Source organism: Saccopteryx leptura, chromosome 2, assembly GCF_036850995.1.
Source record: "Saccopteryx leptura isolate mSacLep1 chromosome 2, mSacLep1_pri_phased_curated, whole genome shotgun sequence".
Lineage (NCBI taxonomy): Eukaryota > Metazoa > Chordata > Mammalia > Chiroptera > Emballonuridae > Saccopteryx > Saccopteryx leptura.
The window spans coordinates 280,707,319-280,779,407 of NC_089504.1; the positions used below are offsets into that span (position 1 = coordinate 280,707,319).

Consider the following 72,089-nt stretch of genomic DNA (forward strand, 5'->3'; position numbering starts at 1 on the left):
AGTTTGGTACCTATGTCTTCTTCTATGTACTTTATTGTTTCAGGTCTTATGTTTAGATCTTTGATCCATTTTGAGTTAATTTTAGTACAGGGGGACAAACTGTAGTCCAGCTTCATTCTTTTGCATGTGGCTTTCCAGTTTTCCCAGCACCATTTGTTGAAGAGGCTTTCTTTTCTCCATTGTGTGTTGTTGGCCCCTTTGTCAAAAATTATTTGACTATATATATGTGATTTTATTTCTGGGCTTTCTATTCTGTTCCATTGGTCCGAGTGTCTATTTTTATGCCAATACCATGCTGTTTTGATTGTCGTGGCCCTATAATAGAGTTTGAAGTCAGGTATTGTAATGCCCCCAGCTTCGTTCTTTTTCTTTAGGATTGCTTTGGCTATTCGGGGCTTTTTATAGTTCCATATAAATCTGATGATTTTTTGCTCCATTTCTTTAAAAAATGTCATTGAACCCTTGAGCTTTTAACAGTCCAAATTGGCATAGGAAAGTGTACTGGGGGATGTCAACTCCCTCACTCATACACTGTGTTACTGTGTATTTTCCACTGCATGCAACCAAACTAGTTCACCCATGTAGTTTGTAAGAATGGTGCTAATGGCATAAGCTGAAACGTTCACATCTCATTTTTTTAAAAGTTTTTATAAGAATGAGCATCATAAACTTCAAATGTTATATATTAAAAGAACAGGACCCCTGTATTTTTGCCAAGATAGCTCATTGGGCAAGGGAAACAAAGGAAAAAAAATAAACAAATAGGACTTCATAAAACTAAAAAGCTTTTTCACAGGAAAGGAAACCATCAACAAAATGAGAAAAGAACCTAATGAATGGGAGAAAATATATGCCAATGATACATATGATAATGGGTTGATTTATAAAATACATAAAGAATTTATAAAACTCAACACCAAGAGGACAAATAATCCAATTAAAAAATTAGCAAAGATGCCTGACCAGGCAGTGGCTCAGTGGATAGAGCATTGGACTGGGATGTGGAGAACCCAGGTTTGAAAACCCAAGGTTGCCGACTTGAGCACAGCTCATCTGGTTTGAGCAAAGCTAACCAGCTTGAGTCCAAGGTCGCTGGCGTGAGCAAGGGGTCACTTGGTCTGCTGTAGCCCGCCCCCCCCCCCCCCCGGCCAAGGCACATATGAGAAGGCAATCAATGAACAACTAAGGTGCTGCAACAAAGAATTGGTGCTTTTCATCTCTCTTCCTTCCTGTCTGTTCCTTTCTGTCCCTCTCTCTGTCTCTCGCTGTCTCTGTCACACACAAAAAATTAGCAAAGAGCCTAAATAAACACTTTTTCAAGGAGGACATACCAATGGCCAATAAACACGAAAAAATGCTAAATGTCACTAATTATCAGAGAGATGTGAATTTAAAACCACAATGGGATATCACCTTATACATGTAAGATGGGCTATTATCAATAAATGAACAAATAACAAGTACTGCAGAAAGTGTGGAGAAAAGGGAATCCTTGTACACTGTTAAGAGAATGCAGGCTAATAAAGCCACTGTAGAAAACAATATGCTGTTTTCTCAAAAAATAAAAAATTAAATTGTTTTTTGATTTAGCAATCCTGCTTCTGGGAATATATCTGAAAAAAACCCCTCAAAATACTATTCAGAAGATTCTATGCTTGCCTATGTTTATTGCAGCATTATTCATAATAGCCAAGATCTGGAAACAGCCAGAATGCCCATCAGTAGATGAGTGGATAAAAAACCTGTAGTACATCTGCAAAATAGAATACTTTGTAATTATATATAAAAAAAAGGGCATCTCACCTTTTGTGACAACCTACACCTTGAGATTACTATGCCAAGTGAAATAAGCTAGTAAGAGAAAGACAAATATCTTATAATCTCACCTATATGTGGAATCTAATGAACAAAATAAACTGATGAACAAAATAGAAACAGAGGCATGTATACATGAAAGAGACGGAGAACAACTTAAAAAAAAGCAAAAAGTAAAAAACTACACACATACACACACACAAAGAGAAAAACAGACTGAGAGCTGTTAGAAAGGTGGGTGGCAGGGAGGACTGGATAAAAGAACATGAAGAGATTAGCTAAAATATATATATACATGACAGACACAGGCAACAGTGCATTGATAGCCAGAAGGAAATGGTGTCGTGGGGTAGGTGGATGTGGGCTAAAGGGGGACGGGGTAAAATTAGGATGAAGTGGTGATACTTTGCTTGGGGAGATGGATGCATGATGCAGTTTGCAGATGATGTTTTATTGAGTTGTAAACTTGAAACTTGTATAGTTTTGTAAACCAATGTCACAAAAAAATTTTAACTAATTTTTTTAAAAAATTGATCATTTTCTCATGTTAACTTGTTTTATGTCTATTTACCCAGCTGAAAGAATTTTGAGAGTAGAGGAAAGTTTCCTCTCCTACAAATATATATACATCTATAGATGCATGTATATCTATATATACAGATATATGTATACTTTAAGTATTTAGTATGATCTTTCACATACAGCCAATACTAAATTAACATTAAATATTATAGATTAATATCTCATGATTGGTAAACTTTTCTCTATTGCTGACCAACTTCTTGACAGGTTGCAATAAAGACGTGCTTAAAATGATAATCAAAATGAATCCAACGTATCTTTAAAATTTGTCTACAAATACAGAAACAGAGATGGTTTACAGATGTTCTGTCCCTCTCCTAGGACTAAAATAAGAGGGAAAGGGGCCATGCTCCATTGTGGCCTATAGTATGACAGGCTGTCCTCATCAGAAGGATTTTGTTCAAGGTGTTTTGCCTTTGTGGGTGCCTGATTTTATCTGATTGTGTAATAAATATTATTTATTAAAAATTTTTTGTTGGAAAATTTCAAGGTCTAAAAGTTATTTTCTTCTAGAGATGATCTTTGTATGCTTTGGCTAGGTGCTCCTGAGCATGAGCAATCTGGTGCTTAATCTAATTCCAGTGGATTAATCCAGTTTGGGGGTTTGAGATTTTCTTAGCTACATAGATAATGTAGAGCTGGAGGTGGCTGGTGTATTCCTTATTTCCCTTTCTCTTAGGGTAAGCCTTTGCAGTCTATGTCAATGGAATAACTAATTTACTCATTTCATAATCTTGGTGGCCTTGGGTGCCAAGAAGTTATCAAAAGCAGTGACTAGCCATCCAGCTTTCTCTTTCAAACAAGCAAAAATACCCAGACAGAAATCCTTTTATCTCTTAGATATCTCTTGTAATCATCCTTCACTTTTCATTTTAGTCTTATCATCCAAGTTCAATTTACCATAACTTCTCTCCTGGATCACTGTAATAATAAATTTCTAAGTAGTTTGACTACATTCAGTCTTAACCTTCTGCAATCAGTTTTTCATTCTTCAACTAGGGCAATTTTAGAAGCACAATTATTTTTGGTCTAGCCACACTGATTTTTTTCTTTTAGGTCCTTTCACTGTTACTGGAAAAACAACAAGACCTCAATTTTTGTCTTCTTGAAAGAAAGAATTTAGTCAAGAGAAAGTTCAACGAGCTAAGCAAGAATCTATTGCCCATGTGAGAATACACTCAGAAGAGATTGAGAGGGCAACCCACTCAAGAATGAGTGCCCTGATTAGTTAGAAATTGAGTACTTATAGGCATTTACTTCCTGGACTTTTCCATTTCTGCTTTTCCAGATTCTCTCTTGCTTAGCTGTCTTTACCATACTGCATATGTGCTATTTAGCTAAAACCATATTAGGAAGCTTGTGACCACAAGTCTGGGTTAAGCTCTACTCCAGCTTAAAGATTTATGTAGACCCTGCAGACATGCAAAAATGCATGAGGGCAATTTATTTCTTTCCCTCTCTTGCCTGTCCCAGCTCATACTTAACTAGCTACCTATACTAACATCGCCATGCTTGGGACCTTCGCATAGGCTCTACCCTCTGATTATGAGTGGACTTTCACTCTACCCCTTTCTTGTAAGTAGTTTCTACTTATGTTTAGATCTCAGCTTAATCTTTACCGCTTTGAATAAGCCAACCCAATCTTTGCAAAATCACCCACTATAGATTATTATAGCATCATATACCTTTCTTTCACAGAATTCATCACTATAACAATGTTAAGGAATAATTTGATTGTTGGCTTCCAAAAAGGAAACTTTTTCTCCAACACCAACTAAAGAAAATCTTTGTTATTTTTTTACTCACAACCAATACCTCTGGCATCAAATGCATAAGGTTTTTTTCCCTCCACACCAATCAATTCTCCAACATCAGCTGGATAGCTTACAATTTAATCCAATTCTGACACCAGAGTATCCGATTCCACAAGTTAAGGGCTCAGTCCCAAAATACTGTTTCCACTTCAGAAGCCAATTGCAAGTCTAGGCCTTCTGTACTTCTGACTGACCCACTATACGCTGAGGGTTTCCACAACCCTCTCTTTGGTTTTTGATGATTTGCTAGAATAGCTCACAGAACTCGGGGAAAAACAGTTTGCTTACTAGATTATTGGTTTATTATAAAGGATACAACTCAGGAACAACCAAGTAAAAGAGATGGACAGGACATAGTATGTAGAAAGGGGTAGGGAGCTTCTGTGCCCTTTCCAGGCATACCGCCCTGCCAGGACCTCTGTGCATTTAGCAGTTTGTAACCTCTTAATCTCTTCATTTGGGAGTCTTTAAATAGAAGCTTCATTATGTAGGCATGATTAATTAAACCACTAAACATTGGTGATAGAATTCTATCTATAGTTCCTCTTTAATCCCTGGACGTTGTATTTGAAAGTTAAGGAAGTAGGAAATATAGGGTTGAAATTTCAACTCTCTAATCACATGTTTGTTTTCCTGGCAACAACCAGCTCACCTCCCGAGGTTGCCCCAAATCCTCTAGCCACTAGTCCACTCATTAGTATACAAGAGACATACAACTTCAATGATTCCAAGGTTTGGGGAAGTTATGTGGAAGGCAACTAGGAGAAAGCTCAAATATTTCTTGTTATTTCACAATATCCATAGCCTCTCTTATTAGAATGTAACCACCCTCAGGAGAGAGACCTCTGTTTTGGCTCACTGCCATATTCTCTGTGTTCAGCGCAGCTCCTGGCATTTAGTGGTTGTAATGTTAGTGGTTGAGGTAAGGCAGGTTTACATTGGATTTGGGCAGACCACAGAAGAACCATGGAGCTAAAAGGCATTGAGTAATTACCATTTATTGGATTCTCACAATGGTGGGAGAGCAAATAGTCAGAGAAAACTGCTTTCTGTGGCAGCGGATGATCAAATAGGAAAACCACCCCTCATGGTGGTGGGCCAACATTAGGGAAATTGCCCCTTGTGGTGGTGGGTGAGTGATCAGAAAACCCACCCCTGGGGAAAAGTACCTGTAGCCTTATATAGACTACACACACATGTGGTTTTTAGCCACGTGCTCACGTACTGATCATGCAAAGTGCTTGCAGCCAGAAAAGAAGCAAGCAACCCTAACCACAGCTATTTTCCCTACACTCCCCTCCTTTAGGGTTGTTTGCCTCACCACCGATGTGACAGGTACATTCTATGATGGTTCCTGTATAAGGAGTAAGGTACATTCACAGAAACAGTAGAGACTACAGCAACAGACTACTAAGGCACAAGCCATAGTAAAAATGACAATAATTACAAAGGTGCACTTCACAATAATATCTTCTTGAGTATTCAAGGCATAATAGACTTCTACCTTAGGAGGCTAGGTGCTGGTTTCCTAGGGAGTTAACTGGAGGCCTACCTCTAGGCCCCTAGCCCATGTTGCCAACAAGACCACCCATCATAAGTGGAGGAAATGTACAGTTTAGGGCCATGTCATTGAAGTCATTGGCCTTTAAGGAGGGTTGCTGAGGCAGGCAGAAGCATGCTTCCCTGCTGCCCAAAGCCCAGCTTGAATAAAGTGTCGCTGCATATCTGCCACTAGATGGGAGCAGCTTCCTGGTGCAGGAGAGCCTCCACTGGTGCTGGGACCCCCCATTGGGGTTTCTTATACTGCTGTTCACAAGTGGCATGTCCATCCAGCAAGGGAGCTGGTGTCCCCCTCTTGTCACAGTCCCTGCTTCAAGAGTTTATTATACCATTCAATGATCAGTCCACGATAAACAGCCCAGCTGTTTGTGCAAATCGCCCAAGATGAAGGTCTATTACAGGCAACTGGCAATACAGCTCTTTATTAATGGACCTTAGCACCTTTTCATAAGTGCTCTGTCCATTGCCACAAGCCCCATTCAAACACCTCAGAGGTCACATAAATGTCAGGCTCACAGGGTCCTGGTGGGATCAAACACATTCAAGGCCTATGCCACCGTGACCATTCTCTTAGCTGCTGCAAAAGCACCTATCATCTACTAAAGCCAACACCTGCTGCACATTAAAAGGGGACCAGTGGATTGCCAATTTTACATGGGGCTTCTAGTCTCCACTCATCCCCATTAGATGGGTCCCTTGGCCTTCCCCCTTTTTAAACAGGAACAATGGGTCTTGGGGGGTCCTCTTTTCCCTCAGCTGCCTCCAACATGTAATCTTGTAGCTGTGCAACACAAGCACTGACCTTTCTCTTAGCAGCTGCCTCCAAGGCATAATCTTGCCACCATGGGGCACAAATGCCAACCACTTTCTTGGCAGCTGTTGGGGCTACTCATTTCCCCTGCGCTTTCAGTGGCTGGAACTTCTGCTCTGGCTAAAGCTGCTGCCAAGGCTCTAACAGGACTCTATTAGACCTGCCATCTAATTTCTCTTTATCTGCCCTGGCCATAATAAAATCTACCCGCATCGCTGTTTAGGTAACCTTTACAGCTCCATTTCTCTTTGTTAGAGTGGGAGGCAGCACAGGCAGTAGCTCAAACACCCTTAAAGTGCTGCACTGTTTCTATCTCCCCCAAATCTGCCACAGTTCATGTAACAGCACTGTTAGGCTCTCCCACAGAGGGGCTCAAGACAGCCACCAGTGACCCAAAAACGGCAGATGGGGCGCTCTGGAGAATAAGGTCTCTCATCTCTGCCCTAAATATTTTCTCATCTGCCCATGGGACCATAGGTTGAAAGCAGCATTCCTCATATCCAGTTCCTGGAGAACCTACTGCAACTCAGTATATGATTGCCATCACTCACTGCCCCCAGCCAATCTCCAGCATTATGTCAGACCTTATGCATGGCAGCCATCACTCATTCATTCTAATAGGGTATGATTTTCTGGGTTGTCATGGCAGTTCTGAAGATGCTGCTTCAAGGATGAGTGTGTGGCAATGGCAGCTAATTTCTCCATCTCTGCTCTGGAGAACATGATACCATCCAACCCTATGTCCCAAAACTGCAGCAACCAAGCTGTCAGTCTCTAGGTGGGTTTCTGCCTGAATTTCATTCCTAGCTCTATAAACTCTATGGGAGTAAGGCTAAAACAGAGTACTCAACTACTGTGGAGGGGGTTGTGCCTGCCCCTGAGGCACTGGGTTTTCACCTTCTGAATGAGCACTGGCTGGGCTCTGAGTCCGCCAAAGGTAGTTTTAGCCTGAATCTCCTCCTCCTCAAAGGAGTCAAAAATGACTACTCTGGCTGATTCAGAGCTACTTTGCCAGCACAAATGCAGCTCCTCCTCCAGTGCCTGCTACTGTCAGGGCTCAGCCTGCAGCTCACACTGGAGCTCTCTGATTCAGGCAGCCTCCTTCTCCAGCAACTGTTCCGGCTCCTGCTGCTGCCAGCCCTCTGCCTCCAGTTTTCACTGGAGCTCTCACACTCAGGCGGCCTTTCTCTTGCACAGAGCTTTCAGTTTCCACTCATAACACTGTGAAAAACACCCAGCCCATATGCCCCAACTGGGTAGCCACAGGGAGCCACGTGCTCAAGAATGGCTACTCTTCTACCCCACTCTTCAAGGGTGCTAGCAGCTCCATACCAGTCTAAAGCGAATCCTGCCCACTACACCAGGTATAATGCTGATGGTAGAGGCCAGGCGGGTTTACACTGGATTTAGACAGACCGCAGAACCACCGAGCCAAAAGGCATTGAGCCATTCCCATTTATTGGGTTCTTGCAATGGCAGGTGAGCAAACAAGGCAGGGGAAAACTGCTTCTTGTGGCAGCAGGAGATCAAACAGGGAAACCACTCCTCGCTATGGTGGATGAGCAATCAGGAAAACTGACCCCAGGGAAAAGTACCTGTAGACTTATGTGGGCTATACACACATGGCTTTCTGCCACATGCTCATACAATGATCATACAAAGTTCTTGCAGCTGGAAAACAAGCCAGCAAGCCTAACCACAGCTGTTTTCCCTACAGTGGTGCTCATTAAATACTGCTGAAGGTATGCATGAGTAAGTGAATACTTGCCTGAAGTAATGGAGATACATTCTTTTCTCCATCACCATGGTTTCTGTATTTGAGAATATGGTATTTGCAACTCTTTGGGCTGCATGTGGTGGACTTTGATGTGAAAGTTAACTTCCTGCCCAACCAGGCTTATGGTTTCTTTTGAAGTCTCCTGCTGCATCTGGTGGGGCAAGATCTTGTCAAGTGTACAGTCTCCACTGATAACTGGGTTCAATTTTGTCACTGGTTTAAAAAAGGTAGTGGGGACTAAATGCAAATATTTTCCCATTTGAACTGTTCCAGAAGATAGGATAAAAAATAACATCATTCTAAAGCCCTCAGTTACCACTCTCTTTCTTCTCAAACTTCACCCACTCTGAAACTTTCCTAACCTCAAGATTCCTCTCCGAGGGAGACTAATAATACTTTCCTCCGGTAATGCTGAGGGGCTTCCTCTCTTCTCCCCACAACATTTACACTCAGAGGAGAAACTTTCTGTCCTCAAACTTCAAACATGCACATCTCAGATTTTCTCCTTAGCCCCTCATAGTGGGTGACAGCTTTTTGCCCACTCGCTGATTTTATATTTAAAATTTCTTTAACTCCATCATGTAATATGTGCTTTATCATTAAAAAATTTTTTTATTTAGAAAATTAAAATTTTAATTAATTATTTATTTACTAAATTAAATTTAACAGGTGACATTGATCAACAAGAGTACATAGGTTTCAGGTAAATAATTATATAGCATTTGAACAGTTGATTATGTGTATTTCCATCACCCAAATTCAAACAGTTTTTCCATCACCTTATATTTGTTCTTCTTTACATCCTTCTCCACACCTCCTCCCCTCTCTTCCTCCCCCATACCTCCTCCCCCTGGTAACCTTTGCACTCTTATCTACACCCACAAGTCTCAGTTTTGTATCCCCCCCATGTGTGAAATCATACAGTTTTTAGCTTTTTCTCATTTAAATTTAATGAGGTGACATTGATCAATAAGAGTATATAGGTTTCAGGTAAATATTTCTATCGCGTTTAAATGGATAATTGTGTGCCCATCACTCAAGGTCAAATCACTTTCAGTCACCGCATTCTTGTTCCTCTTTACTCCTTCCCTCATCCTTCTCCCCCCAAATTCCTACCCCTGGTAATCATGTCACTGAAATTTGTTTTTATATACCACCTATGTTGAAAATCATAGTTCTTAGCTTTTTCTGATTTACATATTTCACTTAGTATAATGTTCTCAAGGTTCATCCATGTTTTCATAAATGGCACTATGTCATTATTTCTGATGGTTGAGTAGTATTCCATTGCATATGGAATGGTCATATGGTAGTTCTTTCCTTAATTTTTTGAAGAACCACCATACCTCCTTTCATAATGGCTGTGCCAGTTTACAGTCCCACAAGCAGTGAATGAGGGTTCCATTTTCCTCACAACCTCTCCAACACTTGTTATTACCTGCCTTGTTGATAATAGCCAATCTAACAGGTGTGAGGTGGTATCTCATTATAGTTTTGGTTTGCATTTTTCTAATAGCTAGTGAAGATGATCATCTTTCTATATATCTATCTGTTGTTTGTATGTCTTTATGGGAGAACTATTGTTCAGGTCCTGTCCCAAATCTCTGTAATTGGACTGTTTCCTTGTTTGTTGCTGAGCTTTGTGAGTTCTTTATATATTTTGGATATTAACCCCTTATCAGAGCTGTTGTTTGTAAATATTATCTCCCATTTGGTTGGCTGCCTTTTTGTTTTGTTGTATCTTTTGCTGTGCAGAAGGTTTTCAGTTTTATATAGTCCAATTTATTTATTGTTGCCTTTACTTCCCTTGCTTTTGGGGTCAAATTTATAAAAAGTTCTCTTTGGCCAAGGTTCATAAGTTTAGAACCTATGTATTATTCTATATAATTATTACATAGAATAATAATAAATATGTTATTGTTTCAGATTTTATATTTAGATCTTTGATTTATTTTGAATTCATTTTTGTATACAGGGACAAAGTGTAGTCAAGTTTTATATTTTTTCATGTGGCTTTTCAATTTTCCCAGCACCATTTATTGAAGAGGCTTTTTCTCCATTGTGTGTTTTTGGCTCCTTTATCAAAGATTATATTTGTCCATTTATATGTGGTTTTATTTCTGGGCTCTTGATTCTGTTCCATTGATCTGTATATCTGTTTGTCTTCTAAATCCATGCTGTATTGAATCTGTAGAATAATTTGAAGTCAGGTAGTGTAATACCAATGGCTTCATTCATTTTCCTCGGGTTTGCTTTGGCTATATGGGGTTTATTAGGATTCCATATGAACCTGGTGGAATTTTATTTTATTTCTTTAAAAATGACATTGTTTGCTTAACCCAGTAGTGATGTAGTGTAGAGAGCATTGACCTGGGATGCTAGAGACGCAGGTTCAAAAACCAGAGGTCACTGACTTGAGTGTAGGCTCACCATCTTGAGCCAGGGGTTGCCAGCTTGAGCATGGGATTATAGACATGACCTCATTGTCTCTGGCTTGAAGCCCAAGGTTGCTGACTTGAGCCCAAGCTTGCTGGTCTGAACAAGGAGTCACTGGCTCGGCTGGAGTCCCTTGGTCAAGGCACATATGAGGAGCTATCAATGAACAACTAAATTGCCACAACCAAGAGTTGATGTTTCTTATCTCTCTCCCTTCCTGTCTCTCTCTCTCTCTCTCTCACTAAAAGTAAAAACCATGGCCATTTAAATATATTGATTCTTCCAATTCATGAACATGGAATATTTTCCCATTTTATTGTGTATTTTTAATTTCTTTCAATAATGCTTTGTAGTTATCAGTATATAGGCCCTTCATATTCTTTGTTAAATGTATTCCTAAGTATCTTTTCTTGTTGCAATTGTGAAAGGAATTGTTTTTGTTTCTTTTTAATTCATTATCTGAAGTTTCATTGTTGGCATATAAAAAAGCAGTATTTTGTTTATTTATTTTCTATTTGCGACTTTACTGTACAGTGGGTCCTCAGGTTACAACAATTTCAACATACAATGTTTTGAGTTTACAATGCTCACTTCCATAAACCTTAGTAAAATTGAGACGTGTTTCAACTTATGTTATTAGTGTCATACAGTGATGACAGATTCAGGAAGGTCTACAGAGCTGTTATGGATGCCTTGCAATGATATAGGCAGATTTTGGAAGAGAAGAAGTCATCAACCTTCTAGACTAGCCTGGAACAATTCTTTAAGAACGTAGAGAGGTCTGCAACAGATCCTGTATCCTCTACATCAGCTGCTTCTTGAAATGAAAAACCTGTAGTACGGATAGCATCATCTCCAGCGACTCCTGTATGTTCCTTAGGCAATCCTGATTCACCTGACCCAGTATCTCCAGCACCTTCTGCAGGTTCTCCTGCCTCTCCAGCTTCCTCTTCCAATAGCTCACTCTCTCTTACCTTTCAATGCCCTTTCTAGTGTGCAAGCCAACCACAGAAATAAAGTAAGAAATTCTTTTACACAAATTTTTTGTCATTTTTTTGTTACTACAGTATAGTGTACAGTTCAGTATATTTCTGTCCTTTTCCTTTTTCTGTGGTTTAGTTGTGTTAGATTATGATTTTACAACTGTGTTAGGATAGGTAAGTGACTTAGACTAGGGTGTGTTTCAACTTATACCAAAATTTGGGTTATATTGCTGTCATAGAAATAGAATTGTGTCATAACCTGAGGATCTCCTGTATTTATTCATTGTTTATAATAGTTTTTTAGTGGGTCTGTCTAGGTTTTTTATTTCTTTGTGACAGTCTAGAAAGATTGTATAGTTCTAAAATCTTATCCATTTTGCTTTTTAAAAAAATTTTATTTAGAAAATTAAAATAACGGGGTAACATTGATCAATCAAAGTACATACATTTCAGGTAAACATTTCTATTCTATTTGAACCCTTGATTATGCTGTGTACCCATCACCCAAAGTCAAATAAATTTTCATCACCTTATATTTGTCCTTCTTTACTCCCCTATCCCAGAAACACTTCCCTTAGTATCCATTTTAATTTTATCTATGTCACTGAGACTTAGTTTTATATTCCACTTATGTGTGAAATCATATAGTTCTTAGCTTTTTTGGATTTATTTATTTCATTTAGTATAATGTACTCACAGTTCACCCATGGTTTCATAAATGGCAATATGTCATCATTTCTAATGGCTAAGTAGTATTTCATTGTATATATGTAACACATCTTCTTTATCCAATTCTCTATTGAAGGACACTTTGATGTTGTTTCCATGTCTTGGCCACTGTAAATAATGCTGTAATGAACATGGAGGTATATGTGTCTTTATGTGCCATAGTTTTTGAGTTTCTTGGGTAGATATCCAGTGAAGGAATTACTCGGTCATATGGTAGTTCTATTCTTAATTTTTTGAGGAACCACCATACTGTCTTCCATAATGGCTGTACAGGTTAAATTTCCATCCACAGTGAATGAGGGTTCCTTTTTCTCCACAACCTCTCCAACACTTGTTATTACCTATCTTGTTGATAATAGCTAAACTAACAAGTGTGAGGTAACAATGAGCTTTTTGTAGTTTTTGGTTTGCATTTCTCTAATATCTAGAGAAAATTAGCATTTTTTCATATATCTGTTGATAATTTGTATATCTTCTTGGTAGAAGTGTCTGTACAGATCCTCTCCCCATTTTTTAATTGGATTGTTTGCTTGTTTGTTGCTGGATTCTATGAGTTCTTTATGTATTTTGGATATTAACCTCTTATTAGAGCTATTATTAAATATTATCTTCTATTTGGTTGGCTGCCTTTTTTTGTTCTCAGTTTCGTTTGCTGTGCAGAAGCTTTTTAGTTTGATATAGTCCCATTCATTTATTTTTTGCCTTTACTTCCCTTGTTTTTGAGGTCAGATTTATAAATTGTCCTCTACAGCCAAAGTCCAAAAATTTCAGTACCTGTGTTTTCTTCTACATAATTTATTGTTTCAGATCTTATATTTAGGCCTTGATCCATTTTGAATTAATTTTTTTGTGCAGGAGGACAAATTGTAGTCATGTTTTACTCATTTGCATATGGCTTTCCAATTTTAAAGGCTTAATTGCTTCTACTTAAAAATTAAAAAAAAATTTTTTTAAGTGAGAAATAGGGAAGCAGAGAGAGAGACTCCCACATGCACCCTGATCAGGATCCACCCAGCAAACCCCCTACCAGGCAATGCTCTGCTTATCTGGGGTATTGTTCTGTTGCTCAGCAACTGAGCTATTTTAGTTCCTGGGGAGAGGCCATGGAGCCATCCTCAGTGCCCAAGGCCAACTTGCTCCAACTGAGCCACTGAGCCATGGCTACAGAGGGGGAAGAAAGAGACAGAGAGAGAGAAGGGAGAGGGATGGGTGGAGAAGCAGATGATTGCTTCTCCTGTGTTCTCTGTCCAGGAATTGAACCCGGGACATTCACATGCCAGGTTGACACTCTACCACTGAGCCAACTGGCCAGGGCCTAAAAAATTCATACTTTGGGGAAGTAAGTAATCTTTTTACAGTGCATGTCAAGGAAATAAAAAATTCAAAATTCACACTCTACAACAGCGGTTCTCAACCTAAAAATTTTATTTCTGGATAAGACACCTCAAAAAAGATTTCCTCCAGCCTCACTGCAACTGTCATTACAAGGTGCTATTGACTAACTTTTGTGCTGCTCAACTCCATGGAGTAGACTCTTGGATACGTATATCACACCTAAATAAGGTACCAAACCTTGGCTGGAACTGCATGTAGTCTAATGACCTGAAACTAAAGCTGTTAAAAACCAAAGCAGGTGACCCCTGAAGGAAGCAAATTGCCAAAATGACTGAATCAGGCCTTTACAACTCTTTTCTTACTACTATTAATTTTTATTTCATTATTCCCTTTTCCTTGGAAGAAACATGCCCTTGTTTACATTTCGTAACATATGGTGAATAGGAGGACCTTTTTCAGTTATTGAATGTGACATCAATGACCTGGATCTACCCAAAACAATGGTATTTGTTTCATTATCTGTAGGTTTGATCCCCTAGTTCAAATTCACCATGTAGACTATGTTGTTATGTTGTTCTAATTCTGTTTTTAAATCTTTTGTTATTAAGTTAGGTTATCTGTTGCTTGTTAACCCTGAAAATGAGCTGTTTGCAATCCACATGCTTTCCCTCTAATGTGAAAGATGACACCCAGAAGAGGTCTTTCCTGACATTGAAGGACAAAAAAGCTGCTCAGGTTGGAAGACCTGACTGTTGATCAGAGGAAGATCTTAATCAAAAGGCAGCAAATGATAAAGAACTTTAAGAAAACATAGTACTCAGGAGCGTCTATGGGAGGAGCAAGGGCTTATGGAAACTCTTGTATGCTATGTAATCATGAGAACCCTACAGGAAGAACTCTACATTTATAATAATGCTCTATGGTTCTAAATTCCCCTTTCCTTAACTTTCTTTCCCTGTCTATAAATACTCCTCCATCTTGGCCTGTAGGCCAGAGTATATACATGGTTTTCTATATCTGCATACACTTTATTTTTCCTAATAAATTCTCTTTGGTGATGATATACCTAGTTGATAGTATTCTTTTAGTTGTCAGTTTTAGAGATTAAAAAAAAAAATGCTTACAGAAACCAAGTCTTCAGTAAGGGACACTCTGCTAGTAAGTACATTTGACCCCAGGCTTATCAATCTCTAAAGCTGTGTCCTTTTCTTCATGCTAAACTTGGGAAGAGAGGGATCTATCCTTGTCAAGCTTTGAACCCCATCTTTATCATCCTCTGTAGCAGATGATGGTGATGTAATAAATACTGCTTTTGTTCTAGTCTTTGTTGCATACTGAAATATGGGACTTCAGTCAGGTATCTAAGTTTTTCTTGGCTTTAATTTCAACAACCGCAAATGTACATAAGTACCCTAGACAAGCATGCCTCTTAGGTTTTCTGTGAGGACCTACAGAACAATAATTTGTTCTGCCTAGAAGCAGCTGGCCACCAGCAGGGACTTTGGGACAGGATTGTCAGGGGAATTAAGAGGACTCACCAGTTGGTGGGAAGTTCAGGAAGGTACAAAATGCTCATGGAATCTCAATAATACATTTCCTCCAATAAAGTCAAGCAAATACCTGAGGCCTCAACCAGAGAATCTGTGATCTCAGTTTATGGAATACTGTAAATTACTATTGTTTTTTTTCCCAGTTAGAAATAATGAGGGACTTACCTGACTGTGGGCTGAAGGAAGAACTGTGAAGCTCAGAGTATAAAATATTAAAATTTTTACTAAATATGAAATCAGTATTACTAACTTTACCTTTTCCTCAATCTCCAATCTGCTTTTACATGGCACTTTTTATTTAAAATGTTTTTCTTTATTTTAACTTATCTATTGATTTTAGAGAGAAAGCAAGAGGGGGAGACAGAGACATTGACTCATTTTTCCACTCATAAATAAATGCATTCATTGGTTGATTCTTGTGTGTGCCCTGACGAGGGACCAAGTCCACAACCTTAGTGTACTGGGACAATGCTCTAACCAACTGTGCTACCTGGCAGGGCTAAAATGTTTATATTTTGTCCATCATGGATAGTTTGCATTCATTGTTTTTTTTTAATATTACACAAAAATATTATTTACATTGATGGCTGAGTTTTTTGGTGTTCCCGTAAATTGTGTGTCATGGTGGATACCTCCTCATTTGCCTTATGCTAGGCATTGAAGGTGTGATATAATGTCCCAGCTGAGATGGCATCTTTGGAAAATGCCTGTGCTTTTCCCCATATCCATTTTCCCTCAGACACATGCACTCTCCTATAGGGGACCAAAAAATCAACAGGGATTTTAGAGTTTGGATTTCTGGGGGACAAAGGTGCCAGGAACTGGCTGCTGCCCAACCCCCTACCTCACTTGTTCTGTGAAGGTGCCAGAGGTCTCAAACTCGCGGCCCGCAGGCCACATGGGCCCGCCCACCAATTTTGTGCGGCCCGCAGACTAATCAAACTTCGTGGATTAATCTGCGGGGCAGTCTGCGGGCCGAACAAAATTGGTGGGCGGGCCCATGCGGCCCGCGGGCCGCGAGTTTGAGACCTCTGGAACCGTTCCTCACACCTCCATGTATTTGCTCATCCTACCTCCCATGTTCCCCAGAGAGACTGGAGACAAGTTTCTTCTTTGTGTAAAGTTGGTATGCTTATGTATTTGTGGGGGTTTTTTGCACTTGATGGAATTCTTGGGTTGCCTTGGAAACTGTAATCAGAAAAGTCATTGATTTGCTAGTGGCCCACTCTGTCCTATAATAAAGGAGGATATGGTTTCTGGGGGCAGCCATGTTTTTCTTTCTGCTAGGGCGGTATTTCCTCCTAGCAGTAATTGCAAAGCCTTTAATTCTTTAAGTCTATTTCCTTAATTCCGTACCATTCCCACTCAGGACCTGAATATACTCATTGCGGCTGGCCCACAACACTCTCCCTCTCTCAGGCTCTCTCATTCTCTTACTCTCATTCTCTCTCTCATGCCCCATGCCTTTACCTTCTCCCTTTCTTCTCTCAAGGCATGTACCTTTGCTTTCTTTCTCCTACTCTCCAAGGGTCCTTTTTTATGCTTCTATATCTTGTTCCTTGATTTCATGCAGCCCAGCTGGCTCACTTCTACACCTGAGACTTTCTAGGTAAACTGTCACTTGTATTTGAGTTCTTGACTCTGAATTCTTTCCTTGTCGAACTCAAGGACTGAGGTCTAACAACTGGTGCTGTTTCATGTTAACAGCAACAATGTGGGTCACATAAATACTTAGTACGGGACAAATTTAAAGCCCTGGCTTCCATGACCAGTTCCATTGCAATTCATTCTCCAAGTGCTACTATAGGCACATCCCAACACCTGCCACCTTTGTAAGAATTAGAAAAATAAACATCTCTTGTAAAGACATCTGCTTTATTTTTAAAAAGACATTTTATATTTTTCCTTAATAAATAGTAATAAATATTGGAAATTATAATATTATCATGTGAATGGCACTCCCTCAGATCGAGTGCCTCATGCATGGCACATGTGTAAAGGAAAGCAGAATGTGTCATCACAAAACATGCCTCTTTGACATTAGGATTATTTTGAACTGATTATTTTTAAAAAACAGCAGACAATAGAAAGCTCTGAGAGTGAGTGTATGGCCAGGGGCTGCCACCATCATCGCCATGCACATGCAGGTTCCCACTGGATTCGGGCCTACGTAAAGAAACAGTGGAGCTAAAAAATGGTGGGCCATTCTTTTATTAAAGTCTCGCACCAGCTGACAAGCAAACAGGCAGAAAAATACTTCCTTTTCACTCATCCAGAGTTCCCAAAGCTGTGACACATTTTCTGGTTCAACAACCAGGAGAATATTCTCTGGTTTCTCCTAGAATCAAAGGCCTCACCAGTCTCAGAGGAGCTCACAAAGCCCCTTATCTCTGGTTCCTCATCTGCACACCTTCTCTCTCCCTGCCAACATGGCTTCTCCTTCAGTACTCTGCATTTTCTCTGCTCTCACTCTGCAAACATGGCTTCTTTCTGCTCTCACTCTGCAAACATGGCTTCTTTTATCTGCCTCTTCTCCTTCTCTGCTCTTTTCAAAACTTTCTGGCATGAAAACCTCTTCTCCAGCAAACATTAGCAAAACAATAGCCCTTCCCAAGTAGGAAGGTAATTTGCAATTTTACAGACCACATATACCTGGTGCTGCCCAGCCCCCAATGCAGACTATAAGCGAGCAAACATAAAATCATATTTTTCAAACTAATTTGCCCAACTGTGAGCAAAAGTTATCTTTTTGTAGGAAACATTTACATTTATAAGGAAGATCTCCAATTGTAAATGTGTCTTTCCTTTTCTGGACCAGGAAGAGCAGGATGAGTAAATCTCTAGGAACTTCCTATCAATGGAGAAAGAAATGACTTAAATCTACATGAAAACCTTACCCTCATTGTAATGCCAGTGGTTGAGGTTCACACTGGATTCTGGCAGAGGGTAGAGGAACTGCAGAGAAGGAAAGTGTTGGGCCATTCCTATTTATTAGATTCTCACAGGGGAGGGCTGACAACATGCTGGGGAAACCTCTTCTGGCAGAGGCAGACAAGCAAACAGGAAAACCTTCCCTGGAGGAGGAAGACGAGCCATCCACCCTGAGGGAAAGTACCCATAGCCTTATGTAGGCTGCACACACATGTCTCTGCCACGTGCTGTGCACTAATCATGCAAAGTGCAAGCAAGCAAGCCTAACACAGCTATTTTCCCTACTCTGTTACAGTGCTTTGTTGTTAAACTCCCACAACCGCCCCCCAACCACAACATCTTTTGTCTTTAACTGTAGATGATATTTAAAATGATGGCCATTTGGGAGAGTGACTCATCTTTCCTGGGTATCTTTCATGTGCACATGTTATTAACTTTGTTTGTTTCACTACTGTTAGTCTGTTTTTTTTTATTACAGGAGTGTCTCAGCCAAGAACCTAGATGAGTAGAGGAAAAATTATTTTTTTCCTTTTACACCTGCACAGCTAGCTCCATGTGGAGGCCTGCCCAGCTGTTCTCCAGGTTCCTTAGAGTTAATGGACTGCTTCCTATTTCCTGCATTATTTCCTCTTGAATTAGCCTCATACTGTTCTTTTGTTTGTTTGTTTTTGGTCCCCTCCTTCTTAACTTTTTCTTAAAGGTTTATCTGTTACCTTGACTACCTTATATATGAAGGCATTTTTCAGATATTTTCTCTTTTCACAGATTTTAACACACATTTCTGCAACTTACGTCTGATAAATTTAATTGGTATGTCAAGATCCACAAAATGGAAGCTACCCCAGAGACCCAACCCCATGTCACAAATCTAAACCTAAGTCAGCATGCACATAACAAAATATGCCTATCTAGGAAACTGAACATACACCAATCACAATTCTTTAACTAGGCTCTTGCTAGCCTCACCTTATCCTAAAAAGTTTGACCTGCCAGACTTGTAAGGAATCTTTGACTTCCTAGCCAACATGACCTGTTTTCTCATTACCTATTCTAATTCTCTACAAAACTCATTTTTGCCCCAAATTCCTTGAGAAGAGTGCTCCACTGCTTGTGAGACATTGAAACCCCCCCCCCCCACCTCCAACCCATGGATAGTTTTTTCTTGCATAAGAGACATCAAATCAAATATTTGTTTTATCATTTGACTTCATACCCCCATTCCTGGGACATTTTCCCAATATTTTTATTCAAGATATGTATCCAGAAACACATCAAAATCAATTCTCCTCCACCCCAAGTTTTTTATTTCATTCAAAAGAAGGTAAATTCTATGGTTACAGGGATAATGTCTATCTTATTTGCCAGGCTGACCTAGCAGAGGTTCTCAATAAATACTGTTGAATAAATTTATCAGCTGTAAAGGTTTGCAAGCAATCATACTGCTGGTGGAAATGGGATCCTTTCACAAAGTCATGAGAAAGCATCAAGACCAGCTGCAATGACGACCCCTTACACATAGGAAGTTGAGGTGTTGTCATAAGATTTCTGGGGACACATGTAGGGGATGTTGGGGTACTGTGGTAAGATGTATTGTACAAGCAAATCAAAGGACTACTCTCAGGTTTCCAGTGTCTCATCTCTGTCTGTCCCACTGTGAAAAAAATTCAACCTTTTCTTTATTGAGCCCAGAAGAAAAGTCTATGTCCAGAGATTCTATGCCATGCCAAATCTTATTCTAGTTCAGCCTTTGCTTCTGTTCTGCTAGTGTAGACTCTGTTCCCAGCTGCACTTCAATTGGTGCTGCACTGCCACACTCAGGCCCATGATTGGAGCCTGCACTTGGATTCCATGCAGCTGAAGTGCCACAGGCAGCTGCCAGGGCTGCATGGGTGTTTGGAGAGAGAATGTGTGAGCATGCAGGGCAAGCACATGGTACTGAGCAAAAGAGAGCAAACGCTTTGTTAAACTTGGATTATATTATCAGGCTTGAGAAAGACCAGGTGCTTTCTCAAACTAATCAATCAACTTCTCAATTTTTTTGCATGCTTGTATTAGATCCGTTCCCCAATCCATTTAAAGGTTCTGAGCTGCACTCATTTGAATGGGCAGATATCCATTCCCTATCTACTTCATATAGAAATTTTTTGTATCTTATTTTATTTTGTCTATTGTAATTACAGTAAATTTTGAATGCATTGAGGAGTCCCAAATACTATAAACCTGTATCACCGAGCATTTCAAAATGTGAGATAGGTAATGCAAGCAGAAACATGAGTTAACTTGTGGGCGGCCAACAACGGTTGGGCCTGAAAACACAACTTAACTCCTGAGCAGCTCGGCTGTTTCCCCTTAGAGATTGTTAGTGCTCAGTTTTGTTTCACAGTGACATTCAAACCCACCACTGTGGTTAGGTTCTCTAACCTGCGATGGTGTACGTTCACGTAAGTTTGGTGAAAGTTGTGCAAAGATTCGTTTCTATTTTAAAGTAGACTATGTCCTTGTCCAGGCACTGGTTAAGGCTTTTACACATTAGATTAACTTTTTCATTGTATCGGGGTCCAGTGCTAGATTTAGTTTTTTGTTGTATCGGGGTCCATTGCAAAAATTAGTTTCAAGTTTCCTGAACTAACTTCACTCAGGTGTATGTTTGGGATTGCTTTAAAATTAACTTCAGGCTTTCATTTTTAAATTGTGTCTATTTTCAGCTCAGGAAGGTCTTCCATGATTAGGTTACAGAACGTCTTTCTTGAACCAAAAACTGCTTCATTTTTGAATTGCACTGTAAATAGCATATTGAGTTCAATACACAATCAGATTCCTGATGGTAAAATATGACATCATTGTGTAATCAAAGTTATGAATTCTTAAGAAAGACAAGTTAACCCAGAATTTAAAAGTAACTTCAATCTTATAGTGAAGAGTAATAGCAAATCTAACTTATCCAATTTTATCCTTTCCCAGGCTAGACTCTGCCCCTTATGGTCACCATCTTAGTCCCTACTGTGCCTGTGCCTATCTCCTCCTGCACCATCTTGGCTTCTCCTGAGCATGCATCCACGAGAGGACTTAACCCTTTATTGTTTAATCTTTCCTTCAGTAATCCAGGATAATGACCAGTTATACCCTAGGGAGATTGGAAAGCTCGATCTTCCACTTTACATGGTGGGAGGGAAGAGTGTTAATTCCCTTAATGGGACAATGCTGTGATCCCCTGGGGAGATTATGAATGCTGCAGCTTCCTACTGAAGCAGGCTTATTGTCTGATTTAGCTTCCTAGTTGATTAGGCTTCTTAATGTCTGATTCCCTTTACTCCTTTTCTTTTTAAATATCTGTCTACCTACACTAACACATCTAAGCTCCTTACTTGGGGTTGGCTGGTAAATTTACAATCACATATCCAGAAAACCATATTCTGAGTTTGAGGGGATTTCTTTGCAGTGGATAGAATTAGGAATTCTTGAGAATTTCCAAGATGGCTGTAGAGTAGGTAAAGCTACACTCAACTACTCCTGTCCCCAAACGAGATTTACAGCTTAAATACAGAGCAGCAACCTGAATAACCAACTGAAGACTAGCTAAACTGCAATATTATAACCAAGAATTCACAGAAGAAGCCACATAGAGAGTGGTAAGAAGGGCAGAGACATGGCAAGGGCTAGGCTCTGCACCCATGCACAATGGCTGAGAAGTCAGGGGAATATTGCAACCATAGACCTCCCTCCCCCTCGGAGTGTAGGATCTCAAGCCCACACAGGGATATACAACCTATAACAGAACAACAGAGATAGGAAGAAGAGCCTGTATAGCATCTGGGGGTGAAAGCCAGTGGGAATTCAGTCCATCTGGGAGACCCAGACCACCTGCCCAGGTACCAGCACTCCTATTTTTTGCAGCACCAGCCGGGGAGTGCACTGCCATCCCTGACTGCTGGCAAGGCCACTCTGCTGTTCCAGGTCCTAGCAAAGCTGGGCTTAGAGCATCTTTTTTCTGGGGAGGTTTTTGGTGGAGACCCAGACAGTGACTAAACTGTGTGCCTTTGGAAAGAGGGCTGGTCTTTCCCACCTTAAGTGCATGGCTGGATGGCTGGTGCCTCTATTCTCATCTGTTGGATCATTCGGCTGGTTCCTGACTGCTGAATTCAGCTGCCCACGGTGGTCAAAGTCTGGTGGGATTCAGCTGTTTCCCACCTGTTCGACAGAACCAATCCTAATCTTTTGTTGAGTTTGGTGAACCAGTTGTTAAAATAGCACTTATAATCAGGGTTATCTCTAAGGTGGGTGCCTGGGCAGCCGCCCAATGTGGAAATGACAAATTTATATTCCTTATTCTTTTAACACTCAACTGCACAACAGCATTTTCTAAGTGCCCATAGTAATGTTCATTCTGTCCATAGGTGAAAAAATATTGCAAGTGAGGACACCAATCAAGAAGCAATATGGAGCCTGACCAGGCAGTGGCGCAGTGGATAGAACGTTGGACTGGGATGCGGAGGACCCAGGTTTAAGACCCCAAGGTAGCCAGCTTGAGCGCAGGCTCATCCAGTTTGAGCAAGACTCACCAGCTTGGACCCAAGGTCACTGGCTTGAGCTAGGGGTTACTGAGTCTGCTGTAGCTCCTGCTCAAGGCACATATGAGGAAGCAATCAATGAACAACTAAGGTGCCACAACAAAAAACTTATGATTGATGCTTCTTATCTCTCTCCATTCCTGTCTGTCTGTCCCTATCTATCCCACTCTCTGACTCTCACTCTGTCTCTGTAAAAAAAAAAAAAGCAATATGGAAATATCTTAAATAATAGTTTTATTGTTTTTGTCAGGTATTATTTAATTTTTTATTAATATTTTAAAACTCTTTCTTAAACAATCTACTTTTGTGTACCTCTTTTATTATTCTAATTTAAGTATTAAATGCATGAAATAATAAACTACCTTTTGGTATGTTTTTATATATATATTTAAAACAATCATTAGGGCAGAGAAGCAGTTGTTAAATTATTTGAATCCCACCACTGGTTGAAAGTGCAGTGCCTAGTCAGGACTCATGGAAAATGCCAAAGGAGAAGCTTTTGTCCAGGAATCAGATGGGTGGGAATTCAGCTGTGTGACTGCATTGTGGTGTGGGGGTGTAGGGGTGGCAACTCCCACAGTCCCTGCAAGCTCAGCTACACTGCCCTGGGAAGGAAAAGAGGTGACAGCCTACACTGTATAGGCTTACAGGGACCACTCCCAATTGGGAGTCTGTTTGTAGGTCTTTGTAAAGAAGGCTGGCCTCATCACCTTGAGTGCACAGCCAATACCCCTCCCCCCACCTGTGTGTTCACTTGAACGGCCCTAACTGCTGAATTCAGCTGAGCAGGGTGATCAAAGTGCCATGCAGAACCAGGACCCTTGGAGCATGTGTCCAGAGAGGCTTTTGTCTGGAAACTAGACAGGTGAGAGCTGGTGTGTGTGGCTGCACTGCAGGGCTTGGGGAACAATTTCTGTCTCCCCAGTGAGCTAAATCCATGCTACCCTAAAAAGGGGAAGAAGTGCCTACCCAACTCTTACAGGCTTGCAGGCATCACCCCTCCCCACTGGCTTAGAGCGTGCATATTCAAAGTGTGAGTCCCTCAGAAGCTGCTGTTATCACCCTTAATGGGAGATTTCTTTGATTTGTCTGCTGAGACCTGTGGCTCTCCTCAGCAGCAATTGCTCCTGCAGAGGGGATAGCTGGCCACAACCACACTAAACCTGCAGCTTACCCCTCCTGGGGGAACTAGAGTGAAAGACCCTGGCAGTAACTGAGTAATTTGGCTTTGGAATAAGGTCACCTTTTTCTCATTGAGTGTATGACTGCATGACTCCCAAGTAAGGGGCTCAAAAGCACTGTTCCTCTAATTCTGGTTGTCCCATCCTACTGAGGTTATAAACTGTGGAATGAAGCTAGTCTTGGCCTACTCTACAGTCTTTCTTCAGGACAGTCTGATGGTTGCCAGGCAACTACAAAAGGAGGCAGAGAAGCTACTATGGGGAGGCAGACCTCAGAGAACCTGGATCCTTTTACAGATCTGCCTCCAGGTCTAAGCTGTAGGATGTCAACTGTTATACACAGATCAACCCCTCCAATGCACACCTAGGCACAGTAGACACAGTCACAAACAGTGAACAGAGTGGTAGCTCCAGACAGGTAGCCCAAGCCTGGTTACAAGCAATGACTGACATCAACCTATACCCAAACCCCATCCAAGTGGACCCAGGATCAACACAACCAGTCGTGGGCTTCAGTCCACACCAGACCTAGACCAAACTGTGCCTAGACAAAAGTGGCACACCCCTGGGGAGGAGGGTCTAGCAGGCACCAGACCCTGCTGGAAATGACTCCACCACAGAAGGCAGGCATTGCACAACATCTCATACACAGTGATCAAGGTTTACCCTTAGAGTCAGCTAGCCTTAAGGCTTAACTCCAACCACAAAAAATCCAACAGCATTCAATTCTCAAATACAATAAGAGGGTACATATAACTCACAAGAAACATTCCTGAAGCAAGGAGCTCTGGTGATCTGGAAGTTTGTGCCACTAAAGACCAACAAGGCAATTTCATCATAAAAATGTCATAACAACTTTGGGAGTCATAAAAGATCGGTCTAATACACAGAGACAAAATGGAGAGATATAGTGGAGAGACAAAGAAATAAACAAACAAAAGAAATCCCCAGAAAATTAAGTAAAATGGAAGCAACCAAAATACAAGAAATAGAATTTAAAATGTTTATGAGGATGCTCAAAGATCATAGGGAAAGAATGGATCTTAGTGAGAATTTAAACAAAGAGATAGTTAGCATTAAACAGGACATAGAAACCATAAAAACATATGAGTCAGAAATGACCAATACAATATCTGAAATGATGAATACACTAGAAGAAATAAACAACAGGTTAGATGAAACAGAGGGTCAAATCAGCAATTTAGAGGACATGATGCACAGAAGCAGAGCAGCAAAAAGAAAATTCTCAAGAAGGCTGAAGAAAGTCTAAGAGATCTCTGGGACAACATAGAGCATAACAACATCTGGATCATAGTGGTACCAGAAGGAGAAGAGAGTAAACAAGATATAGAAAACATGTTTGAAGATATAATAGCTGACAATTTCCCTAACCTGGAGCAGGAGAAAGTCACACAAATTCCAGAAGAATAGGTGTCCTAATCAAGATAAACCCAAAGAGGTCTACATAAAGACACATCATAATTAAAATGCCAAAGATGAAAACAAACTGAGAATCTTAGAAGCCACAAGAGAAAAGCAATTAGTTATATACAAAGGAACTCTTATAAGGTTGTCAACTATTTTCTCAACAGAAACACTCCAGGCCAGGAGGGATTGGCAAGAAATATTCAAAGTGATGAAAGGCAAGGACCTACAACCAAGACTATTCTATCAGCAAAACTATTATTTAAAATTGAAAAAGAAATAAAGAGCTTCCCAGACAAAAAAACAAAAACAAAAAACCTTAAGGGCATTCATTACAACCAAACCAGTATTGTACAAAATGTTAAAAAGTCTGCTTTAAGAATGGGGGGAAATTGAGAGAGAGACAATTATAAGTATATAAAGAATAAAATGGCAATAGCTAAGTATATATTAATAATAACCTTAAATGTAAGTGGATTAAATGCTACAATCAAAAGACATAGTGTAGCTGAATAGGTTAAGAAAACATGACATATATGCCCAGAACAAAAGATAAACAGACTGAGAGTGAAGGCATGGAAAAAAAATATTCCATGTAAATGGAAACAAAAATTAAGCTGGAGTAGCAATACTTACATGTGACAAACAGACTTCAAAACAAAAGTCATAACAAGAGACAAAGAAGATCACCACATAATACTAAAGGAATTGATTCAGCAAGAGGATATTACCCTTTAAACATATATGCACTTAACACAGATGCACCTAAAGATATAAAGAAAATCTTAATAGACATTAAGGAATAGGTTGACAATAATATAGTCAGAGTATGAGATTTTAATACACCACTGTCATCAATGGATAGATCTTCCAGACCAAAAAAAAAAATCAATAAGGTTAACAGTGCCCTTACACAACACACAGGATCAAACAGATTTAATTATTATTTACAGAACACTTTATCTCAAAGCAGAAGAATATGCATTCTTCTCAAGTGCCCACGGAATATTCTCAAAGGTAGAATACTTGTTAGGACACAAAATAAGTATTAATAGATTCAAGTAGTTTGAAATCAGATCAAGAATTTTCTCTGACTGCAATAGTATTAAGCTAGAAATCAGCTATAATAAAAAAACATAGAAAAACATTCAAACACATGAAGGCTAAATAGCATGTTATTAAACAATAAATGAGTTAACAAAGAGTTCAAGGAAGAAATCAAAATTATGTGGAAACAATAAAAGTGAATACACAGCAACCCAAAATCTATAGGACAGAGCAAAAGCAGCCCTGAGAGAGAAGTTTATAATATAGGCCTACCACAAAAAACAATAAAAATCTTAAATAAACAGCCTAATCTCATACCTAAAATAACTAGAAAGAGAACAACAAACATATTCCAGAGTAAGTAGAGGAAAGGAAATGATAAAAATCGAGTGAAAATAAATGACATAGAAACTAAAAAAATACCAAAAAATCAATAAAAGCAAAAGCTGATTCTTTGAAAAGATAAACAAGATTGACAAACCTTTAATCAAACTCATAAAAAAGACCAAATAATTAAAATAAGAAATGAAAGAGAAAAAATAGCAACTAACATCAAAAAAATAAAAAGGATTGTAAGAAAATATGAACAAATATATGCCAACAAATTGGACAACCTAGGTGAAACGGATTAAATTCCTACAAATATATGATCTTTTCAAACTAAATATGAAAAAATGACAGAAAACATGAATAAACCAATTACAATGACTGAAATTCAAGCAGTAATAATAATAAAAACTCCCAGAAAACAAAATTCCTGGGCTGGATGGCTTCATAAATAAACTTCACCAACATTCAAAGACGAACTAACACCAACCCTTCTCAACTATTTTTAAAAATTCAGGAAGAAGGAAGACTTCCAAGCTCATTTTACAAGGCAAACATTACACTAATTCAAAACCACATAAAGACACTACAAAGAAATAAAACTACAGGCCAATATCCCTAATGAACATAGATGCTAAAATCCCCAACAAAATATTAGCAAACCAGATCCAGCGATACATTAAAAAGATCATACGCCATGATCAAGTGGGATTTATTCTGGGGATGCAAGGTTGGTACAGTATTTGCAAATCAATAAGCATGATACATCACATAAACAAACTAAAGGATAGAAATCACATATTTATATCAATAGATGCAGAAGAAGCTTTTGATACAATTCAGTACCCATTTATAATAAAAATGCTCAGCAAAGTGGGAATAGAGATATCATACCTCAACATAATAAAGGCCATATTTGACAAACCTCCAACCAACATCATACTAAATGAGCAAAAACAGCATACTAAAACACTTTTCCTTAGGATCAGGAACAAGACAAGAATGTCCACTTTCACCACTTCTATTCAACATAGTACTGGAAGCCCTAGCCATAGCAATCAGCCAAAAAAATAAATAAAAGACATCCACATTGGAAAGACAGAAGTAAAACTGTCATTATTATTATTATTATTATTATTTTTGTATTTTTCCGAAGCTGGAAACGGGGAGAGACAGTCAGACAGACTCCCGCATGCACCCGACCGGGATCCACCCGGCACGCCCACCAGGGGGCGACGCTCTGCCCCTCTGGGGCGTCGCTCTGTTGTGACCAGAGCCACTCTAGCGCCTGGGGCAGAGGCCAAGGAGCCATCCCCAGCGCCCGGGCCATCCTTGCTCCAATGGAGCCTCGGCTGCGGGAGGGGAAGAGAGAGACAGAGAGGAAGGAGAGGGGGAGGGGTGGAGAAGCAGATGGGCGCTTCTCCTGTGTGCCCTGGCCGGGAATCAAACCCGGGACCCCTTGCACGCCAGGCCGACACTCTACCACTGAGCCAACCGGCCAGGGCTGTCATTATTTTTTGATGACATGATATTGTACATAGAAAACCCTAAACACTTCATAAAAAGTCTACTAAATCTAATAAATAAATTTAGAAAAGTAGCAAGATACAAAATTAATATTTAAAAAATGTTTGCGTTTTTATACACCAATAATGAACTATCAGAAAGAGAAATTAAAAAAAACAATTGTATTTAATATCACAATAACAAAAGAATAAGGTAGAAATAAATTGAACCAAGGAGGTAAAAGACTTGTACTCAGAAAATTATAGGACACACTGAAGAAAGAAACTGAGGATGACACAGATAAGTGGAAGCATATACTGTGTTCATGAATTGGAAGAATATCACCTTTAAAATATTCATACTATCAAAAGCAATCTATAGACCAATGTAATTCTTATTAAAACACCAATAGCATATTTCACAGATCTAAAACTAGTATTCCAAAAAAATTTTTTTTATTTATTCATTTTAGAGAGGAGAGAGAGAGAGAAAGAGAGAGAGGAAAGAAAGACAGGGGGGAGAAGCTGGAAGCATCAACTCCGATATGTGCCTTGACCAGGCAAGCCCAGGGTTTCGAACCAGCAACCTCAGCATTTCCAGGTCGACGCTTTATCCACTGCGTCACCACAGGTCAGGCCCAAAAATTTTTATGAAACCAGAAAACACCCTGAATAGCCTCAGCAATCTTGAGAAAGAACAAAGTTGGATGTATCACACTACCTGATATCAAACCATACTACAAGGCCATTATAATCAAAACAACTTAGTACTGGCATAAGAACAGGTATATAGATCAATGTAATAGAATAGAGAGCCCAGAAATAACCTCACCCTTTATGGTCAATTAATATTTGACAAAGAAGACCAGAACATGAAATGGAGTAAAGACAGTCTTTCCAATAAATGGGTTGGGAAAATTGGACTGGTACATGCAAAAACATGAAACTAGACCACCAATTTACACCACACACAAGAATAAACTCAAAACGGGTAAAAGAAAAATCTAAGTCACAAAGTCGTAAAAACCTTACATAAAAACATAAACAGTAAAATCTCCAACTTCTCTCATAGCAATATTTTTGCCAATATAGCTCCTTGGGCAAGGGAAACAAAGAAAAAATAAATGGGACTACATAAAACTAAAAAGTTTTTGCACAACAAAAAATCCAACAAAATGAAAAGAACCCACTGAATGGGAGAACATATTTGCCAATACAGTATATATGATAAAGGGTTAATATTCAAAATTTATTTAAAAACTTATAAAACTCAACACTAAGAAAACAATCCAATTTTAAAAATGGGCAAAGAGCCTGAATAAACACTTCTTTAAAGAGGACATACAGATGGCCAATAGACATTTATTGATTTTTTTTTTTTTTAAAGAAAGAGTCGAGAGAGAGAAAGAGAAATAGGAAAGGAGAAGGGAGAAGCAGGAAGCATTATCTCTCGTAGTAGTTGCTTCTCATATGTGCCTTAACCAGGCAAGTCCAGGAATTTGAACCAGCGACCTCAACAATCCAGGTCAATTTATCCTCTGCAACCACCACAGGTCAGGCTAGCCAATAGACATTTAAAAAATGCTCAATGTCACTAGTCATCAGAGAGATGCAAATTAAACCACAATGAGATATCACCACACCCCTGTCAGAATGGCTTATATCAACAAACAAGTGCTGGTAAGGATAAGGAGAAAAGTGAACACTGTTGGTGGGAATGCAGACTCTTACAGCCACTATGGAAAAAAGTATGGTATTTCCTCAAAAAATTAAAAATAGATTTGTCTTTTGATCCAGCAATCTCACCTTTGGGAATATATCCTAAGAATCCCAAAACACTAATTTGAAAGAATGTATGCATCCTCATGTTTATTGCAGCACTAGTTACAATAGCCAAGATCTGGAAATGGCCCAAGTGTTCATCAGAGGATGTGAATAAAAAAGCTGTCAGAGGGAAGAGGGGAAGGGATCAAAGAAGGTGAAGGGATTAGCCAAAATCATATATACATAACAATAGACACAGACAACAGGGGAGCAATAGCCAAAGGGAAAGGGGGGTAAAAGTAGGAGGAAGGAAAGCAAAGGAGGGGAATTGGGGGTGGAAAGAGACTTTGCATAAGGCATGGGGGCATGATGTAGTGTGAGGGTGTTATATTAAGTGGGAAACTTGAAACCGTGTCAACCCAATAAACTAAAAAGTTTTTTTTTTAAAGCTGTCATACATTTACACAATGGAATACTATGTAGCTGTAAAATAGAAGGAAATCTTACCTTTTCTGACAGCATGGATAGACCCAGAGATTATTAATGAAATAAGCCAGGAAGAGAAAGATAAATATCATATGATGATCTCACTTATACGTGGAATCTAATGAACATAATAAACTGAGGAACAAAATAGAAACAGAGATTGGGTAACAGGGAACATATGGACAGCTGTCAGAGGGAAGGAGGAAGAGAGGATGGGATCAAAGAAAGTGAAAGGATTAGTCAAATTATATATAGCATAACATATAGATACAGAAAACAAGGTAGCAATAGCCAGACAGAATGGGGGGGTAGAAGTAGGGGGGCAAAGGGGGTGAAACGGGGTGGAAAGAGACTTTGCATGGGGCATGGGGGGACACGATGCAGTGTGTAGAGGGTATTACATTGAGTAGGGCACTTGAAACCATGTCAATACAATAAATTAAAATTTTAAAAATTATGTATTTATTTAATGATTTATTTATTTTTGTGAGGGGGTGGGTTGGGGGGAACAGACAGGGACAGACAGACAGGAAGGGAGAGAGATGTAAAGCATCAACTCATAGTTGCTGTACTTCAGTTGTTTGTTGATTGGTTTCATATATGTGCATTGATCAGGGGGTTCCCCTTGCCAGTGTCCCCTTGCTCAAGCCAGAGACCTTGGGCTTCAAGCGAGCAACCTTTGGGCTCAAGTCAGGGACCATGAGGTCATGTCAACGATCCCACATTCAAGCTGGCAACCCTGTGCTCAAGCTGGTGAGCCCATGCTCAAGCCTAGTGAGCCCACACTTAAGCCAGCAATCTTGGGATTTTGAGCCTGGGTCCTGATGTCCCAGGTCAATGCTCTATCCTCTGTGCCACCACCTAGTCAGGCAAAATAAAAATTTTATATTAAAAAAAAACCCAGTTCAAATGCTATAAAAATGTTTACCTGAAACCTATGACCTCTTATTAATCAATGTCACCCTGTTAAATTTAATTTTCTAAATTAAAAGAAAAATATCTGTATGGTTTTGCAAACCAACATTATTTCAATAAATTCAATTAATAAAAAAATAAAAAAAATAAAATATTAAAGACATTGTATACACACACACACACACACACACACACAGAATTAGAAACTCCTAAATCTGAAGGAGCATAAAAGATAGGCTGGAAGTCAATGTTCTTTGTTCTTCTTTGTTATTTTGCTCATGTCAATGAATTATTTTGACTATTTTCTTTGAGTCGAAACATGAAGGTGCACAATGCTATTTAGGCGGCGTTCTCGTGGGTAAATGGCCTTGGTGAGTCTGGTGATGTAGGCGGTGGGGTTTCTCCATCTGTTAAGCAGACACAAGAACACAGAGTGCTGAAGGTGGGCAGGGTCTGGATCCCCCACACATGACCCCTCCATCCCAGATACTCTTCATTGTCAAGGTTATGCAACCCGAGCCTCCTGTTGTGCTTGCTCCTGCTGTTTAATCACATTTACTTTAGAGGAACTATTCCTTAATGTTAACCTACATCTATCCTATTGACTGCTTCAAAAACTGAACTTTCCTTCCAATAATCCATCAGATCCAACCTTTCCAATTACTAAGCAAACTGTTTTACCTATTCTCATTTCTTCTGATCTGGTTGGGTGGGGAGACAGAAGGTATGTGCTTCTGCCTAGTGTGATCTGTGAAGGAATAAGCTTTAAAGCTTACTACCTTAATAATTAGACTCGAGGGAATGTGCAAACCAGATGTAATGTAGGTAGAATATGGAAAAGAAAAATAAATTATCTCCTGCTTCCAGTTTATTGGTGGCTCAGAAGCAAGCTAGAGTCTCCTTTACAGTTGTTTCTTCCTTGCCAGGCATAGTCTAACCATGCCTTTTACCCTATTCATGCCTTCAGTCAGGACCCTACTGATTTTTTTCTATCATTCCTACTTAGAATCTCTCTCCTACTCTACTGTATTTGTTCCAGGTAACCCCCATTTGACTCCTAAATCACAATTCTTTTCTATTCTTTTTATTCTGTGTAACCCTATGCAAAGGGAATGGGGACATCCTGAGGACCTTTTAATTTCAGGCCAGAGAACATGAGCTCTTTGGGGTCTAAGAAATTTTAAGCTAAGCTGGAACTAGGAAAAGTGATGGAATAACTTTAGTGAAACTCAGCTCTAACTCTTCTTACCTTTTGGGGTATTTGTACCACGGAATAAAGTGTATTTGCTGAATTTTCCTCTGGGATAGTTTTCTATTAAAAAACAAAAACATAAAACAAAAAGTCATCATCCACCCCCTTGGTCACACAGACAAGGTCAAAGAGACTCCGAGAATCCAGAGAAAGGAAAGCAGAAAGGGGAGGAGAAGGCAAGAAGGATAGAGGGTTCTGGAATAGGAACAGGTAGTGGGAAGTGCTCTTGTTGATGAGATTATCATTACAATGATTAATAACTTCTTTAAAGAAATAATTACATTATTTTTAAAATGTGTTGTGTTCGCCTGACCGGGTGGTGGCGCAGTGGCTAGAGCATCGGACTGGGATGCGGAAGACCCAGGTTCAAGACCCCGAGGTCCCCAGCTTGAGCATGGGCTCATCTGGTTTGAGCAAAAAGCTCACCAGCTTGGACCCAAGGTTGCTGGCTTGAGCAAGGGGTTACTTGGTCTGCTGAAGGCTCGTGGTCAAGGCACGTATAAGAAGGCAATCAATGAACAATTAAGGTGTTGCAATGCGCAACGAAAATCTAATGATTGATGCTTCTCATCTCTCCGTTCCTGTCTGTCTGCCCCTGTCTATCCCTCTCTCTGACTCTCTGTCTCTGTAAAAAAAAAAAAATGTGTTGTGTTTAAGTGAATTTATAAATAAACATTTCCATCTGTCAAAAGGGCCTTTGAAACAAATCAGTAAGGATAATTTATGAGACAGAACAAATCTAAACAATAATAGCCATAACAAAATCTCCTTCCAGGCTGGAGAATATCCTGAGTTGATAAAGTTTATTTCTGAACATCCAGGACTTCCAGTCTTGTAGTCTTCTGGAAATGTGTATTGAACAGGGGAGGATAAACCATAAGTGATCAATTTTAAAAGAAGTCGGACTGAGTGGAGCACAGATAAGTCTCCCTAAAGGAAATAATGAACACTCAAGATACTAACAAGTTTGAAGAGGAAATGTAATAGTTCCTCTTGGAAAAGTTGTAGATAAGAGTAGGAAGATGCAACCTGATTGGGAAAGACCAAAGTCTGGAGTAAAAGTGAAATGTTGAGGCTGTGAAGTGTCCTTTATAAAAGCACCCTATGACCCCTAAGGAGCTACTCCAGCCTGGTCTACAGTGATTGTTTCTAGGAGTATATTTGAAGGTGTCTACATAGTTCATGTCTCTGGAACACATCTTTTTATTTGGCTTTATTTAAACTTTATTTTTATACTTTTCAGAGTTTCCTTTGCATTAACCTTGTGCTCATTTATTTCAGTGTGTTGAACCACACTTGGGAAGACTTGAGTATGGGCCCAGAACCACCATAGGCTCTGAATCCTTTTTTTATGGCTTTCTTGAGTTGCCTCAGAGGAAAAGCAATTTTTCAAAAAAAACTTTTTTTGAGAGAGAGAGAGAGAGAGAGAAAGACAAACAAGAAGGGAGAGAGATCAGAAGCATCAACTCGTAGTTGCATCACTTTTAGTTGTTTATTGATTGCTTCTCATATGTGCCTTGACAAGGAGTTTCAAGCCAAACCACTGACCTCTTCCTCAAGTCAGCAACCTTGGGCTCAAGCCAGAGACCTTGGGCTTCAAGCCAGTGACCTTTGGGCTTAATCTAGTGACCATGGGATCATGTCAATGATCCCACACTCAAGCTGGTAAGCCTGTGCTCAAAATGGATGAGCCTGCACTCAAGCCAGCAACCCCGGAGTTTTGATCCTGGGACTTCAGCATCCCAGGTCAATGCTCTATCCACTGTGCTCCCACCTGTCAGGCAACAATTTCTTTTTTTTTTTAAAGTGAGAGGACGGGAGATAGAGAGACAGACCCCCACATGTGCCCCAACCTGGATCCACCATGCAAACCCTGTTTGGGGATAATGCTTGAATCAATTGAGCTATCCTCAGTGCCTGGGGCTGCTATTCAACCAATCAAGCCACTGGCTGTGAGAAGGGAAGAGAGAGAGAAGGGGAGAGGGAAGAGAAAGAGAAGCAGATGGTCACTTCTCATGTGCCCTGACCTGGGATTGAACCCAGAACATCCACATGCCAGACCGACACTCTATCCACTGAGCCAACTGGCCTGAGCAGATTGCTAAATCTAGTCTGCTGACACCATAACTTAAACATTATGTCAAAAATCACACTACTCTACCTGTTATCCTACGCAAACAGAATCAGGTTTGTTGAGAGGCTGTTGTGAACTGTGGAGGGAAGAGGTAATTCCTCAGACCACAATATGACCCAGCATTCTGGTTGTGTAAGAACAGGGTGCATAAGAGAGAATCTGTAGACCCAGGGCAGACACAGGTGTATTGGGTTTCAAGGGCTATGCATCTTCATCTCCCATTTTGTCCAAATCCATGGGATAATCTCAAGTTAAAACAAGAAGGGCATCATAGAGGAGGATAAGGCCTCAGAAAATTTGAGACTGAACTCACATTCAGGTTAGAGATTGTTTCATACTCTGAGGTCTCTTCAGAAGAGGGATAATAGCTCAGAATTTTTTGATGAGTGTCCATTCTCTTCTTCTCTTCAGTGGACTCTGCAACTAAATTGGTAGAAATTCATAGCTTGTCCCTTCTTCCACTCACCAGTCCCAGTGGCCCACCACCCCATCTAACATATTTATGATGACCAAATATCCTGATTTCCCTACAACTAAACAGTTTTCTGGGGCATGGTACTTTTAATGCTAACCCCAGGAAAATCCCAGGATAAACTGGTTACCCTCATTACTTTTACTTCTCAATCTCTGAAAGGAGTGGGCACTGGAAATGGGAACTGGCAGGACCTTGGCCTTAGGAAAGGAGGACTCAAGTTCCTTTTCTCCTCCAGAATGAAAGGATGCAGGTTGATGGTGTTCTCGTTGAGTCAGAGACTATGGCCTCTTCATTTCTGTATTCTTATGGCTAGTACCAAGCCTGACACACAATCCGCACATGCTTGTTGAATAAATAAGGGTGAAAAATGCATGAATGAGGGTGAAGAAAAAAAAAATAGTACATGCTATACCTTTTCTTCTTTGTCTCCAAATAATTGGCACTAGTAAAAGGGCACTGAGCAGAAATAATACACACAGGAGAATCAGGAACATGGTGAAATCTTGGTCACCAGTGACACCTTTAAGAGAGAACACAGTGAAGGAGAAAGAGTCAGTTAAGTTAAATGATCCAACTTTTGGATCCAATTTCTCCCAATTTGGTGACTTCCCATGGGCCTCCAGTTTTTATACAGGGCCGTTCCCATGGGAATTAAGAGCTAAAGAAGGTATAGATTATGAGATTACAGGCTCCTAAAGGAGAGATAGTTACCTTTACAGAGCTTCCTGGCATACATAGGGTTTGAAGAGTTGCTGCTAATGGGGTTCCTGGCTATGCAGATGAAGATCATGTCCTTTTCTCCCAACCTCCAAGACATGGGGAAAATGGAACCATTATGGGACTCTTTGGTTGTCTGCCCCAAGGATTTCCAACTGTAAGTCACATCCTCTTCTTCCTGTTCCATGGAGCATGTCAGATTGGTCACACAAGTGCCATTCTTATTGCTCTGCAGACCCATGGTAATTTGGGGCTTTGATAGGTGCTCTGTAAAAAACAAATGGACAAATAAAGGTGGGAACTATGCCTATAGCCCTCCTTTTTAAAAATTATTCTTATAAACCCTGGACCTGAATCTCTTTGAAGTGCTACAGAGTGGTGAGGAAGCAGCAGCTCAGAGCAGAATTCTCATTTAATACTTTCATTGTATTAAATGTATTTTAGTTACTAGCTAATTTAATCTTTTTTAGAAGATCCCCATTTTCCTGTTCTTAAGCTTCCTTGAAGAGACTTTCACTTTACTCTTTTGGACAAACAACACTTCTGGTCTCCCTCCCTAATATGTGCTCACTCTCACTTTTACATTTAGGCCTTTGATCCATTTTGAATTAATTTTTTGCTCAGGGGGACAAACTGTAGTCAAGTTTCAATCTTTTGCATGTGGCCTTTTAATTTTCCCAGCACCATTTATTTAAGAGGCTTTCTTTTATCCATTGTGTGTTTTTGGCTTCTTGGTTGAGGATTATTTGTCCATATTTATGTGGTTTTATTTCTAAGCTCTCATTCTGTTCCATTTGCCTGTATGGCTGTTTTTTTGTGTGTGTTTTTTTGAGGCAGCTATTCTTGTAGATGGTTGAATAATTGTCTTTGTAGATTCTTTTTGTTTTAATGGGCTTCAAGGTCTAGACTTGAGAAAAAATATTTATTCTATCTTGTTTTAAAAGAAAAAATAAAGCTATTTTTACTTTCTTCCAATTCTTGTGTCTATTTCTTTATCAATTGGAATCTGTAGAGGAAGAGATATCATTGATATGTATACCTAATAATCTTTCTAAGATAGTTATCACTTTTCTCCCTATTATAGATATGAAAACTAAGCTTTAAAAAGATTAAATAACTTGGCTAAGCTCATGCAATTAGTAGCTAGAGAAGCCAGCATCTGACCTGTGTGATTACCACTTTCATTTCACCCATCTGTTTCACTATATTACCTCTTGTAGAATTTTGAAGTAGGAAGGGACCTCATTGGTCAGCTATATCTACTTCATTCAAGCAGGAGTTCCTTTTTCCATATTCTTGCCAAGTGTTTATCTTGATTTGGCTTAAACATCTCCAATATCAGGGTGTTTACTACTCTACCCATGCAGTTATCCACTTTTGGAACTGATTCCACTCACCATAGACACGTAGCCCATACTCCTGGATGAAGCGATCCTCGAGGTCTGAGCTGAATATCTCTACTGTATAGGCACCTGAGTCACTCTTACTCAGTTTGCTGAGCCTCAAGGAGTAATTTCCAGGGAGAAATTCCACCCTTATTTTGTTGTGATTTTGAGACACTATCACATTGTCTTGTTTGTTTGCTGTATTTGGCTGTATGGTGGCAAGAAGAGTTGTGTTAAAGTTCCATGCAATGCTGTCAATCTGATTTACTGAGTGGGTCAAAGGGAAAGTCACAGACCCACCAACAGCACCAACCAGCTTCTTCGGGGCTCCAGAGGTTGCTGGCCCTGCAGACACAGAGAATCATAAAATAAATGTGGGTCCCTGCCCTTTCCACAAATTATTCACCCACTTTGGGTTCTAGGAAGTTCCCAAGGAAACCTCTCAGTCCAATCCAACCAGCTCTTTTGGAATCTTACTTATATAAAGGCATTGAGGTTAGAACTCTTTCCTGAAAGGGATGACTACAGGTAAGCTCACCCACTCCCAGAGACCTGTGGCTGATAAGACAAAGCTCTGAGGTAAACCACAAGACCCAACTCCATCCTTGACACCTGACATGTTTCTGTAGGAGAACAAGTGGGAGGTTACTGTCTGAGTCCTCCTTAGGACACCTTTCCCCCCACGGCTCCTGGGAGCGTTGATTTAGATGCAGGTAAAGAAGGAGCAGCCTGCCTGAAAGAAGGCACTAATTTTCAAGCATAGTTCAGAACATTGAGAGAAAAGCTATAAGTCTCTAATGATAGTGATGGCTTAGAAATTTGAGGATAATTTATCTTTCTATTTTATAATAGAGTGATTTGAGAATTCCAGTATCTCTTATGTCCTTTGGTGATCTTCCCTCAATTATAAACTACTCTCCCAGTACTTCAGAGTAAGAGAACCTGATAATACCAAATGTTAAACTATAGTCTCTTGATTACAGGTCTGGAATCTTGACCAACTTTCTTGATAAATTTATTTTTAAAAGTACTTGTTTCTCTCCTTGAGTAAATACCTTTTAGGAGCTGATTTCTGCTTTCAAACATTCTCCCTATACTTTATCAGTTATAGTGTATATATTCTTTGAGTCCCTCAGACCTTTATCAAATCATCCTGTTGAGGAATTTGATTTTTCGAAAAAAAAATTTGCTCTCCCTGATTTCTTAATACTAAGACAGGCTGGTTTTTCAGTTGCCCTCTGGTCATCTCAAGGGAAATCAAAGTAGTCCCAATAAATGTCACAGATAAAATAAATTTTGATTTGAATTTTTGATGGGTTAGTTAATATATTTATTCTTTCACTTCAACCACAGATATAGAAGGAGTTAATATTTTGTAGTCAAAGATTGGGTATCACTTGCTGTCATGTAGATATAATTCCTGTATTTAAGGCAACTTTGAGTAATTTGGTCTTTACATGAGCTTGGGGGAGATGTTTAAGTCAAGGAGGTGAGAAAACTATAAGGATGTGGCTTTAGTGCCTTAGCATGTGTGCACAAGTTTAAGCTCTGAATAATTATTCTTTTCACTTCACACATGTGGTGTTATAGTCTCAAGAAAAATGTCAAAAGGTGTGAATTGTGTGGTGATATTAGAAAATGCACTCAAATTTATGGTTTCTTGTTAAAATGAAACTGGAGGATGACAATGTAAATTGCCAACATGAGCCTAGATGGAGTATATTGTTCTATTTTCATTGTATCTTCAGGGTGGAAAGAGGGGTCATGAAAGATGAAAGTAGCTCTATGCTGATAGATAAAATGGCTACTCAGCCACCACCTTTCTTAATGCAAGCCTGAAGGAGAAAGAAGGACTTGCCTACTCAGTAATCTGGCTCAGACTTCCCTTGTAGCTGGATGCTAATAAGGGATGATTGGATTAGGGTACAGGAAATTTTGAGGAACTGTGGCACCACTCCCAATCACAAAGAGAAGAAGTTATCTTGCAGCTGCCTTTGCCCAAGACCCTTTAATGAATCCATAAAACCCCTGCCCTATTACTCCCTTAGGCCTGACCCCTTTTGCTAGTCTCAGTCGGCCTGCACCCAGGCATTTTTAAAATAAACTTTCCTTTTGGAACATACTAGCCTCATGTTTTTGGTTCAGCCTGTGGTTTTTGCCTTTTACATGCCAGTCCTTAGGTGTGAGTTCAGAGGCTAGGGGGCAGGGTTGGTGAGTCAGAACAAGTTCTGTTTCCTCTTCCCAGTTGACTGTGAAAGGAGATGCAGAAACTAGAGACTTCTCAGCTGTTCAAGGCTGAACGGCATCTTCCCTTTCTGTGATGTCTTCTCTGCCTGCAGATATAACCTTATAGAGTTTTACTATGTCTAGGTAGGTCATGTTTTTCTTATTTGGTCATTCCTTCCTTTAACAAAAATTTATTTGGTTCCATACTGGTGCCAGGCACTATTTAGGAAGTGAGGATATAACTGGAGGGCAAGCTAGTTATGATCCTTGCTTTCATAGAGTTGTAAGATTATCATCAAATAAGTAAATATGTGAGTTACAAAAGGGAGAGAAACAGGTACTTAGAGAACATACAATGGAAGGGACTTAACATGATCTGTGGGATCAGCTGACTCTGAGAGAATGAGTGCTACTAACACAAGACTGGGAAGGTTTAGTCCCATGAGACTCATCTACCTTTCCATTTAGATCAGTGAAGTGAATAGTGTAATTTGCCTTCTTTGCATCCATTTCACTCCTTCCTCATTTTGTTGCATCCAGGTGGTCTGGTTAAGAATTATAGCCACCCAGCTCAGGTGGAAGCCTTCCTCTGGCATGATAATTAACTTAGGAGCATCATGTGATCTGAGCTGATTGTATCTGAGACGTGCCCAGGACTTTTGCTCTAAGGCTGGGATGACCGCTTGATGCTGTGGGAAAATATGAAGCCCAGGACTGCCACCCACTTACTATCACCAGACAAGCAGCCAGTCCTTTTTCATCAACTGATCCCATCTACTTTCTACCTCACAAGCTTTTGTGAGTGCTTTATTATTTTCTCTGCTTATCTAACCGTATTTAAGGCCCATAAAGCCTATTAAAAGCCCTTCTTTGGATAAATCTTCAACTCTTTTTCACATATACCCCATAAAAATCCACCAGAAATTTATTTTTGACTTTAAGTTCTTTAGAAGGAGATACTCTCTTTGGTGGTGATTGGACAAGCCGTTTTTCTGTGAATTAGCCGATGTTTATAGGCACTTTATTCCAGATGGGGTTTAGGGTCCCACCCAATGAGGGGTAGAGATGGCTGTTCCTTCCAATCAGCATGGAGTGCTATGAAAGATTTAGAGCTCTGGCCCAAATCTCCTGATTCCTAAGAGTCAGAATATCTGGGTTTCATTCTGGTTCCTTCATAATAATAACTCCAGTAGTTCAAATAATAACTTTGTAGTTCATAAGCTAGTTTAATGGAAATTATCTTTCTTGAGCCTCAAATCAATTCAATAATAAGGGCTCCACTTTATGGATAAAGACATTGGAGTTCCAAAATGCTAAGTAACTTTCACAAGTTCCCCAACTGAAAAATGGCAGAAGTGGGATGAGAAGTTAGTTCCTCTGTTTCATAGGCCTTCATTCTTTCCACTACTGCCTTACTGCTTTCTAGTTTCAGTTTCAGTGTTTTCAACTTTCATAGGAGAAAAGTAACAACCTTTATTTACCAGAATTTGGGGAAGGGGGAAGAATAAATACAGATCTGAAAGCATTTTGAGAAGTACAAAGCAGTCTGAGAGGTGATGGGAGGCAGGAGGGAGGACAGAATATAGTGTTATAAGGAACAGACCCTGAGAGAGCTTCCCATTATTTCTCTGATTTTCACAAGAGTGGCTGAAACTGAGAAACAGAGATTTCCCAAATCTTCTTTGGGTGGCTCCTTGGCAAATTTAAACTTCTCAGAAAGTGGTCTGGGCCTGTAGAGCAGTCACTGGCTACTTCGCATCATGCAGGGAATAGTCAGCAAACATTTCCTGCCAATCTAACTTTGGAAATTAAGGGAACTAGGGCAAGAGACACTTTGCCTTCTGTTCAAGGCCAGAGTAGGTACTTTTGGTATCAGGAATGTCAGATGACATATTGCCATTTATGAGAACATGGGTGGACCTTGAGAATATTATACTGAGTGAAATAAACAAACCAGAAAAAGCTAGAACGATATGATTTAACATATAAGTGGGATAAAAAACTGAGACTTGTAGACATAGATAAAAGTGAAGTGGTTACCAGAAGGAGTGGGTTACGTGGCAGGGGGATAGCGGGGAGTAAAGAGGGACAAGTGTGCAGTGGCCAAAAGTGATTTGACCTTGGGCGATGGGTACACCACACAATCAACAGTCCAAATGCTATAGAGATGTTTACCTGAAACCTATGTACTCTTATTGCTCAAGGTCACCCTGTTAAATTTAATTTTCTAAATTTTAAAAAAACAAAAACAACTGGGAGTTTTTTTCTGGACTAACTCTATACAAAATAAAAATTATGGTATTTTCATGAACTATTTATTTTTATAGTTCTGCTCTTCTGTGGCTGAGTAAAAATTGTTGATATTAACAAATACATGGCATTAACTTTGTTGTAAATTTATTATCTAATAAAAAATCTTTATGCATCCATTAAAAAAAATAAAGAGGCCCTGCCCTTCAACAGAAAGAGACAACAGCTCCTCCCCTTTGCCATCTCCCTTTGGGTTATCATCTCCACCCCTCACCCCTTAAACTGTTCCCCAATGGCTCTGGAACTGAGTGGAGGGAGGGAGCCAAATTAGAAGGGGCATTCTCAGAACAGCCAGAATCAAGGGATGGTGACTCAGGAGAAATATTTCAGGCTAAGGGAGGTGAAAAGCCCACTTCCCACTTGCCAGCCCCATCCCGGAGCAGACTCCCAATACTCAGTGCCCCCATCAGAATGCACCACCATGTCATGGCACCTTGCTCATGGAAACCAAGGACCAGAGCATCTTGGAGCTGGTAGGAATCTTAGGAACTACTTAGTTTGGTCCCATTTTATGAGTGAGGAGACTGATGTTGAGGGTTATAGTAACATGTTTCAAGTTAGTGGAAGACCAAGATTAAAAACAAGGGCTCCTAAAGCAGGGTTTCTCAAGACATGCCCCTTGCCACCCTTGAGGTCTATGGCAGTGCTTCAGTGTATTTCTAAGGGGTTTAGAAAAAGGTCTAGGGGGTAGGGAATAGAACAGGGTGATTAGGAAAATCCACAGAACTTCCCATTTCTTAGAGAGGTTTCAGCTCTATGCATTAGAGTCATTTATTTGTTTCTTTCTGTGTAAGATTTCACTTCCTAAAAGAAAACCACTGCTTAAAAAAATATTTGGAAACTACCACTCTTTACCCAGCTTCTCCCTAACAAATGTCCTCTGTAAAGAATATTTTAAATCAATGCCATGTACAGATGCCCCTGGATTTATATTGGGGTTGGCCTAATAAAACCATCTTAAGTTGAAAATATTGTAAAGTCAAAAATTCATTTAAACCTATGTATTCTTATTGATCAGTGTCACCCTTTTAAATGTATTTTTTTTATTTTTTAGTGAGAGAGAGAGAGGGAAAGACAGGGACAGACAGACAGGAAGAGAGAGAGAGATGAGAAGCCTCAATTCTTCATTGCAGCACCTTAGTTGTTCATTGATTGCTCTCTTATATGTGCCTTGATGGGGGAGGGGGGTAAGTACCAGCCAAACCAGTGACCCCTTGTGCAAGCCAGTGACCATGCATGGGGTCATATTTATAACTCCACACTCAAGCCCGATGAGCCTGCACTCAAGCCAGTGACCTTGGGGTTTCAAACCTGGGTCCTCTGCATCCCAGGCCAATGCTCTGCACCACTACCTGGTCAGGCTTTAATTGTAGTTTTTAAAATAAAAATTTAAAACTATATTTAATATACTAACCTATAAAACATCAGAGCTTAGTCTAGCCTACCTTAAATATGCTCAGAACATTTAATTGCCTAATTAGTTGGGCAATTATTTTAAGTTTCACTTTAAGATATTTCATCTAAAAAGTAATTGCCTTCCTCTTTTTCTGACCAGAAGGAGACAGAGCTAGGCATTTTGTAAACATCATGGGATGAGGAAACAGAAAACCTAATATCAAAAAATCACTGGCAATAAAATATACTGTAGAGTATGGGTTGTAGACCCTCATAGTCACATGGATGACTGGAAGTGTGGCTGGCTGGCACTGCCCAGCATCATGACAGAGCATTGTATTGCATATTGCTCACTTGGGAAAAGATCAAAATTCAAAATTTGAAGTATGATTTCTACTGATGCACACTACCATAAAGTCAAAAAATAGAAATTTGAGCCATTGTAAGTCAGGGACCACCTGTACATACAGCAGAGGCTTGCAAATCTCCCAATTCACCTAGCGGGCTTACCACCCCTCCAACCCTAACTCACAGCATTCATATTCAAGTCCTCTACTGCTGTCGCTTTCACTCATCTCCTGCCTCCTCTGTTTTGTCTTTTCTGATCCTTTCCAACATCTTCCCAATTCACCCTCACCCACTTTTTTTCTGTTTTCCTTTTGTTACTTTTCTCCTCAACACTCCTGTATCATTTATGATCACAAAATCCTTGAGGGGGACATGTTATGTGCCCATTTTTCAAATGAGAATACTGAGGCTGCAGAGCTGCTCTTTGGTCCCTCTTAACTTGGACAGGGTGGGTCCCTATTGGTGCATTCACATACTGGAAACAGTTACTTGTTCTTCTTGGGCATTCCCAGCCCCTGTTTTGGCCTCACATACCTGAAGTGGGAAGGAATCACAACTAACTCTCCTGGAAAAAGTCAGGTTGAATGTACATTTATTGAACATTTCTCTGGTGTCAGCTACAGTGTTAGGCAGGTCTGTGTGATGAAAAAGCACCAGCTTTGGGAACTTAATCTCTGCTCTCCTCCTTAGTAGTTGTAGAATTTTATCCAAGAGACCTTGACCTCTCTGAGCCTAAGTTTTTTCATCTGTAAATCATGGATTATAATATCTATCTTATACACTTCTGAGGAGATTGTATAAAAAATGCTGTGGATGTAGGAGGATCTTAATTAATTATTATTATTATCATTGTTTTGCCTTTGATGTCTCATTTAAAACACCACAATACTTCTTCAAGTTTTGTTTCATTTTCATTATCTACTTGTGAAGACCAAGGTTCAGAGACTGAGGAACTTACCCCATACAATATAGCTACTAAGTCAAACCCAGAAGTCCTAATCCAGGACCAGCACTGCTCCCACCTTCCTGTCCACTGGAGGTTCTAGGACTATCCTGGATTCCTTTCGCCCATGGAACATGTCCCACTCAGGCTGCCCATAGGTTCCTGGAGCACAGCACACACTGTGCCCTGCTGCTCACAGTTCAGGTTTTGGGTGAGTACCTGCCAGTCCTCCCCTACTTTACCTTCCCCAAGTTTCACTTTAATAACCATTTCCGTTCAGGGAAACAGTTTATAAAGTCAGAACCCATTTTAGAAACAACTACTTCGAACCAGGTGCATCCTAAGAATAGAATTTTCTCAATAAAGTACATAGAAGAAGACATAGGTTCTAAACTTATGGACCTTGGTTTTAAAGAGCATTTTATGAATTAGACTCCAAAGGCAAGGGAAGTGAAGGCAAAAATAAATGAATGGGACTACATCAGACTAAGAAGTTTTTGCTCAGCAAGAGAAACTGATAACAAAATAAACAGACAGCCAACTAAATGGGAAATGATATTTTCAAACAACAGCTCAGATAAGGGCCTAATATCCAAAATATACAAAGAACTCATAAAACTCAACAACAAACAAACAATCCAATAAAAAAAAATGGGAAGAGGACATGAACAGACACTTCTCCCAGGAAGAAATACAAATGGCCAACAGATATATGAAAAGATTCTCATCTTCATTAGTTATTAGAGAAATGCAAATCAAAACTGCAATGAGATACCACCTCACACCTGTTAGATTAGCTATTATTAACAAGACACGTAATAGCAAATGTTGGAGAGGCTGTGGAGAAAAAGGAACCCTCATTCACTGTTGGTGGAAATGTAAAGTAGTACAATGATTATGGAAGAAAGTATGGTGGTTCCTCAAAAAACTAAAGATAGAACTACCTTATGACCCAGCAATCCCTCTACTGGGTATATACCCCCAAAACTCAGAAACATTGATACGTAAAGACACATGCAACCCCATGTTCATTGCAGCATTGTTTACAGTGGCCAAGACATGAAAACAACCAAAAAGCCCTTCAATAGATGACTGGATAAAGAAGATGTGACACATATACACTATGGAATACTACTCAGGCTAAGAAATGATGACATCGGATCATTTACAACAAAATGGTAGGATCTTGATGACATTATACGAAGTGAAATAAGTAAATCAGAAAAAAACAAGAACTGCATTATTCCATAAGTAGGTAGGACATAAAAACGAGACTAAGAGACATGGACAAGAGTGTGGTGGTTACGGGGGGGGGGGGGGAGGAGAAGGAGGGAGAGGGGAAGGGAGAGGAAGAAGGGCACAAAGAAAACTAGATAGAAGGTGACAGGACAATCTGACTTTGGGTGATGGGTATGCAACATAATTGAATGACAAGATAACCTGGACATGTTTTTTTTTAACATATGTACCCTGATTTATGATGTCACCCCATTAAAATTAATAAAAATTAAAAAAAAAGAATAGAAGTTTCTAATGAATGCAAGCAGGTTGAGCATCTGCTGATGCTGAACAGATGGGGAGGACAGGTGGTAGGAAGAAAGGACGGGGAGTTCCCACTGACTGTGTGGTCTTGGGCAGATGACTTAAGGAAGACCTGGGGCACACATAAGCAAATTGGCTATACCAAATCCTCAGAAGGAGACCTTGTGGAAGTACTCCAGGAGTTGGTGACCACAGGTATATTCCTAATTTATGGAGCTCCTGGTCTGTTCTGAGATCCCTGTGGATAGTAAAATGTTCAAAGACTAGAGTACCTCTGACAAGTGGAAGAAGTTTCATGAAATTAAACATAACTACAATATGAGTTGGTTTTCTGCATAAAGACTGATTACATTGTTTGGGTTAAGAGATAAAATTCAAATAGTGTACATATTTCCTTTCACCAATATAATTGTTTTATATAAGCATTTAAAAACATTTCTAAATATAAAATATACAAGTACCTTATAATATATTTAAAGAAATTATTTTTAAAATATTAATAAAAAATAAACATACACCTGTATGATATAATTTTGTTTTTAAAGTTGTCCTCAAAGAGAGAGAAGGCTAAAGTCAAGGGAAAATGACATTCTTCATCTAATTTGTAGCAGAGATTGTGATTAGATCACAGGTCTTCCTGATATTCAGCCCTTCCTTTCCTAGGACAGTCAGAAGGGGAGCTGCCCCCAGAGTCATTCCTTTACCTCTCTCTTTAGTATTTGTCTGCCCTCAGTGATGGAGAGGTCATAGGATGTAAAAAGTAATTAAATAAGGTAGCAGAGCCTCCTGAGTTGATTCAAAGCCCCAGAGTAGACCCAGGACCCATAATGGGGAAGGCAGTCAAAGCAGAAGGATTTGGCTGAACTCACCTGTGAGCTGGCAGAGGAGAAAGATGAGAATGAAGCTAGCTGGGGAACCAAGCATATTGTTCTCTGGAGGTCAGTCTCTAGAATGATTTTACTTCCTCCCACCCGTACCACTGGGGTTTCTTTCTCAACCGAGGTTTTTAGAAGTAGGAGGGGTCATGAGATTAACACATGATGATGAGTCATTCCTTGTCAGTGCCTAGTATGTACTAGTGTTTAACTAGAGAGGGGAAAGTAAACTGAGCTCCAAAGGTGAGGGAAGCCCCATTTTACAGATTAGGAGTCCTCAGAGAGTCTAGGAGTTGATCAAGGACATATGGCCAGCCTTTTCTGCTATACCACATGAACTTTCAGAGATTCGACACAGAGGAGAGGGAAGGAAATAGGTTAGGTGTGTGGGGGGGTGCACCAATAATAATAATAATATTTATTGAGTGTCACTGAGTGCAAGCAGTATGTGAATTCTTTTAATTCTCATAACACCTTTGTGAGTGAGATACTACCATAATCTCTATCTTTCAGATGAAAAAATTAAGATTTACACTGTAGTACAATAAAATTAAGATATTTTTTTAAATCAAAAGAAACCATTATGTGAGTAAAAAAGCAAGCTACAAAGTCTTTGTAATACATTTATTTCACAAGACTCTTATATCCATAATATATAAAGAAGTTGTCTAATAAGAATTAGACAGACCACCCAATGGGCAAGAGACTCAAATAGAAACTTCATAAAAAAGAATACGTATTCAAATAGAATATCAAGAGAAACCACTTAGAAAATAAAGCAAATAAGGATAGCGTAAAGGTCAATAGAAACAGTAAAGTAAATTTAAAAATTTTTAATAATAATTCTTGGCCCTGGCCAGTTGGCTCAGTGGTAGAGCATCAACCTGGCATGTGGAAGTCCTAGGTTCAGTTTCCAGTCAGGGTACACAGGAGAAGTGACCATCTGCTTCCCCATCCCTCTTCCCTCTATCTTTATCTCTCTCTGCTTCTCCCACAGCCATGGCTCAATTGGTTTGAGCAAGTTGGCCCTAGGTGCTGAGGATAGCTCAGTAGACTTGCCTCAGGTGCTAAAATAGTTCAACTACCAAGCAATAAAGCAGCAGCCTCAGATGGGCAGAGTACTGCCTAGTAGGGTACTTGCCAGGTGGATCTTAGTTAGAGTGCATGTAGGAGTCTGTCTCTGCCTTCCCACCTCTCACTTAATTTAAAAATAATACTACTAATAATAATTCTTAGAAAAGAAAGGAAAAATGATGAAACCAAAAAGAGAGTGAGCAAGTAGAAAACACAATAAAAATGGTAGACCTAAATCTAACTATAGTCATCTTCTGCATAATAAGAATACTTTCTGAAAAATATGTCATTAAACAATTCTGTTATTATTCAAACATCATAGAGCTCACTTACACAAACCTAGATAGTATAGCTTATTATGCACCTAGGGTATATGGTATAGCCCATTGTTTTTAGGCTACAAACCTATACATCATGTTACTGTATTAAATATTATAGGCAACTGTAATACAATGGCAAGTACTTGTATATCTAAGTCTATCTAAACAGAAAATGTAAAATAAAAATATAACATAAAGATTAAAAGATGAGCCTGACCAGGTAATGGCACAGTGAATAGAGCATCAGAATGGGACATGGAGGATCCAGGTTCAAAAACCTGAGATCACTGGCTTGAGCGCAGGCTCATCTGGTTTGAGCAAGGCTCACCAGCTTGAGCCCAAGGTCACTGGCTTAAGCAAGGGGTCACTCGGTCTGTTGTAGCCCCTCCAGTCAAGGCACATTTGATAAAGCAATCAATGAACAACTAAGGTGCTGCATCGAAGAATTGATGCTTCTCATCTTTCTCCCTTCCAATCTGCCTATCCCTATCTCTGTCTCTTCCTGTCTCTGTCACACACATGCACACACACACACACACACACACACACACACACAAATTAAAAAATGGTGCAACTATATAGGTTACTTACCATAAATGGAGCTTGCAGGACTGAAAGTTGTTTTGGGTTAGTGAGTGAGTGGTGAGCAAATGTGAAGGCCTAAAGCATTACTGTACACTACTGTACAGTTTAGAACTTATAAACACATAGTTTACAATAAATTAATAAAACAAACGTGAGAGTAAATAAATCACAAGAAAGAAATTTCTATGTAAGACAATTTTTGTTTTATTTACCAATCTGTGGACTTGTCTGTCAACTTTTTTAATTTAGAAATTAAATTTAATGAAGTGACATTGATCAATAAAAGTACATAGGAGCCCTGGCTGGCTGGCTCAGTGGTAGAGCAGCAGCCCAGCATGTGGAAGTCCTGGGTTCAATTCCCAGCCAGGGCACGCAGGAAAGGCACCCATCTGTATCTCCACCCTTCTCCCTCTCCTTTCTTTCTGTCTCCCTCTCCCCTTCCCACAGCCAAGGCTCCATTGGAGCAAGGTTGGCCCCAGGCACTGAGTATGGCTCCATGGCCTCTGCCTCAGGCACTAGAATGGCCCTGATTGCAACAGAACAACGTTCCAGATGGGCAGAGCATCACTCCCTGGTGGGTGTGCCAGGTGGATCCTGGTCGGGCCTACGCAGGAGTCTGTCTCTCGGCCTCCCTGCTTTAAAAAAAAAAATAGCGCATAGGTTTCAAGTGAACATCTGTATAGTATTTGAACTTTGATTGTGTGGTGTGTCCATCACCCAAAGTCAAATCATTTTCTGTCACCATATATTTGTCTCTTTGCTTCCCTATTCCCACCCCCTCCACCTGGTCACCAGTTCACTTTTATCTATGTCCATGAGTCTCAGTTTTATACCCCACATATGTGTGAAATCATATAGGTCTTAGCTTTTTCTAATTTACTTATTTCACTTAGTATAATGTTCTCAAAGTTAATCCATGTTTTTGTAAATGGCAATATATCATCATTTCTTATGGCTGAATGGTATTCCATTGTATATATTTACCACATCTTTTTTTTTTTAATTAAGTGAGAGGCAGGGAGGCAGAGAGACAGATTCCTGCATGTGCCCCAATTGGGATCCACCTGGTAAGCCCCCTACTAGGCGATGCTCTGCCCATCTGGGGTCGCTGATCCATTGCTCAGCAGCTGAGCTATTTTAGTGCCTGAAGCAAAGCTACCAAGCCATCCTCAGTGCCCAGGGCCAACTTGCTGAAACCATTTGATTCATAGCTATGGGAGGAGAAGAGAGAGAGAGAGAGGAAAGAGAGAGAGAGAGAGAGAGAGAGAGGCTAGGATGTGTTTCATCTTACACCAATTCAGGTTACCTCACTGTCATAGGAACAGAACTGTGTTGTAACCCGAGGACCCACTGTACTTAGGTCCTTTACATCCTTCGTTAAGTTTATTCCTAGATATTTTTGTTGTTGCTTTTGCAATTGTAAAATTAATTTTTTAAAATTTATTTTCTGAAGTTTCATTATTGGTGTATAGGAGAGCATTAGACTTTTGTATCTTGTGACTTTACTGAATTTGTTTATTATTTCTAATAGTTATTCAGTGGAGTTTGTGGTTTCCTATATACAGATTCCTATTATCTGCAAAAAGTAATACTTTTATTTCTTTTCTCATAAGGATGCCTTTAATTTCTTTCTCTTGCCTAATTGCTGTGGCTAAAACTTCCAGACCTATGATGAATAAGAGTGGAGAGAGTAAGCATCCTTTTCTTGCTCCTGATTTTAGAGGAAAAGGTTTCAGTTTTTCACCATTTGGTATGATATTAGGTGATGGTTTTTCATATATGGCCTTTATTATGTTGAGGTACTTTTCTTCTATACCCCTTTTATTGTGTGTTTTAAACATAACTGAATGTTGTATCTTATTAAATACCTTTGCCACATCTATTGATAGAAGTATATAATTTCTGTCCTTTGTTCTGTTGATGTGCTGTATTACATTGATTGATTTTCAGATGTTGAACCATACCTGTACTTCTGGAATAGATCCCACTTGATTGTGATATACAGTGTGTCTGTAAAGTCATGGTGCACTTTTGACCAGTCACAGGAAAGCAACAAAAGACGATAGAAATGTGAAATCTGCACCAAATAAAAGAAAAACCCTCCCAGTTTCTGTAGGATGATGTGGAAGCATGTGCACATGCACAGATGATACAGTGGAGCAGGGCAAGGCCATGCCAGTCAAGACATGGACGGTACAGAGGAAAGTTCAGTGTATTCTGTGGCTCGCTAAATTTGAACCCGTGACCAAAGTGCAACATGAATATTGGCACGTTTATAATGAAGTTCCACCACATAGGAATAACATTACTCGGTGGGATAAGCAGTTGAAGCCAAACCAGCAGTTTGGTGGAGAAACCCCGTTCTGGTAGGCCATCAGTCAGTGATGAGTCTGTAGAGGCTATACGGGATAGCTACCTAAGGAGCCCTAAAAAATCTCTGTGTGAGCCCACATCAAACTGCATTGAATAGGTATGAAACTGGGAGAGTTTTCCTTTTATTTGGTGCAGATTTCACATTTCTATCGTCTTTTGTTGCTTTCTTGTGACTGGTTAAAAGTGCACCATGATTTTACGGACACACTGTATTACTTTTTTAATGTATTGTTGTATTTGATTTGCTAGTATTTTGTTTAGGATTTTTGCATCTATATTCATTAGAGATATTGATCTGTAGTTTTCTTTTTTGTATTGTCCTTGCCTGGTTTTGTTATCAGTGTTATGTTGGTCTCATAAAATGTATTAAGAAGTATTGCTTCTTATTCTATTATTTTTTTTAAAAAAGACTTTGAAAAGAATAGGTACCAAATCTTTAAATGTTTGGTAGAATTCAATAGTGTAGCCATCTGGTCCTGGACTTTTATTTTGGAAGAGGTTTTTGATAGTTACTTCTATTTCCTCTCTACTTATGGGTCTATTTAAGTTTTCCGCTTCTTCATGACTCAGTCTAGAAAGATTATGTAGTTTTAGGAACTTATTCATTTTTTCTATATTGTTAAATTTGGTGGCATATATTTCATAATATTCTACTATGATCCTTTGTATACCTGTGATGTCTGTGTTAATTTCTCCTTTTTCATTTCAGATTTTGTTTATATGAATCCTTTCTCTTTTTTCCTCAGTGAGTCTAGCCTGAAGTTTTTCAATTTTATTGATCTTTACAAAGAACCAGCTCTGTTGTGTTAATATTTTCTATAGTTTTTTTGTTCTCCATTTAATTTAGTTCTGCTCTATTTTTTATTATTTCCTTTCTTCTGCTGACTTTGAGTTGCCTTTGTTCTGCTTTTCCTAGTTCTTTCGAATATAATATTAGGTTGTTTACTTGGGATCTCTCTTGAATCATGACATAAGCTGGTAATGCTGTAAACTTTCCTCTTATTACTGATTTTACTGTATCCCAGAAATTTTGATATGTTGTTTTGTCATTCTCATTTACCTTTGTATAACTTTTTATCTATGCATTATTTCTTGAATTATTAATTTTTAAAAGTGTGTAGTTTAATTTCCTCTCTTTGTGAGTTTTTTACTTCCTTTTTGCAGTTGAATTCTTATTTCAGAGCCTATGGTCAGAGAATATGCTTGGTATAATTTCAAACATTTTTAATTTTTTGAAGTTATGTTTTTAGCCCAACATATGGTCTACCCTTGAGAATGTTCCATATGTACTGGAAAAGAATGAATAATCTGATGTTCTGACACGAAATGTCCTATAAATGTCAATTATGTCCAATTGTTATAGTGTGTCATTTAAGGCTGATATTTCTTTATAAATTTTTGTTTTGGATGATCTATGTTATGTCAGTGGTTTGTTGAGATCTTCAACTATGACTGTGTTTGTCTGTTTCTCCTATAATTCTGTTAGTAGTTTTCTTATATATTTTGGTGCTCCCTGATTTGGTGCATAGATATTAAGAAATGTTATGTCTTCTTGATAAAATGTCTCCATTATTATAAAATTTCCATCTTTGTTTCCTGTTACCTTTGTTGTCCTGAAATCAATGTTGTCAGATATAAGTATAGCTATACCTGCTCTTCTTTGGGTATTATTTGCTTGAAGATTCATTTTCCAACCTTTTATTTTGAGTCTATTTTTGTCCTCGCAGCTTAGATGGATGTCCTGAAGGCAACATTTGTTGTTTTTTTTTGAGCCAATCTTCTACTCTTTTTTTTTTTTCAGAGACAGAGAGAGAGTCAGAGAGAGGGATAGATAGGGACAGACAGACAGGTACGGAGAGAGATGAGAAGCATCAATCATCAGTTTTTTGTGGCAACACCTTAGTTGTTCATTGATTGCTTCTCAAATGTGCCTTGACCGTGGGGCTACAGCAGACCAAGTAACCCCTTGCTTGAGCCAGCGACCTTGAGTCCAAGCTGGTGAGTTTTGCTCAAACCAGATGAGCCCGTGCTTAAGCTGGCAATCTTGGGGTCTCGAGCCTGGGTCTTCTGCATCCCAGTCCGATGCTCTATCCACTGCACCACCGCCTGGTCAGGCCAATCTTCTACTCTTTATTGGTGAGTTCAGTCTATTTTCATTTAGGGTAATTATTGATGCATGAGGATTTTCTGTAGCCATTTTATGTTTTGTTTTCTGGCAGCTCTGTGTTTCCTTTGTTTTTTTTCCTTTGTGTTTCTGTCACTTGGCTTTGTTTGTTGGTATTCCATACTTCTTTCCTCTGCTTCCCCCTTTTTTAAGTTATGTATTTCAGTTTTGATATTTTCATGGGTATTTAGTATTTGGTTATTGAGAAAATAAGTTTCATATATACAAGAGTCCTTTGTCTTATAAGTGATTTTGCCCACCAAACTCTTTTGCCACATTGGACATTTATCATCTCCCCTTTTATATTTTTGTTTTTACAGATTATCTTTGTTTATATTGTAACCTTGTGGGGCTTTTACTTGTAGCTTTGTGTTGTTTTATTCTTTATATTAGATAGAATAACTCCCTTGAGTATTTTCTCCAGTGAGTGTTTTCTGGGGATAAATTTCCTTCTGAATATTTGAAGTGTGACTTTGATGAATATGGTATTGTTGGCTGGTAATTCTTCTCTTTCAGCATTTGAATATTTGGATCCACTCTCTTCTTGTTTGTAGAATTTCTGCTGAGAAGTCTGATGATAACCTAATGGGTCTTCCTTTATATGTTATTTTCTTTTCCTTAGCTACCTTGTGGATTCTTTCTTTGTTTTTGATTTTTGACAATTTTATTACAATGTGCCTTGGAGAAAGTCTGTTTGGGTTGAAGTAACTCAGTGTTCTGTTAATTTGGCATTCTCTTTGCTTTTTGAATTTGAGGATCTAATTTTTTCTACAGGTTTGAGAAGTTTTCATCAATTACTTGTTTTAATAGGTTCTCCATTTGCTTTTCCATCTCATTTTCATCTGCAATATTGTTGTTATTATATTGGTCTTTCTGATGGAGTCAGACAATTTTGTACAGCTATCTCATTTATTAAAAATTCTTGATTCACTCTTTTTTCCTCTGTAGTATCTCTAGTTGCTTGTCTTTGATGTCACTGACTATCTCCTCTATTTTAGCCTGTTTTATTAGCTAAACTTGCCAACTCATTTTTCAATTCATGTATTGAGTTTTTCATCTCTGTTTTTAAAGTTTCATTCTCTTTGGTGAGGAACTCATTTTATTTTCTGAGCTCATTAAGTTGCCTATCAGTGTTTTCTTGCATCTTGTTGAGTATTTTCAGAACTTCAGTTTTGAAATTTTCTATTATTTAACTCCAAGGTTTCCATGTGATTGAGATTGCTTTCTGGAGATTTTTTATTTTCTTACTGAACTGTGTCTCTTTCTTTGGTAACCACGGTATTCACTTTTTTTCTACCTCAAGGGCATTTGAGGCAGTTGTATTGTTAAGAAATTAGGCACAACACAGCAACAAAGAATAAAAATAAACAACAAATTAAAAATAAAAGATAAAAACCACAAAGAAAACAAAGAACAAAAAATAACAATGAAGTGAAACAAAACAAAAACAATAAAAGAAAATAAGACAAACCAAAAATTAGAAAAGAAAAATTCCCCCCAAACTCCAGAGAGAACAGAAGACTTCTAAGAGTTTTTTTGTTATTGTTGTTTTTTGTTTTGTTTTGTTTTTTAGTAGGTGGCACCAGGTTACAAGTTTTAGCTTTGTAACATTCCCAGACTGGCCTCCACTGAGGTGTTGCTGTTGCAGTGATGGGTGGAGCATGTTGTAATGTTTATGACTCTGGCAATGGCAAGATCAGTCCTCTGGGTACTCCTCTCTGCATCTCATAAGACCAGGAGACCAGACAAAGACCATCTCAGTTCTTCAGAGGAAAGAGTGTCTATGTAGAACTAGATGTAGGGTATGTCTCTGCCACTTTTTACACCTACAAGGGGAAGTTGGTGGGATCTGGGAAGCTGGGGCCATGTTTTGCATTTTTGTGTCTTTATCCAAGTGCAGGTTACTGGCAGATAGTGAGAACACTGGCACTGAACCCACATTCTGCCACCATTCTGGTCCAATAACTCTCCAAATGCCCCCTAGCTCTCTGTTTCTCTTGGCAGAAAAGACCAAGTCACCTCTCAGTTTTTTTCTCTTTGGAGCCCTAGCAGAAAAATAAAAAAACAAAAAAACAACAGGCAATCTAGGTTTCTCTCTTCTCCAGAGCCCAAACACAAGTGCATCTTATTTTCTTGCCCCCCTTTTCAATACTTTTTATCTTTAGTCCATTCAGTGCATGGATCTTCCAGGCAAGCCTATGAGCCCAACTGGGGTTTCTTTGCTGAGTTATAGCTGTTCAATTTGTTGAAATTTCAAAGAGAGAGATCAAGGGCATCACTCTCACTGCCATTATTCTGATGTCCTCTGCCAAAAATTTTGTGCCAGTCCATGAAAGAGTTAACTCTCCTGAGATTGTATGAAGACTATGGAACCAATGATCTGAGTCAAATTTGTTTATGCTCAGGGTGATTTCTGCCTTAGCAGTCCCTAAAATAATTCTCCTATCTTCACTGTCCCAAAAGTGTTAAAAGGTTTTTAAACCACTAATGTAAGATTTTTCATGTGTTATTTATAAATGATAACATGTATAAATAAAAATAAGGACCACTGCTATTATGACTACCTAACATGCACCTCTGGATTACCTTCCACTCCCTGCCATGCACTGAACACTCGGGTTTCTTATCATTCCCTAAGTCCTTATTGGCTTGCCCCTACCTCCACCCTCCAAATTCCTTTCCATTCCTCAGTGAGCTCCCCAAACCCTTTATGGGCCCCACTCACTATCCACTGGCCCCAGTTCACCATCTGGTGAATTCTTTTCTTTCAAGGCTATAAAAGTGAACCCAGGCAGGTGGCTTCAGATTACCTAGTGCTATAGTGAGGAGGAATGATTAGATCATGAGCACCACCAGAGGGTGTATACCTGAACCTTACAGACTCTTGAAGATTTTCATAGAATCTCCAGAACATTTACTTTAATAAAGTATATATATACAAATATAGTTATTATTTATTATTACTGTATTTTTGCAAAGCTTCCCATGTATGTTAAATAGGCCTAGTTAGTATAAAATTTATCTTTTATTAAGAGAGAGAATAAATTCTTGAGGTATTCTAGGGACCCATTGAAATAATCCAGTCATTTTTGTCTCTCAAAATTTAAACATTGAGAAGATTAGAAAGGCCTTTTGTTGCATCTATTCAATAACTTCTGTTACTAAAATTGTTGTCTAACTCTTTTGACCAATTTTGTATCTAGAACTGAATAAGTGCCTTCAGTATTGACTAAGAAACCAATCAGAAACCAGGAAGCTTCAGGGCAAATGCTCAAGGAAAACTTTGTCTGTGGGCAAGCAAGCAGATTTCATTAAGAATTAAGGATATTAAGGGTTAAGAATTCTAATCAAATAAATGATGTCAGGCTAACAGTGGTGTGAAAGATATTTCTGATATTTGCCATTGAAATTTCATCAAATTGATCAACTCTTACTGTAGCAAATAAAGAAAAAAAAATCCTAGCTGGGCTCACAGGAGCACCTGAAAAATCCATGCACACAATCAAGTAAAAGGGGAAAGAGTTGGAAAGAGGGGCATTAGATAAAATGCACTCATGGTTCACTCTGAAGAGAAGCCCAGAGTGACTGGGTATTTTTTTCTAACTGGGACTATGGGGAGGAAGGAAGCTCAGGCTATATGGGTTTTCTCTGCTTGGAATATGGAGAGGGAAACTCAGAGTGACTGGACCTCCTTCTTTCAGGGGGAGTGGAGACCTTGAGGAGCAGAGGGGGTGATACTAAACCAAAGCAGCAGCAGACTGCCAGGTCACAGCCAGTGTTCCCGTGGTGGCCCACAGACCACATTCAGTGCAGAGACAGAAAACCAAAATGCAGCCCCCCACAGCCTCTCAGATCCTGCCTCCCTCACCTCATGGGTACAGAGAGTGGCAGAGACAGACCCCACAGATAATTCTGCAGAGACACTCTCTCCCTTGAAAAACATAGGTGCCCCATATCTGGATCTTGGTCTGTTGAGCCATAAGTAAGAGTGCCCAGAGGACTGAGATTTCCATTGCTAAAGCCAGAAAGCTGTAAAGCTTTAAAGCCCTCACAACATGCCCCATCCACCAGTGCTACTGCAACCCACCTACATACATCATTGTGACAGCAACATCTCAGCAAAGGTCAGCCCAGAAATTTCACAGAGTTAAACTTATAATACAGTGACACCTACTGGAAGAAAACAGTAACCTCTCCTTTTTCTTTCTTTTTTTCTCTTTTGAATTTCATTTTATTTAATTTTTATATTTTTATTCTTATTTTTTATGTGTGTTATGTTTGTTTGCTTTGCTATTACAGGACATTTCATTTGAGAACATCAGATTATACATTTTTTCCAGTGTGCATGGAACATTCTCAAGGATAAACCATATGTCAGGTCACAAAACTGACATCAACAAATTAAGGAAGATTGAAAGACCAAGCATACTTTCTGACCATTGTCTTTGAAATTAGAATTAAACTGAAAAGAGGTGGTAAAGACACCCACAAAAATGCACTCAAGCACAATTGGCTCATGAACACAGCCCTGCACATCCCATGCTCTACCCATGGCCCACACTCTCCCTAGTGTCAGAGAAGACCAACGTATGGCCCCCAGCCTATCAGATCCCACTTTCCTCCCTTTGTGGTACTAAGAGTGGCCTTAGTAGATCCCCACAGCTGACTTTCCAGGGCCACTATCTCCCCTGAGAGGTTGTGGTACCATGGGTTTGATCCCCATGGTTGGGACATAGGGAGGAGTGCCCCCAAATCTGAGGCTGCCATTGCTAGAGCCATGAAACTGCAAAGCTGTAAAGCTGAAACTGTAAAGCCTTAACAAGCCCCACCCACCAATGAGACTGCTGCCCTGCCTCCATCTTTATGATAACAACGCCTCAGTGGAACTCTGCCCAAGAATTTCAGAGTCAAAACTTGCAGTATATCAATACCTACTGAAAAAAAGAATAAAGTAACCTCTCAAAACTGAAAAAATATTTTTTCTCATTTTTTCTTTCTCTTTTTCCCATTTGAATTTCATTGTCCTTAGTTTTTTATATTTTTATATTTTGTGTTTTATTTTTGATACTTTTTTTACTCTTCTTTCTCTCTTCTCTTTTTTCTTTTTCTCATATGAACTTCGTATTTCTTCAAATTATTATATTTTTACTCTTATTTTTTGTGGTGTTTCATTTGTTTTTTATTTAATATTTTTCTTTTTTTCTTCTCAGTTCTTGCTCTTTGTTTTCTGTAGTTACTTTATACTTATTATTATTTTTAGAATTTTCAGTTTTTCACTGTAATTTTTCAATTTTCATTTTTCATTTTTTAGTTGTCTCTTGTTAGAGTTCTTAACAATACTCCTCTCAAATGCCATTAAGGAAGAAGAAATCAAATATCATAGATACACAAGACAGATTTAGATCAGATAGATAATAAAAAATCTCCAGAAAGAAATCTCAATTACATAGAAATCTTGAAGTTAAATGACAGAGAATTCAAACTTAATGAGATACAAAAAACACTGATAGGAAATTTAATGAGTGCAAAAAAATTTAATGAACTAGAAGAGTACTTCTAAGTAAAAGGTTAGAAACAATTCTCCAAGCACATAATACCCAAAGAAAAGCAAGTGCAGCCATACTCATATCTGACAATGCTGAATTCAAGACAACAAAAGTGCCTGATGAGGTGGTGGTGCAGTGGATAGAGCATCAGATTGAGATGCAGAGGACCCAGGTTCAAAACCCTGAGGTTGTCAGCTTGAGCATGGGCTCATCTGGCCTGAGTGCAAGCTCATGAACTTGAGCACAGGGTCACTGGCTTGAGCGTTGGATCATAGATATGAACCCATGGTCGCTGGCTTGAGCCCAAAGGTCACTGGCTTGTAGTCCAAGGTTGCTGGCTAGAGCCCAAGGTTTCTGGTTTGAGAAAAGGATCATTCACTCTGCTGTACCCCCCCAGTGAAGGCACATATGAGAAAGCAATCAATGAACAACTAAGGTGTCACAAGAAAAAATTGATGCTTCTTATTTTTCTCCCTTCTTGCCTGTATGTTTCTGTCTGTCTCTTTCTCTGACTTTCTCACTGTCTCTGTGGAAAAAAAATACAACAAAGGTAACCAGAGACAAAAATAATCATTTAATAATAATAAAGGAGACATTGTATCAAGGAGACATAACTCTTCTTAATATATGTGCACCAAAGCAGGGAGACCAAAATATATAAGACATCTACTAACTAATCTAAAAATAGAAACAGACAAAAACACAATCATAGTTGGAAATTTCAACACACCATTGCACCTTTAGACAGATCATCCAAACAGAAAATCAATAAAGAAATATTAGCCTTCAATGACATGCTAAATGACATGGACATAGTAGACATCAACAGGACACTTTATCCCAGAACTTCAGACTATACATTTTTATTCAGTGTACATGAAAGGTTCTCAGGAATAGATCATATGCTGGGCTGCAACACTAACCTCAACAAATTCAGTAAGATTAAAATTATATCAAGCATATATTCTGACCATAAGGCTTTGAAATTAGAATTCAACTGTAAAAAGGAAGTAAATAAACTCACAAAAATGTGGACATTAAACAACATACTTCTAAAAAATGACTGGGTCAAAAAAATAAATAAATAAAAGCAGAGATCAAAAGATATCTACAGACAAAAGAAATAACAACATGACAGATCAAAATTTCTGGGATGCAGCAAAAGCAGTAATAAGTGAGAATTTTATCTCATTACAGGTTTATATCAAGAAGCAAGATAAAGCCCTGGCTGGTTGGCTCAGTGGTAGAGCATCAGCCCAGTGTGTGGAAGTTCCAGGTTCTATTCCCAGCCAGGGCACACAGGAGAAACACCCATCTGCTTCTCCACCCTTCCCCCTCTCCTTTCTCTCTATCTCTCTCTACCCCTCCCACAGCCAAGGTTCCATTGGAGCAAAGTTGGCCTGAGAATGACTTCATGGCCTCTGCCTCAGGTACTAGAATGGCTCCATCTGCAATAGAGCAATGGCCCAGAAGGGCAGAGTATTGCCCCCTGGTGGACATGCAAGGTGGATCCCTAGTTGAGTGCATGCAGGAGTCTGTTTCTCTGCCTCCCCATTTCTCACTTCTGAAACACACACACACACACACACACACACACACACACACACACACACACATGAAACAAGATAGAGCCCAAGTAAACAACTTATCATCACATCTTAGGGAATAAGAAAAAGAACAAAGGCAACCCAACATCAGCAGAAGAAAGGAAACAGTAAAAATTAGAGCAGAAATAAATAAAATAGAGAATATAAAAACTATAGAAAAAATTAATACAACAAAGAGTTGGTTCTTTGAAAAGATTTATAAAATTTATAAACCCCTGGCTAGACTCACTAAGGAAAAAAGAGAAAGTACTTATACAAACAAAACTGAAATGAAAGAGAAGAAATTACCGCAGACATCATAGATATACAAAACATCATAGAAGAATATTACGAAAGATTATATGCCACAAAATGCAACAACCTGAAGGAAATGAATAAATGATTGGATAAAGGAGATACAGTACATACTCTATATACAATGGAATACTACTCAGCCACAAGAAATGATGACATATTACCATTTATGACAACATGGATAGACCTTGAGAACATTGTACTGAGTAAAACAAATAAATCAGAAAAAGCTAAGAACTATATGATTTTACACATAGATGGGATATGAAACAGAAACTAATGGACAGAGACGAAACTGAAGTGGTTACCAAGAGTAGGGGATGTTGGGGAAGGAGTGGGCAGAATGGGGTAAAGAAGGACAAATATACGGTGGCAGAAATTGATTTGACCTTGAGTGATGGGTACACAACATAACAGTTCAAATGCTATAGAAATGTTTACCTGAAAACTATGTGCTCTTATGGATCAATGTCATCCCATTAAATTTAAAATAAAATTAAAAAAGAAAAGAAACCAATCAATTTGCTCCCCACTGTTAATCATATCTGGGGGGGGAGTTTTGGGGGAAATTAGTAGTTTTTAAAAATAAAGCCTGACCAGGAGGTGGCATAGTGTATAGAGCATCGCCCTGGGACACAGAGGACACAAGTTTGAAATCCAGAGGTCGCTGGCTTGAGCATGGGTTCACCAACTTGAGCATAGGGTCACTGGCTTGAGCATAGGATCATAGACATGACCCCATAGTCACTGGCTTGAGCCCAATGGTCACTGGCTTGAGCAAGGAGTCACTGGCTTGGATGGCCTCATGGTCAAGGCACATAAGAGAAAGCAATCCAAGGTGCCACAAGAAAGAATTGATGCTTGTCATCTCTATCCATTCCTGTCTGTCTGTCCCAGTCTGTCTCTCTTTTTCTCTCTCTCCTTCTCTCTGTCTCGCAAAAAAAAAAAAAAAAAAAAAAAAAAAAAAAAAAAGTAAAGGGAGATCTTGGGCTCTTCATTTATAATTTAAATCGCCATTTAATTTTAATATCTGTGTATATGCTTTTTCTTTCATTTCTATTTTCCTTTTAGGACAATCCTTTTTTTTAGTATCCTTTCCTGTAATATGTACACCCCTCCCCCACTTTTTATAGCCCTTTCTCACCTTTTTTACTTTCTCAATTCTCTCTTTTGCTTCTCGCTGCAGAAAACTGCAACTTGCACAGATCTTCTGCAACTTATCAGAACCTTCTGCAACTTTTCTAGTTTCTTTTAGTTACCTTTTCAAATTAAAATGTACAGTTTCTTTATGACTTAATTAGAAACCTTAATTTTCAGTGACAACCAAAAATGAGTAATCAGCATTTTTTTAGATTGATACTTTTATAAACACCTTTTACAACGTTTAGAAACAGGTTCTTTAAACACACTCATATTTTATTTATTTTATTGTTTTGTGTGTGTGTGTGTGTGTGTGTGTGTGTGTGTCTATGACAGAGACAGAGAGACGAACAGATAGGGAGAGACAGACAGGAAGGGAGAGAGATGAGAAGCATCAGTTCTTCCTTGCGGCACCTTAGTTGATCATTGATCGCTTTCTCATATGTGCCTTGACCAGGGGGCTACAGCAGACAAGTGACCCCTTGCTCAAGCCAGCAACCTTGGGCTCAAGCTGGTGAGCCTTGCTCAAACCAGATGAGCCTGCGCTCAAGCCAGTGACCTTGGGGTTTTGAACCTGGGTCATCCACATCCCAGTCTGACACTGTATCCACTGCACCACCGCCTGGTCAGGCCACACTCGTATTTTTAAAAGACATGACAGCAATAACAGGAATCTTTTGCAAACCCAGGCAGACAAACACATATTTTATATTAAGAACTTTAAAGGACATTAATTAAACTTAGACCTGAGATAATATCAAATGCTTTCCTAGACCACCTGATTAAAAAAACAATTTGCAATATTTTTATGTTTTACCATATATGTATAAATAGTATTATTAACAGCTGTAGAGAAGGCAAGATTTTCATTTTTCCTTGACAACATTCCAAGGAGCTGGAGAGAAGAGAGAAGAGAAATCAGGTATGGGCTACTCAGAACCACTTGAATTCTTTCTTTCTTTCTTTTTTTATTCAGTGAGAGGAGAGGAGGCAGAGAGATAGTCCCACATGCACCTGACCAGGATCCACTCAGCAAGCCCACTAGGGGACCATGCTCTGCCCGTCTTGGGCATTGCTCCATTGTACCACGCTCTTCTTAGCACCTGAAGCCATGGAGCCATCCTCAGCTCCTGGGGCCAACATGCTCCAATAGAGCCATGGCTGTAGGAGAGGAATTGGGGGAGAGGGAGAAAAGCAAGTGAGGGAGGGATGGAGAAGCAGATGGTTGCTTCTCCTGTGTGCCCTAAGAATCAAACCCAGGACATTCACACACTGAGCTGACTCTCTACAACTGAGCCAACTGGCCAGGGCCCACTTGATTTTTTTTAAAGTGCCATTTTTTTTCTTTCATATAAAGGTTATGCTATTAACATAAAGTTTGGGATGGTATTGATGTCCCTATTATTCCCAGTACCATAGCAATTTCTCAACCTCTAGGAGAAGGCTCGTAGATGTTTAAAAGACTCTTCTCTTTCCTCCTGAGTTTTACTGTCTGGGAGAGGAGTGCAATCTTTTCCCCTTTCTCCCTGAATTCTGATTATGAAGTGCCATAAAAGCCAGTATATATGGAATCTCATCCCATTTCCCTGGTCTTTGACTAAACAATTCAAGCTGATAAATAGTATAATAATTGAGAGAATAATTGAATGGCCAGAACTCTTCAGAATCTAAAACATACATAGGCCAAGCTGTATTACAATAGAAAATCATCTTTTTCTTTTATTCCCTCATAAGCATAAGTAGACCAATCAGCCAGAATTCACCCTAATGGGCTATCGCCAGAAATGAAGGCAGTCCATCCACCCTTTCCACCAGACGAGCTCCATAGCCAGAGAGGTATTCTAATTTACTAGAAAACTAAGAACATGGAGCGATAATTTTTAATTTTTAGATGATGCCTCACAACTCAGGAATTAGTGTGCAACCAGACCTGACACTTCTGTTTGGTCTAATGCAATGGCAATTAGGTGGAGATGGCTAGATTCCTCCAAGTAAATATGTACTCAGCAGCTGCAAGGACATTCCATGCCCTCAATTCCAGGGCCCTTCTGTCCAGGACCCCTGCCAAGAAAAACTTAACAGAGATACTGCAGTCATCTGACCAGTCACCAGAAATTGGTACTAGGACAAGCTAGAGCTCATGCTGCCCATTGCTATGAAATCAATACACAGAGACCAGGCCTGAAGTGAATATAACCTTCTTAAATCAAATTGTCAGCAAACCCGAGAAGGCAGATAGCTTTAAAGTTCTCCAAAGTCAGCCTTAACACTCCATTCTGCGGACCCTTTTCTATGATTCATGGGCTGTTAGTAATGGTGCAAAGGGGAAAATCTGTGCAGTTAGTTACATAGGCAAGAGGTGGTGGGGTGGATCTAGGCAGGTCAGTATGCTCTGCTCTTGAGATAGATAACAGACTATCCACTTGCTTCTCAATCTCTGCATTTCTCCTGGAGGCCAAGTAATTCAGACCACTTGTCTCCTCTCTTAATCTCTAGGTTCTTCCTGAATGCCCCCCTGAGGTTGCCTGAAAGGTAAGTTTCTTGCCACATTTCTTAGAAGGGACATGGAGAAATCAAGAGAGAATGTAAAACAAATGTACTAAATAATTATTTTCAAACCCTTATAATCTTATAAGACCACTATAGAATATGCAGTCCATTATTGACTGAAACATTATTAAAAAGTACATGATAGTATATCAATAATTATACTAAGTAAACACACTAATTTGAAAGCAGAGATTTAAGTATATTTATAAAAGAAAACTATATACTGTGTACAAGAGGTACACTTGAAATAAGATGATATAACTTGGCTGAAAGTAAATGGATGGATCAAGATATATTTTTTAGGTCTGACCTGTGGTAGCACAGCAGATAAAACATTGACCTGGAACACTGAGATTGCCGGTTCAAACCCTGGGCTTGCCTGTTCAAGGCACATATAGGGGTTGATGTTTCCTGTTCCTCCCCATTTCTCTCTCACTCTCTCTATCTCCTTTCTAAAATAAACAAACAAACAAATAAATAAATAAATAAATAAATAAATAAATAAATAAATAAATAAAATCTTTTAAAAATTTAAAAAGATATATCTTTTAGGTCCTGGCTAGTTGATTCAGTGGATATAGCATCAGCCTGGCATGCAGACGTCCTTGGTTCAATGAGAAGTAATCATCTACTTCTCCTCCCCTCCCTCTCTCCCTTCTCTCTCTCTTACCCTTTTGCAGCCAGTGGCTCAATTCTTTCCATCATCGCCCCAGGGTCTGAAGATAGTTCAGTTGATTCAAGCATCAGCTCTAGACAGGGGTGACCAGGTAGATCCTGGTTGGTGTGCACGTGGAAATCTGTCTCACTATCTCCCCTCCTCTCACTTAAAAAAAAAAAAAGATATATCTTTTACCTACTAGGTGTAAGAAGTCTGGATGAGAGCTATTAATATTAGAAAAAGTAGACTTTAAGACAAAGTGATAATGAGGGGCATTTCATAATGCTGAATCAATTTATTAGGAAAGAATAAGAGTCATAAATATATATCACTAGCAATAACAGATCTTAAAAATACAAAAAGTAAAAAATTTCTCTGAGATAAATGCCCAGGAGTGTGATTTCTGGGTCATATGGTAAATAAATGTTTAGTTTTTTAAAGAAACTAATACACTATTTTTCTAGACTGGCTGTAACATCTTACATTTTCATTAGCAAATTTCTTTTTTTTTTTTTTCTGAAGCTGGAAATGGGGAGAGACAGTCAGACAGACTCCTGCATGTGCCCGACCGGGATCCACCCGGCACGCCCACCAGGGGCGATGCTCTGCCCACCAGGGGGCGATGCTCTGCCCCTCCTGGGCGTCTCTCTGTTGCGACCAGAGCCACTCTAGCTCCTGAGGCAGAGGCCAAGGAGCCATCCCCAGCACCCGGGCCATCATTGGCTGCGGGAGGGGAAGAGAGAGACAGAGAGGAAGGAGGGGGGGTGGGGGGTGGAGAAGCAAATGGGCGCTTCTCCTATGTGCCCTGGCCGGGAATCGAACCTGGGTCCCCCGCACGCCAGGCCGATGCTCTACTGCTGAGCCAACCGGCCAGGGCTAGCAAATTTCATTTTTGAGAGATCCAGTTCATCTGTATGTTTATCAGCATTTTATATTGTCATTTTTTATAAAAAATAAAAAAATATATTGTCATTTTTTAATTTTGGCTATTTTGATAGATGAGTGCTGATACCTTACAGTGATTTGCATTTTCCAAAAAGCTAATGATGAACATCTTTTCATGGACTTATTTGCCATCCATCATCCTCATGAAATTTCTGTCTTTTGTCCATTGTATAACCAGAGTCTTTGTTTTGTTACTGCTGAACTTCAAAAGTTTATTGTATATTCTGTAGCTCATCTTTTAATCTTATTAATAGAGTATTTTACAGAGCAAATTCTTTTAGTTTTGATGAAGTCCAGCTTATTAATATTTTTCTTCCATGAATCATGGTTTTAGTGTCATGTCTAAAAACTTTTCACCTAATCCTGTGTCCTAAAGTTTTTTTTATAATGTTTTTTTCTAAATGTTTTGTGGTTTTATGTTTACATTTAAATTACTGACTTATTTTAGGTTAATTTTAATATAAGGTGTAAAGTTGAGGTTTATTTTCTTATTTTTATACTCATTTAATATTAGCATATCTACCAATTTGAAATTGACAGAGAGGAACTTTTTTTATCTTTAAAGAATTATTGAAACAACTAGGCACACTATTATAACTTCATAAGTAAAATGAAAATTTAAATGAGCTTGGAAAAATTAGAAAGCAAGATAAAAATGGTTTAAAATAGAATGCTCTGTAACTTGTTACCATCAAAGACTTAATGACTACATACAGGTAGCACAGAAAGGCATTATATATGAGTTAACAAATGTATTTTTAAGTATCTTTCTAATCCTTAGCAGAATTTACATCTTTTTAGGTTGATTTTTTTTTCTCTTTGGAGATGAAACATATTATATTTCCTCAATATACCAATGATTTTTTTAGGGGTCTAAATACTATATAATAGAGAAACAATTTCATTTTGTTTATAAAAGAAATTATTGCCCTGGCCGGTTGGCTCAGCGGTAGAGCGTCGGCCTAGCGTGAGGAGGACCCGGGTTCGATTCCCGGCCAGGGCACACAGGAGAAGCGCCCATTTGCTTCTCCACCCCTCCGCCATGCCTTCCTCTCTGTCTCTCTCTTCCCCTCCCGCAGCCAAGGCTCCACTGGAGCAAAGATGGCCTGGGCGCTGGGGATGGCTCTGTGGCCTCTGCCTCAGGCGCTAGAGTGGCTCTGGTCACAACATGGCGACGCCCAGGATGGGCAGAGCATCGCCCCCTGGTGGGCAGAGCGTCGCCCCATGGTGGGCGTGCGGGGTGGATCCCAGTCGGGCGCATGCAGGAGTCTGTCTGACTGTCTCTCCCTGTTTCCAGCTTCATAGAAATGCAAAATAATAATAATAATAATAATAATAAAAGAAATTATTCATTTTAGACACTTAAAACATTTTAAGAAGTATATTATGTCACAAAAGTCATTTTATAAGTGATGTGTATTCAGTATTGACATGTCAGCATATATATACATACCAAGCTTTAGAAGACCTCTTTAGTTGGCTTTTAAATCTTAACTTATCTTCCTCAAATGTACTAAAGTCAGGGCATATGTTGTCTTCTCTTTTCCATCCATTTAACACAAGACAAAGTACAGAACATACTGGTAAATGCTCCAAAAAAAAATGACAGAATCATGATTAAATGACTCAAAATCCCTCTATAGGCTTGTTTAGACAATATAGCAGGTATTGACCTCCTCTTAGAGGTTTGTAATTCTGAGCAGTCTCCTGGATGAATATAAAAAGGGAAATGCAACAAGCTCACTGCTGTCACTATGCTAATAAGAATTAGATTGCAGGTTTTTATAAAAAGATGTAACTCAGCAACAGCCAGATAAAAGAGATGCAAGGTATGGAGAAAGAGTGCAAAGCTTCTGTGCTATCTAGTCACTCTTTCCCCCTCTCCATCAACACAGAACTCTGAGTTTTATTTTTTTTAACTATGAATGTTCAACTTTTCTAGCACCATTTGTTGAAAAAGACTATTCTTATATTGAATTGCTTTTGCACTTTTGTCAAAAATCAGTTGGTCATACTTGTCTGGTTATATCCTTGAAATATCCATTCCATTCCACTTATTTATATAATGAAATTATTGATATATTAAGCCTTAAGTCTCGTTCTGTTTTATTTGTTTGTTTGTTTGTTTGATTGATTTTGTTTCTCTATTTTACTTCCCTGATCACTCTGTAGGTTAGTGGAATACTTTTTAGAATTCCATTTTGATTTACTAATGGTGAATCTTGAATGTATCTATTTGAATAGATTTGCTCAAATATAAAATAATTTCTGTGAATGAGAAGTGGTGCAGAAACCAACAATACATAAAGAGACTAGAGCGTATATACATCTAAAAGGAAACTTGATACCAAAATCATACAAAAACAAGAAAACTATTGACAAGTATCACTTATGAACCTAGTTGGAAAGGTCCTAAGTGACACATTAACAAGTAAAATCCTTTCATGTATTAAAAACCATTATGGCCAAATATCAGTTATCTTAGGATTGTGAGAATGTGCCCACATAAAAATTTATCAGTGGAATCTATCACATTGACTAAAGGCAAAATAACATATGATAATAGCAGAAGATATAATAAAAACTGAAAAAATTCCATACTAACTCATAATTTAAAAAATTTGTAGGAAGCTATAGCAAATACCATACTTAAATGCTGCATCTTTGGAAGCAATGTTATCAAAGTCAGGAATAAGACAAGAGTTTCTCCAGTCACTACTACTATCCATTAACTAACTGGTGTCTTGGCCAAGGAAATAAGACTAAATAAATAAATAAATAAGATATATGTAGATTAGAAAAGACAAATTATCAATATTGTTAGATCATATGAGTGTTTACATAGAAAATTAAAATAATATGCAGACAAGTTATAAGAACCAATAAAAGAGTAAGCAGGGACTCCAGCAAACAACTGTAATTGTACACAGATATCTTTCTAAATTGGTTCACATGTTGACACTTGTTATTAATCTTGACCTAGTTCAAGTAAGAGCCAGAAAGGTATTTTCCCCAAGGTTACAGAAAATTTTATCAGCAGAGTCAGGATAAGAACCTAAATATTGTGACTTCAAGTGCAGTGATTTTTTCCATTATGAGGTATTGTTCATTTGTAAATCATACTAGTACCAATGTGGCAATGGCAGAAATAACACTTTTGAAATGTGATTTTGACTCATGATATTCTTGGAAAACACAAATAAGTTGGAGAGGAGATGATTTGTATAAACTGACCCAGTGGTGGTTTTGGAGTATGTGTTTCATTTTAATTCAAACAATTTCTCTTTTGTGCTTCATGTAATGGCTTCCCTTGTACTAGAAATGATTAATTAAACCAAGGATTCTTGGAAAATATAGAGAGAAGCTCTCTTGTGACAGTAAGAGGCCTGTATGGGTTGGAATGAGATCAGTAAAAAATCCTGAGGGCGTCCCACTAACACATCTGGAGAGAGGAACTGAAAAAAAGAAGCTTATGTTGAAACAGAATTGCCTTTAAAAAATAACTAATTAGCATTTGTTAGTTAATTATTTCTTCTTTCTTAAGATACTTTGGCCCACAAAACTCCATTCTCTCTTGGTTCTCTCCTACCCAAGGCTTCTCATTCTCTTTTGCTTATTGTTGTAAATCTCTCCCATATATAAACACTGAAAAGTGTCTGGATTCAGTCATTAAACATACTCATTTTTTAATCCCTATTTTTTAGTCAATCACATTCATTCTCTTGGTTTGCAGTACCTAATTTTATTTCCCACTCTGATCTCTTTCTTGAATTCCATTCTTAACAATCCAACCACCCATTCAGCATCTCCATTTGAATATTTAACAAGCATCTAAAACTGCACATGCCAAATCAAGCTCTAGTTTCTTCTGTACACTCTATCTTCTCCTCCACATCTCCATTGCAGTAAAATGTAATACTAGTCATTACAATTTTCACACCAGAAAATTATAATTATCTTTGACTCCACATTCTCATATGCCATATCTATTCATCAGCAAACTCTATTGACTCTTCCTTAAAAAATGCACAAAACTCAATCACTTTTTATTACCTTTACAAATCTTTACCACTACCATCATTTGCCTGCACTATTAAAATGGCTACTTTGCTTCCATTTTGGTTTCTTATAATATGCTCTTCACGGGCCACTGGAGTGATACTTTAATATTTTTATTGATTTTAATTTATTGTGTTTACATAGATTCAAGTGTCCCACCAAATACATCCCCCCTACCCCCATGTTCCCCTCAACATCCCCCTTGACCCCTCCCTCTAGGATTTGCTCTCTATAACACTGTGTTATGTATATATAATTTCACCAATCACTTTCCCTTCTCTGACCCCATCCTCTCATCCCCTTTCCCTCTGACCACTTTCCCTCTGGTCCCTTTGATCCTGCCTCTGCCTCTATTCCATTTCTCAGTTCACATTGTTCATTGGAATCCTCAAATGAGTAAGGTCATATGATATTTTTCTTTCTCTGCCTGGCTTATTTCACTTAGCATAATAGTTTCCAGGTCCATCTATGTTGTTGCAAAAGGTAACATTTTCCTTCTTTTTCACAGCCACGTAGTATTCTATTGTGTATATGTACCACTGCTTTTTTTTTTTTTGTATTTTTCTGAAGCTGGAAATGGGGAGGCAGACAGAGACTCCCACATGCGACCGACGGAGATCCACCTGGCACGCCCACCAGGGGGCGATGCTCTGCCCATCCAGGGCGTCGCTCTGTTGTGACCAGAGCCACTCTAGCACCTGGGGCAGAGGCCATGGAGCCACCCCCAGCGCCTGGGCCATCTTTTGCTCCAATGGAGCCTCGGCTGCGGAAGGGGAAGAGAGAGACAGAGAGGAAGGAGAGGGGGAAGGGTGGAGAAGCAGATGGGCGCCTCTCCTGTGTGCCCTGGCCGAGAATCGAACCCGGGACTTCTGCACGCCAGGCTAACGCTCTACCACTGAGCTGTACCACTGCTTTTTAATCCACTTGTTCACTGATGGACACTTGGGCAGTATCCAGATCTTGGCTATTGTAAACAATGCTGCCATAAACATGTGAGTGCATTTCTTCTTTTGAATCAGTGATTTGGTACCCAGGATATATTCCTAAAAGTGGAATGGCTTGGTCAAAAGGCAGTTCCATTCTTAATTTTTTGAGAAATCTCCATACTTTTTCCACAGTGGCTGCACCAGTCTGCATTCCCACCAGCAGTACAGGAAAGTTCCTTTTCTCCACATCCTCTCCAGCACATATTATGTGTTGTTTTGTTAATGAGCACCATTCTGACTGGTGTGAGGTGGTTTTAATTTTGCATTTCTCTAATGATTAGTGATATTGAACATTTTTTCATCTGCCTATTGGCCATCTGAATGTCCTCTTTGGAGAAGTGTCTATTCATTTTTTTTGCCCATTTTTTGATTGGATTGTTTATCTTCCTGGTGTTGAGATTTACAAGTTCTTTATAAATTTTGGTTATTAACCCCTTATCAGACATATTGTCAAATATGTTCTCCCATTGTGTAGTTTGTCTTTTTATTTTGTTCATATTGTCTTTAGCTGTGCAAAAGCTTTTTAGTTTGATATAGTCCCATTTGTTCATCCTGTCCTTTATTTCACTTGCCCATGGAGATAAATCAGCAAATATATTGCTGCAAGAGATGTTGGAGAGTTTACTGCCTATGTTTTCTTCTAAG

General features: G+C 39.1%; 1 protein-coding gene across 1 annotated transcript; it reads right to left on the reverse strand.

Annotated features, from left to right (window-relative positions):
* Positions 1 to 31,693: 31,693 nt before the first annotated feature.
* Positions 31,694 to 47,257, reverse strand: SLAMF7 (SLAM family member 7). The gene is given in 8 exon segments (XM_066366074.1): positions 31,694 to 31,933; positions 31,936 to 31,948; positions 32,791 to 32,853; positions 35,241 to 35,350; positions 35,815 to 35,922; positions 36,114 to 36,386; positions 37,517 to 37,849; positions 47,138 to 47,257. Coding segments are annotated over 8 exon segments (1,008 nt in total). The 5' UTR covers positions 47,193 to 47,257; the 3' UTR covers positions 31,694 to 31,880.
* Positions 47,258 to 72,089: the final 24,832 nt, after the last annotated feature.